The 60,948-nt window shown below is 39.4% G+C and overlaps 1 protein-coding gene across 4 annotated transcripts; it reads right to left on the bottom strand.

Annotated features, from left to right (window-relative positions):
- Window positions 1-206: 206 nt before the first annotated feature.
- On the bottom strand, window positions 207-51,971 carry LOC120518483 (Fc receptor-like protein 5). Of its 4 annotated transcripts, XM_039741295.1 has the most exons (14): window positions 51,863-51,971; window positions 51,605-51,640; window positions 32,594-32,857; window positions 30,779-31,051; window positions 28,289-28,564; window positions 22,689-22,973; window positions 18,935-19,210; window positions 12,974-13,261; window positions 9,342-9,647; window positions 9,095-9,217; window positions 7,655-7,762; window positions 6,687-6,764; window positions 1,984-2,015; window positions 207-783 (listed from the first exon to the last, which is right to left on the bottom strand). In XM_039741295.1, exons 1-14 carry the CDS (start codon window positions 51,882-51,884, stop codon window positions 577-579), a joined length of 2,574 nt encoding a protein of 857 aa, XP_039597229.1. In that variant the 5' UTR covers window positions 51,885-51,971; the 3' UTR covers window positions 207-576. The 4 variants fall into 4 exon arrangements, with proteins under 4 accessions (XP_039597229.1, XP_039597231.1, XP_039597230.1 ...); XM_039741297.1 differs by lacking the exon at window positions 9,342-9,647; XM_039741296.1 differs by lacking the exon at window positions 32,594-32,857 and having other exon boundaries at window positions 51,863-51,970.
- Window positions 51,972-60,948: the final 8,977 nt, after the last annotated feature.

Below are 60,948 nucleotides of genomic sequence, written 5' to 3'. Positions count from 1 at the left end.
TGACTTAAGATCTTCCTCTCACGACACTGAATTAGTGTAAGTGGGTTTGATTATGTTTATTATCTTACATTTAGACATATAAAATACCAGCAAAGACTTTCCCTAAAAGCAGGAAATGGACTTTGATTACAGAAGTGCTCAGATTGAAAACAAGCAGCCAAAGTGTTCTCCCGGAAGCACTAGGCTATTAAATAACTGGACGCATGTAAATGTTATTTCTTTATTTACAGGTCACTATTATGAAAGCTACATTTTGAAGATAACCCCTCAGCTAGCCCTTCATCAAATACATGATGAAAAAAGCCAATATAATTATTACGGCATCACATCATTTTCTTAGTGGAGTAGTAATAGATTGTCGGCAGTCCCGCTCTGTGAATATCCTACAGAAAGGCAGACCACTGGTGTGCACATCAATATGTTCTCTCCTGACCTGCAATAGGCCATCATGTCAGCTCTTCTGTACATATGTGACCATTACTGTACATTATCTCTTACAGCTACATCACTTCAAGTGAGTTCATCATCCAGGAAGCACCTCCGATGCTCTTGTGCCTGATTCGTTCTCAGTTCATTTTAAAAATTTTCATACAGATTCTCGCTGTTGCAGTATACGTTCTCTCTGACATGTTCCAGCATTTTTCTCTCTTCTTGTCTTTCAACCTCATCATCTGTCCCTCCTTCCTCTTCTTCAGACGCATGGACGTTTTTCTTAATGGAGCCTTTCAGGTTGACCATAGCATATGTCACGTAATACTCCACAGAGTCTGCGTTGGCTGATCCCTATTAAGAAAACCACAGGTTAATCAGGAACAGGCAATTGGTATTCACTATGAATTGTGGGTGTTCAGCATGAAAGGTTCTTTATAATATGACTCAGCACAAGGGTTTTAAGATTGGTGGCTGCTTCTCCCCAGTCCTGTCAGGGTTATCATTGTAAAAAAACAAATTTCAGATTATAAGATTATCTTTAAATTGCTTGACATAGTTTTAAAATAAATATGCTGATCCTTAGCTGACTGAAAAGTTTTACACTTCAACTTCATTAAGTGTTCTAATCTTGATGTTTAAAGTAAAGTTTTTTCCTGGTTACAAACTTTTACAGTATAATTTTATAAAAAGGGATCGGGGGGTGATATGTGGTCTGAAATGGGTCAATCTTCCCATCTTTTGTGGAACAGGACAACTAAATTCTTCAATGTTAATTTACAGTACATTTCTCTTCCATTAAAAAATAAATACAGGGATACCATAAACCTTGAAGAACTGCGTAGCCATGAAGCAGACTCAGCCTTGGAAATATTTACAAGTTATTTTCGTTTTTTTGACCTAAAGTCACATGTAACCTGTGAGGGTCTCACTCTTTTGATCTGAAATCATGCATAACTATTTAATGTTTGTAAATTAAAACTTATAGAAATTAGGGGTTTTCTAATTTTGATTTCATGTCAAACCACACTTCTCTTACTTTAAAAATAATCTATTAAAAACATTTGGCATACAGTAAAAAAGATACCAACAAAAAAAACTCTCTGTAATTCTTAGTTAAAATCCCTAAATTTAAGAATTATGACCTTCAGTTGATCTCAGTAAGAGCTCAATACTGAAAAAGTTATGGTTCTTCAAAAACTATTTCAATTCCTGGAGGTGGTATGCAAAAAGATAAGGTTGAGGACTCCTGGCCTAGACATTATCAGGTGACATTTGATCACCAATGCATCATTAGTCTGCTATAATTATGAATTTGGTTTGATCAATTGAATTATTACTATCCAGTAACCAAGAAACAATATCATATTCCATTTCTCAGCATGGAGTTTATTTTAGTGGAGAGCCTTGAGCAGATGGTATGATAGTTTGGGGGGTCCTTGGCCTAAAAGAAGTTGGGGATCCCTACATTAGCATATCCATTTAAGCCAGTTGTACTGCAGATGGGTATACTAGGAGAAGCACATGTGTACAGTTGTAGGTTTAAAGACTCACCGTTCTGCCCTTGGATTCGTTCCTGTTTGCTCCTGTGGATACAAATGAGGCATGTTAGAGACGTGTTAACAGAACAGAGAAAAAGGCATGTTAGCATAAGAAGTGAAAAAGGTTATAAGGATAATAGGTTACAAAAAAGAAAAAGAAAGAGGAGAGAGAAAAGTATAATGAAGGAAAAACAATGGTCGCCTAGAAACCTAGAATGACCCTTTTACCCTGACGAGGTATGACTAACTGGATCACAACCTCTGAAACCTCGCCCCTTACTGGGCAAAAGTGGGCAATAGTGTAGCTGAACAAAAAAACAGTCCAAATCAAAAATTAACTTCAAAGCCAGGCATTGAAATCAAAAACAAATGTTTGTATCAGATTCCTCAGTGTCGAAAACTCCTCTAATGATTTGCAGCTTAATCTAGATATTATAAGAAGAGTTGTGATTTTGAATTTTGTGACAGTATCTCTCTGCCTGCCTTTTTTTGCTTTTCTTTCTGATTTTTTGATCTGTTGTGAACTAAAGAGTTCCTGAGCACCAGAATCCATCCACCCATCCATTATCCAACCCGCTATATCCTAACTACAGGGTCACAGGGGTCTGCTGGAGCCAATCCCAGCCAACACAGGGCGCAAGGCAGGAAACAAACCCCAGACAGGGCGCCAGCCCACCTCAGAAGCACCAAAATCTCAAAGATTATTCTAAAATGCCCACTAGGCCATCACACCTAGGCTAAAAATGAAAAGGGCAGAGGTAGAATGTTTATAAATTAAAATATTTTTTTTTTGCAAAAATACTCTGTGGTACAAAGTAAGCTCCAAGCCACACAAAGGCAGAAAAGCCAATCCAAGACAAACAATGTCCCAAAACATAACTGAGAAGAGTAGTAAAATATTCCAGAAATCACAAAAAAAAAATACAAGATAAGCCACCACACCACAAGCGCATTTAATAATAATAATAATAATAATAATAATAATAATAATAATAATAATTTATTTTATGTATAGGTGCCTTTCACTGCACACAAGGATACCTTACAGAGCGCATTAACAACAACCATCACAACTTAAAGTTAATAAAATATTACAGTACAACAGAACCAGGATAAATACAATAAGAAAAATTAAATTTAAATTTATCAGATAAAATTATCAGACAGAATAAGACAGCTTAAAAAGATGTGTTTTAAGATGAGATTTAAAGGTAGGAAAAGAGTCGATATTATGAATTTCTTGTGGGAGAGAGTTCCAGAGGCAAGGGGCCACTCGACTGAAAGCTCTAAACCCCATGGTAGTCAAGCGAGCAGGAGGTATGATAAGATTGATAGAGGAAGAAGATCTAAGGATACGAGAGGGAATGGAAATGTGAAGAAGATCAGAAAGATAAAGAGGTGCCAAGTTATGAAGGTTCTTGTAAGTAATAAGCAGAATCTTAAAATGAATGCGATATTTAATAGGGAGCCAGTGAAGTTGTTGAAGGACAGGAGTAATGTGTTCTATGGAAGGGGTTCTGGTAATAATACTTAATAATAATAATAATAATAATAATAATAATAATTAATGAACCTCAAAGGACTGTGAGGTTTTCCTTAGCCTTCAGAGAGCTAAGGGCAGTCCCACTCACTGAAGATACTTAAACACATAGAAATAAAATTATCCACACTGTTAACGTAAAGAATGAACAAAATAGACATAAAAACAACCGTTGAACCCCAGCTAGGAGGGCAGCCCTGGCCGAAACACATCAAGATCTTCTTAATGGTGTGGACTTGAACCCGGACACAGGCAGACGGACATCTTAAGTTCACCACACACCCTTTATTTACAACTATTTACAAGTCAATTTATGTGCACCACAAACCCCAGTGCCTCTTGCACTGTTCCCCCAGTGTCCAGGCCTCACAATGCCTCTCTCTCCTGGCCGCCTCCAGTCCTCTCTCCAGCTCCGTCTCTCTTCCACCCGACTTCCGCCATCGACTGAAGGGAGGCGGCCCCTTAAATAGGAACCCGGATGGGCTCCAGCTGCTTCCCGGCACTCCTCCGCAGACACGCCCCAGTGTGGCGGAAGTGCCGGCTGCGCACCCGGAAGCCGTCCGGTGTCCCCTGTCGCCTTCCCCCCAGCACTTACTGGTGTGGCGGAAGTGCTGGGCTCCAGGGATATCCAGGCACCAGGGCGCAGCCACGGGTCCCTACAGGGCTGGGCTTCCAAGTTTACCCGAGGCCCCCAACATAACCAGGGCGGACGCCCCCTCGCGGTCTGGAGGAGGCACAAGCCCTCCTCCGGTCCTCCTGGGCGTCCCGGATGCCACAATGGATTAAAGACAGCTAGTGTGTCCAGTAAAATAAGAAAAGTAAAACAAACAGAATCGACCAGTGGTTCTCAACCTGTGGGGCGGGCACCCCTAGGGGGGCACGAAGTAACAAAAAGTGGAAAAAAAGGAAACAAGAATCACAAATATGAAAAAAAACATCTGTTGAAACCAAAACAAAATTAACTTAAACTACATTCTGATACTAGAAAAATAAATATAGAGTTAGATAAATGTCGATGAAAGTTAAGTAGGTATAATAAAACATGCATCTACTGTACATTTCAAAAAAATGTTAGGGGGGGCGTGATTAAAACTGTCATGAAAACTCGGGTCTCAAATACTTAAAGGTTGAGAAACACTGGATTAGACAACTGAGTGTATTTAGATGCTTTTTAATTAACAACCCAGTTATTCAATGAAATCCAAAAATGCTATGTACCTGCTTATTCCAGTCAGAGAAGCCAGGTCTCTGAGAAACCAGGATGATACATGTGGATTTCATTGCAAGTAACCTTATTATTTGGCTATGTAAACCTTTCGTAGTTTGCTCATGTCTGTTAGCCTGTGCACATGTTAACTTCACATATGCATCCAGTAGCCGTAGGCAGAAAAGCATCAACAAAGATCAATTTCCTAAGAGAAATGCTCAGTCAATTGAACTATTCCTATGGTTGAAATAATCTGCCTCAATATTTCAGAGATCTCTAAATGTATGTTGATGAGCTGAATGTACTGTGCTAAGCTCAGTAGTACATTCTTGGGAAAACGTTGGGGTAATGCGTTAAAAGTAATGCGCATTATGTGGTGTGATTACTTTTTAAAGTAATGAGTAACCTAACACAATATTTATTTTTATTGAAATGAAAATATCTGTGTAATTATCATTATTTCAGAAGCACTGGGAGAAAGTCAAGAAGTAAATGTACTGGTACTCTGCTCCTCTGCAGGGCTCAATCACACAGCCCAGCAAAAAGGAGCTAAATGTAATCCAGTAACAGAAAAATATTAGTAACAAGTCAATTTAGTATTAATCCAGCTTTTTTCTATTGAAATGTTGAAACAGTTTGATTGGGTGGCCAGTGATCATATTGTGTATCTTCAGTGATTCAATTTAGTGATGTATAAAGAGGATGATTGTTATTAACTTTACAGCACATTAAGGATTAAACATATTCACAGCTGTGGTGAACTGCCTGCTGCTCAACCTTGGCTGGGACACCCAAAAAAGAGAAGGGTTGGGGAAGGCAGCTACTGTGGGACACTGCCTCCCCCAAGACGCCAGATGGCGAGTTCCCTGGAGTAAAGTGGTGCCCCAGATTCCCGCAGGGCATCATGGAATCTGTAGTTCGGCATCACAGCCTTGCTGGATACCGTGGGTGCCGCCAGAAGATGCTACAGAAAGATCTGGGGATTTTTATTTTCCATATAGCCTAGAATAGCTCCCAAGTCATGGGGTCGGAAGCCCTAAAATACTTCTGGGCTGAAGAAAACTTCAAATCCTTCATCTGACCTGGAAGTGCTGGCAAGTCATGGGGACAGAAAAATTGAAGCACTTCCGGGTCAAGGACTATACTGAAGACCTAGCAAGCGAGCTGGAGTTGGGAGGTAGAGGACAGAGCTTGCTGGGAGGTGTGGAGGAGAATTGTGATTTAATTGTGATTACAATTGCAGTTATTTGCCTGTTAATTGGTGGCAGTGGTGCTTGAGGAGCACTGTAGAAGGAGAAAATAATTAAACAACTTCTTGGTGCTTTTAACTCCTGTTGTCAGTGTCTGTGTGTTGGGTTAAGTGCTGTTATAACGCCATCTAGTGTTTCACAGTATAAAGCACACGAAAATTATCACGTTTGACTGTGTTTCTGGTCAGTTTCATGAAAGTTTATATGTGAGCTTAGGATTTAATAAGAAATGCTTGCTAGTGAAAGAAATAGTTTTTCACACAAAAAGATAAAGTAATGGAAACGTAATGCACTGTTTGTAAAACATTACATTTTATGATAAGTAGCTACATAACGTATTTAGTTAGCTCCATTATGGTTTTTGTATTTAGGGGGTCCATTAATGTTTAATAATTTTTCTTTTTTAGCACATGTTTATGTGGCAAAGAAGGACTGCATAAATGGACTCATGCATGTAAGCTTTTAAGAAGCCAGGTTTCTTCCTTAACCGGGTTATTCAACTTAATTTGGTTATGTGAGCACATGTAACCATACTGACTGTGGTCACTGTGGGAAAAGAGATCATGGAGAGGGTAATCTAATCAGAGGGATTGTTATGAAGAGAATGGTGTAAGTAACAAAGTTGGCAGGCAATGTAGTCACTATGGCAAACAATGTACAGTAGACACTAAAAGAGAGGATGAATGAGACGGACAGAGAAGAAGTGCAGTGTCTGTTACCTGTTGTCTTCTTGATGTCCACCATAGAGTAGACCAATCTTTCATCTCTAGGTCGATTGTCTATAGGGAATCTATCATCTGCATTGAGGAAAAAAGCCAACTTATTACTTTCTGACTCAAAACCCCTACAAAAATTGTATCTACAGTATTTAGGATATATTTTGAAAAACCCTTCTAAACATGTCTTCAATTTAATATTGTCAGGCTTATTTATTTTCCCTTCAATTTGCCATTGGCCCTACTATCGGTGTATTTTTCCCATGCAACATCAATCAGGGACAGTCATATGATGAGAGGTTCAAGAGAAATATAAAGGGGTTCTTCATTCTGCCCACAACCATTCATTTTGCTGATATTCTGTAATTGGCTTCTACTATCAGTCTCTGTTGCCATGCTACATTAATCGTGTGGCCATCCCATGACAGGAGGTTCAACTGAAATTTGATGGTAACTCATCTCTTTGTGATCAATTACACATCTGTCCGAGGGTGAACTTCATTCACAGCATGTTTTACAAACTACATGCCTTTGGTAATTGTGCCTGGACTGGCACTGAGTTCTATTAGACTGGGCTGCTGTTGATGACAATACAATATGAACAACAAAACAGTATGTGTAAGAGGCCATTTATCGTCACCTTCAAAAGCAGGTTACCTCTACTTCTTGCTAAGGGCAGATGAATATATTTAGGGGACCTGTGGCCATCATCTCCAGTAGGGGTGTCAAACCTAGTTTCTGGAGGGCCACTAATATACCTCTCTGTTATTGGTGTTTGAAATCATTGCTTAACTTATGCATATCCGAGTGATGCTTTATTTCATATCATCTGATCCCCAGCATCTCATAACAGAGTGTATTTTATATTATGTGTATTTAATACATTTATTCCAGTATGATAAAACATATTTAACACCTGTAGCTACCCAGGTCTGTACTAATATTCCTTAAGCCACTCTTGAGGTACTGACCTGAACTGGCAGCTGGCACCAGATTGTTTTGCTCCCTCCACTCATCCATAGGGGGAGCTGTTGGCACAGCTGGTAGCCTAGAGTTCTGTCTGTTTACTTTGGGCTTCTCTGTGAGACACAAATTCAGAAATATTTGTATTTTGTTTTGAGGGAACAAGCTAGAGTGATGCAGACATCCATTACTGTAAGCTCTAAAGTGCACATAGGCCAAGCACACACTTACAAATGACTGATTTATAAAACGTTTGGAACATGTGCAGTAGTTAGTACTGCTGACTAACCACTCCAACAGATTGGGTTTGGATGCTTTACGTGGTCACTTTATATGTGGAGTTGCCATGTTCTTCCTGTGTTGGTGTAGATTTTCCTCCAGGTTCTCTTACATCTCTAATTTTACACCATAAATTATCTCCATAAAAGTGAATGAACAGTAGGTGTATGTGTGACTGTGTGTAGTGATTGACTGTGACACCCAGCACTTAATCTTTACCGGACTCCGGATTTTAAGCCCATTAGCACTCTTTAACCTCCAAACTCACTCCAAGACATTCAAATGCATTCCATGACCCCATAATCTATATAAAACATGTATTTTTCATTTATTGTAATGTTTAAATAAACAAAGTGTATTTAAACTTTAGAAAAAGCAGTGTAACAACCCAAGGGTATAAGAGATGAAGGAATGGAGTCAATCACTTTATGCTAACTGTTGGTGACTGGCTGAGAAAGGACTGTTGGCTTCTCCATTGGCACTTTCTGCCTTGCGTCCCTGGTCTTAGATGGCAGCATGTGCTTCCATCTGTTCTGTCCCTCTGTCAGCCTATTAACTCCATCCATGTCCTTTCCTTGCCTGAAACATTCTGTTATAAAGGGGCATTGCTTCTCTTCTCATTTATATTAATTGATATAGCAGCACACAGTGCATATCCATACACTGACTTTTTCCAATGCATTGTTATAGGTGGCTGAAGACTACACTAGTGTCAGTCCACCCTGGATGGGATGCCATTCTCTGTCACGTCATGCTCACATTGGGACAATTTAGAACCACCGAGTTAACTCAATATATTTTGGACGTGTAAAGAAAATAGGAGTACCTAAAATAAATCACAGAAATGGGAACAACATGCATATCCCACGCAGACAATACCTGGGCATCATAGCAGATGAAAACACAGAGTGTGAGAATTGGACAAGGTAACATGGTGTTTTCGAGTCCAAAGTCCTAGTCATTAAGATATTACACCACCTTCCTGGTATTTCTGACTTTTGTTCCTGCACTTTGTTCCCCTGTAGGCTCAATTTTTAACTTCATCAAACACTCTGAACAGTGCACTCCATAATGAGGGTACAATGTTAAGAAATACACAAGTGTACAGACATTAGTACTGCTCTTAGGCAAGCAAATAAGGTGACAGATTGCCATATGGACACTCTTACCTACATATTTCCTCCATTGGCTGCAGTAAGAACGATATCTGATTGCAAGAAAGGCGATGCAGATAACCAGAAGAAAGGTGATCAGAATGGCTGTGATGATAAGGGCTACAGGAGATGAGTGAGCTGAAAGATGTTTAGCAAAGGAAAATGTTAACATGACATCCAATGCCCAGACTGAACAGATGGTCTACAAGTTGGAAAGCATTGAAGGTGGTGGGACAAAGCCCACAGAGTAGACTTATTTTACCTATTTTCAGCTGTACAATACTGCTGCTGGACGTATAGGTCTTGCTGTCGCCTACTCCATTAACAGCAACGCAGTAGTAGTCCCCTTCGTGGCGCTCGCTCACAGAGTAGATGGTCAGATAACTCCCTTTCTCACTCAGTGCATAGGTCTTGGCTGGATCGATGCTTGGAAGCTCATGGTCATTATGAAACCAGATAAAACGGGGCTCGGTGCCTGCACTCAGTGTACATGTCAAAAAGATGCTGGAGCCCTTTGAAACTCCGGTGCCACTCAAATTGGACATGAGACTAGCGCCAGACACTGGCACTGAGGGAATGAAGAAGAGCAACATTAAATTACTATTGCAAGGTCTGGAAAGTAAAAATATTAGATGGCATAGTGACATGCCACCTGGAGATAAAAGTGCACTGGGTGACCACTAACACCTGAGGGCTCTAGGAATACATTCAGTGAGATCTGATTGCTCTGCCTGTCAGGGGAAGGCTTACCAAGTCAGATGTGGCAGCATGGCTGGAATGTAATAGCACTAGTTACTATTATAAAGTGGGAAGAAAATGTGCTAGTTAATTATGTGTTTTGGGTAAGAATTTGTTTTTTGGGTGATATTCTGGTATAAAGATAGAAAAAATAACTGGAGTATATAATCTTTAGAGGTCAACATTATCAGCTGGGCACCAAAGGGCTGCAAACATGCCCAAATAATAAATGAAAAAATAATTGAAAAAATTGCTGAAGAAATTAAAGAAAATAATTGAAAAAAATATCCTCATGTTTGGGATTTATTATGTCTTTTTAGCAATAATCTAAAGCATAGTTCAACCTATTGAAACTCAAGGATTTCATTTCTACCCCTATAGCTCAAACCTCAGATTTTCTGGCCAAAGCCCCGCTATGATCGTCACCAGCATAGACATCATAATATTTTGAAATTCTGAAAAATCCACAGAGCTCCAGCTCTTTGGTGCAGTCACATGCATACTGCCACTGACATGTTTAGCTGAAGCATAATCTGAGAGAAACAATCATATTATTGTAGATTCAGGAGGTGGGGTGTCTTGATAGCAGCTACTGCCTCTTCTGCTATTTTAAAGCAAACAAACTAACAAATAAATAAATAACACTTTATGGCTGCTTTTGCTGGCCTTTATGTGTTGCTAGTTCTAATTTCTTCCATTTTGTGCACAGGAGCTCCCTCCTCTAATGGAGGACTTTGTTTTTCATAATCATACTGCAGTGCCCTCTAGTGCTTCACTCTGTTTAGTGCTTGTTGAAGGAAGGCAGCTGAAACAGTTCACAGTCACTGGCTTTGGATCATTTTGAACTGTTGGATCTCTTTTGGTAGTCTTGAGCTTGTGAAATTTTAAGACATTATTAAATTCACTGTCCATTTGATTTAGGTACCTTATTTCAATCTCCAGCGAGTTCAGTTGCATTTCACATAGCAAACCCTTAAGAAAATCAGAACATAATAAACTCCCCGTGGGTGTGTTAATGCACAGAAACAATTTATACCTGGGATTAATAATCACAGATGGTCGGCAACAGCTGCATTTGTGCACCAATGCATTCGCAATAATGACTGGTTTGTTTCTCAAATGCAGCATTATAAACTGTGGCGGACCAAATTATTTAATTAATTGCTTGCATTGGCAAAGGCAAAACTGAAAATTAATTAATTGATTGATTAACAACAATCAATAAGATATTTTTCTGACATTAGACACAAATTTCCTATACTGAGAGAAAGCAGGCACAGTGTCTGGACCCAGGATTCAAATCCAGGATTTTAGAGCTGTAAGGCAGAAATGCTAAACATTGTGCTGTCCTTAGCATAATACAATGTGTTTTGAAAAAAGGTATTTGAACAGTATTAAAAAGAATATATTTATGTTTGTGTCAGACGGCTGTGGATCCTGCCCAGCCGAGACACCTGGAAGGACTGGGTTGAGGGACAATACCTCTCCTGGGCCATGAGAGAGCAGCCATCCTGGTCTTCTTGGGGGTTATGGGATCAGAGCTTAGACGCTCATCCCTACTGGGGCCAGTGGCCACCACCAGGGGGCGCCCGGAGGATTATGGAGCCCTGGACTGCAGTACTTCTGCCACAACCGTAAGTACTGCTGGATGAAATTCCAGGCAGACCTGGAGTGCTTCTGGGTGCTCATGCGGCACTTACGCCACACCAGGAAGTTCCGTCTGAAGATCATCAGGAAGCACCTGGAGCACATCCGGGGCAGAACAAAAAGGGCTGCCTCACTCCATCAGATGAGCCGGAGTCGGGTGAAAGAGGACGGAGCTTATGAGGAGAGGAGTAGAGGTGGCTGAAGACTTAGGAGAGAGAAAACAAGGGACTGAGTTGGTCTAATTGAGCATTGTGTGGTGCTATATAGGAGAAAAACCATGAAACGTGGGTGATTTTGGACATCTAGTGTCTGTCTGTCTGTGTACGGGGGCTGAACTTCCACAAAGCAAAATGCTTATTTTCTGATGTTTATTTTTTATTGTGTCTTCTATTTTTCTATTCATTTTGTAAAGCACTTTGAGCTACATTTTTTTTGTATGAATATGTGCTATATAAATAAATGTTGATTGATTGATTGATTGATTGATAACTGCAAGAGTTCATGAAAATCTTGCACTGCTTTGCATGTTTTGGAAAGGGCATGTTAAATGTAGGAAAATCCACAGTAAATGGAAACCTCTGTTGAAGGTATTCAGAGTTATCTCAAAGTAGTCGTACAGGGTGAGTTTCATTTCACTGTATGATGTTGTGTATCCTTTCCAGTAGTCTACTATATAAATGTAATCTTTATTTAGTTTAACTCAAATCACATGTCTACTGTCTTTGGTCCTGCAAACAGTTAATAACTTTCATTTTGAAATATTTCATTAACATTTACTATATAGTATCAAAACCAATGTGCCTCCAGTGTCCATATTGTGCTCGAAAAGTAAGAGGAGGCTCCATCTGTTCACATCACTCCTGCGGTGTAAGATTAGGGGGTCTGATCATTGATTGCACAGGGCATTCGTTTATCACCACCTTTGCATACAGTTTGATCATCCCAATCACAACTGAATTTAGACCTTATCTTTTTAAAGTGGTCAACTGTTATCAGACCATGAGAGACATAGAGAAGCTCTGAGCTTGGATCAGATTGACTTGTACTTGCTCAAGCTGTTTAATATTCATTATTATGCCGAGTTTGCCTAATTACCAACAGCAATGACATAACATGACTACCACAGCACACAGAAATATTTCCCTTAATGCACATTGGTGTGTTACTGGTAGTTCAACTGGTCCTTTGTCAATCAAATTCATACCAAAAGTGCCCGTCTAGTTTGCTAGGTGCTGTGTTGAGACCACTGTTTCTAAAGGGTCTCGGTTTAGTTGTTTTGGCCTACACCAGTGTGACTGGCATGTTACCAAAATGAACAACCAAAAGGAAAATAGACCCAAAGTTTGAAACAACTGCTCCCAACAAACTAGGTATGCTCAAGATTAACATCAAAAATGTAGAGTGAGTTTATTATTCAGTGTGAAAGACTTTTGAATTTATAGGAATGTAAACGTGGCAAAGTGAGCGACTAGAAAATTGAAGGAGAAGAAGCAGGTGTGGCACACTCACCAATGACCATGATGTTGATTTCATTGCTGAGTGCTGGCTCATCTTCTTCACTGTTATTAGCCCTGCACCAGTATGACCCGGTCTGGACCTCTCCAGTGATGTTCAGCTTGTAAGAGATAGGTCCAGAGTCTTCTGTCAGCTGGATGTCATTATTTTGTTGATTTCTAAAGTAGAGTTGGTAGTGGATTGGGTCAGTGCCTCTGGATGACTGACAGCTGATATGAAGACTGTCCCCTGGAGATGTTGTCCTGTTTCCACTGATGACCATCACTGGTGTGGATACTGGAACTGGAGGCAGAAACAAAAACAGTCAGCAACACTGAAGATAAAAAACATTCCATAGCCATGGCTCCAAGACTCTCTTCTCAAGTAATCTAAACTATTTGGATTGAAATGAAATGTTAGCAATCTGGAGAACTGTTATTACTCAACGTTAAAACGATGTACCTTTTCAGATATGTCTGTAACCATTAATTAATTACTTGATGATTTTCGTGCTGTCCCTGAGGTGTATGTTGTGACTTTTTTTATAGTAGTTAGTTGCTTAAACATGGAGTTCATTCTTAATTTTTTTGAATCAGCTTTTTCAGTGAAGGGCTGTGTCGATGGAAGAAATACGAAATATACAGGATACACTCACACTGCCTCATTGACTGACTGATTGATTGACTCTCTTTCTGAGTCTTTATAATGGTCATGGGGAGCCATCATTTGATATAAGAACCATAAACTGGTCCCTTCAGAACACATTTGTTCATTTATTCTTTTGGCAGTAAATGGCCAGGGATAGCTGGAATATATTTGGACTGAGTACCAGTTCAGGACTATTCCTAGACTGAGTGCCAGTCTATCTCAGGACTCACACACGCACATACAGTCCTAATGGGACAATTCTGAGACATTGCGAGCGTACCAATAGAATACCTATAAATAGAAAATGTGTGCATGAGTATTCATTACTATCCAATGATGTTTCTTGCCTTGCTCAATGCTACCAGTATGGACTCTGTTCTTTGCAGCCCTGAACTGGATTAGGTAGACTAGATTAAGATTTGTTAATGATTGGATGAGCTGAAGACCTGGGAGGCAGCAGCACCCTACACTACAATTCCTCTGCTCTGTAGAACATGTTCAGTACTTGCAAAAGAGAAAATATTGAATATGTCAAAAATAATTCAAACTGAAAAACAATTTCTTGTTAGCATATGTCTTCACCATACAAGAATCAATAAATGGGAAAGATCCCTTAGTGGCCATACTAGTTATAATTTGCAATGAGTGGAAAGTGCCAGGATGATATTAGTTAATGACTGTTATCCTAGAGGACATTCCTTTACTTTTCTCTGAACCATTGCCAAGTGTCCCATTAAAGATGCACTGTTTCCTTTTTTTATTAGGTCCCAGACAGACTATAACAGATTTTCCTCCTTTATTTAGTGCTCTCCATTTAGTGCATGTCAAGTTAGGTTTAGGCCACACAGATCGCTTTAAAGTGAAACCCAAAAGTTGTGCTCTAAACTCATCAGACCACTGGATCTTTAACCACATGTGTGCTGTGATCCATAAATATTTCTGTTTGACTCATCACATAGCTTTTCTTCATTAGAGATTCCTCATATAAGCCATTTTTGAAGAATCATTTGTAAACTCCACTCTGACCACTGAGTGTTCAGAGGTCTTTAGCAACATGTGCTTCCCATGGCTTCTATCTTTGAATAAATAGCCGATGAAGGTTCTGTCTTAGTGATGAATAAACTGACAGCACCTCCAAGGGGTTTTCAAAAAGCACTGGTGTGTTCAGCCTGTCATAGTCAATAACTTGAGCCATTGAGCAGCTCTCAGTCTGTCATGTTTTGACTTTGCTTTACTTGCAATTACACAAAAAGAACAAAAGGTGTTGGTAACCAAGAGATTAGTGGGACTGGACACTGGTTTATCCAGTATGTGACATGGTAATACAATTCTGACAACTGAATTCACATGGTGTCTTAGAGTAGACTGGCACTCCTACCAGATTTGTGCCTGCTTTGTAATCAAAGGTGATGTACCCTGTTACCCTGAACAGAATTAAGTGGGTCTGAAAATGGATTAATGGATAAGCTTATTTGGGTTTGGTAAGGTGTGCCCTGTGTGATGGGTGGCACAACTTACCTCGCCAGGAGGTGAAGGCAGTGAGTGGGCACAAAGAAGGGCAGGATATTCCTTGCCTTGCCAGAAGACTGATAAAGCATGCCAATTTGCAGGTGGGCACATTGACTTCCTGACAGGGATGGGTCAACGACCCTAACCCTTTTGGGAACACCAGAATGATGTATGAGCATGGGAAAACAACCTAGTAGGGCTACATACTCCCCAACATGCCAGGTGATAGCTTTTTCTTGGTGAACATACATGTGCAACAGCCACAAGGCATGCAGGGAACTGTAGTCCCATAGCGCAGCCTTGTTCTGTTCCGTGGGTGCCGCCACGGGGTGCTGCAGGGATATGTGATCCCTACTTTGCGGAACTTTTGTTTGACCTGACTTTGAACAGGCTATGCCCTAGGCATCAGAAGTACTCCCAGGTCTAAGATAAAAGGAGGCATTCAGCCTCATCCAGGAGAGCTGATGTTGGGTAGATGAGGACAAAGCTTGCCAGGGAGGAACAGAAGAAGGGATTAGAAGTGTGAGAGTGTTTATAAGCATGGCAATATGGACGTTCCTGTAGCAGCTCACTTCATCAGCCATGGACGCTGTGAGAAGGACTTTAAAGTCACAGTGCTTATGGGCAACTTCAGAACACAGCAAGAGAGAAAAGAATGGGAAGTTAAACTGATGCTAAAATTCGACACAATACAGCATGGTTTAAATAGAGACAAGAGTTTATGGCCAGGCATGAGGATTGTTTACATCTCTCTGACTTACCCAGACAATTTGACTACAGATCCACATTGAAAGGAAAGCTCATCAGATACTTCAAAAGACTTTGTTGGACAGCTATCGAATCAAAAGATATATACTATACATTGTTCTCTCTTGCTAAATGAATCTCAGCCTGGAGAGTTATATTAATTTTTTACATTTAAGATGTCCCACTTAAAGGTTTTCCAATGCTGTATCTGTCCTGGTGTCTATGTAAACAGAGAATTCAAAATTTCTGTATTACATCTTGCCTGAAGAAAGTGCCTGAACTGCCTCGAAAGCTTGCATGTTGTAATCATTTTAGGTAGCTAATTAAAGGGACCATTTTGCTTAACTTCTCATTGCATGCATAATTGTTAACATGGTACTAGTTAAGAAGCCTTTGTAAAGGTAATTATTAATAATAAACCTTGTATTTGCACCCGAAGCTTGTGTCTGTGAGGTGGAGTCTGGAGTTTGGGATGCTGCAACACCCCTTAATGGTCACAAATATTAAAACGTGCGATTGAGGCAATTTTGTTTTGTAGTGAGTTTAAATCAAACTCCTAGATGTTTTCCATTTGGAGCTTAGATTTTTGTCCCCGTACATGTGTTGTTTTGTTCCAGGTACTTTTGTTTTCTTTCCACATCTCAGAAACATGTTTGTTAAGTTAGATTGTAATTCTGTGTGTGTGAATGGGACCTGAGATGTGCAGCCCTCCACACTACTCAGTTTCAGGTCCTGCCTTGCATGTAATGTTTCTATGATAGGCTTCAATCTCCGCCAAAACCCTGAATTGGATTAAGCGGGTTTGAAAATGCTGTATGTTGCTCCCATAGTTAATGTGCATGAATGTGTCTGCAAATAAAAAAAAATCAAGGAATCATTAAGTGTACAACTGTTTTTCACATTTTTCATTCATCGAAGTAACCACCTTTTGCTGATATAACAGCCAAACTGTGGTAACCCTTTTGAGTCAAAATGCCAGTCACTCTGTGCAAGTCACCAACTCTGTCTCCAGCAAAAGAACCCCAGACCATCACACTTCCTCCTCCAAGTTTGACATTTAGTGTCACACACTGAGGGACAATCTTTTCACCAACTTGACAGTGTATAAAAACCCGGAGTGAAGATATCAAATTTTGTTTCATCTACCCATAAGTCTGCAGTAATCCACAGCTGGTATTTCAATGCCCATTTTGTCCTTTAAGGAATGGTGTTCTAATTGTCACTTGCCCTGTTAAACCTGCATGTATGTAAATGACAGGGAGGTCAGTGGAATGGTAAGGATGCAGAGAATAGAGCTGAAAAAAGCGGATGAGTTTACTTTGGATCAACAATATGGAGTAACAGGGATTGTAGAAGAGAGTTAAAAAAGAGAGTGCAGGTAGGGTGGAATGGGTGGAGAAGAGTGTCTGGAGTGATTTGTGACAGACGGGTATCAGCAAGAGTGAAAGGGAAGGTCTACAGGAGTGAGACTAGCTATGTTATATGAGCTGGAGACGGTGGCACTGACCAGAAAGCAGGAGACAGAGCTGGAGGTGGCAGAATTAAAGATGTTAAGATTTGCATTGGGTGTGACGAGGATGGATAGCATTAGGAACGAGTACATTAGATGGTCAGCTCAGGTTGGACGGTTGGGAGACAAAGTCAGAGAGGCAAGATTGTGTTGGTTTGGACATGTGCTTAGGAGAGATGCTGGGTATATTGGGAGAAGGATGTTGAGAATGGAGCTTCCAGGAAAAAGGAAAAGAGGAAGGCCTAAGAGGAGGTTTATGGATGTGTTGAGAGAGGACATGCAGGTGATGGGGGTGACAGAGCAAGATGCAGAGGACAGGAAGTTATGGAAAAAGATGATCTGCTGTGGCAACCGCTAACGGGAACCGCCGTGAGGCGCCAATCACGGAAATTGGTGACACTTAGAAACTTGACTTGTGATTGGGGGGTGACTCTGGGTCTGTCATGTCTCCTCCTATGAGAGTTTCTTCCAGTTTTCAATTGCCTTTGAATTGTGTAGGACACCACTGGACTCACTGACCCTTTAATTTTTTTTTTGCAATTTCTCTAAATGAAAGGCCCACACTTCTAAGAGTAATAATGCTCCGTCTCATTTCATTTGTAATTGCTGTTTTCTTGCCATTATCACTGGAATTTACAACTTTCTACAGAAGTTGGGACACCTGTGCAAATTCTTTGCTTCAACTTGCAAGACTTAATATACTTTTATTGATGCAGAACATCTGTAAGTTGAAACCTGTTAGTTGTTCCCTGAAGAAGGGCAATTTTTCATATTCTGAAATTACCTTTTTTTCAGTGTTTGCTAACCTAAAGTTGAAATTTAAATCTCCAACAGTTTACTGCTTACCTTTTCACCATTTTAGGTCACTTATTCCTTTTCAACTGATTAAAATTTAAGAAAAAATTTTAAAACTGAGGTGTTCTAAAACTTTTGACTGGTATTGTATTACATTTGCTATTGGTCATTTCTTGCTGTCAAAGTGACATAGTGCAAGCAGACTTAAAATTATGTTAAAAAATGGACCAGTGTATGAAGGCGTGAATGAGGTGTGTGCCCTACAGTTTGGAAGAAACAACAGCCAAGCAGTGTGCCTGGCTGACTTACATTTAGGGTATCTCAATTGCCTGTACAACTAAGCTCCCTAGTTTCTATACTTAAATTGTTAACACCAACAACCTCAGCTAAGAGATGGGAATTTGGTGATCAGGCTGATAGTCACCTATCTGTCTGTGGTGCAATGACATAAAAATACAGAATGCAAGTACCTTTAACAAAAACCCATAAAATGTCACTATATTTTATCTTGTATCCTTAATTTTAAACTAATTCATTCCACTTAGGGAAATTCTACTTCAGTTACTTACCAAACCTCACTGTGTGCCTCATGGTTGGTGACCCTTACATGTATGTTTCTGTTTTTCCTGATATTTTTGAATTCCTAAAGTTTAACCAAACCTTCATGAATCTTATTTTGGCCCCACACCTTAATACTTATTTAACAAGTTCAGCCCTGAGTGGATCACATGGCTCTTGAAAAATCACAAAATTGGTTACTTTCTTACTCCACACGAGGACAGAGACTGGCAGGCTTCGTTTTGTCACTGTGTTTAACTGCCCTTCACATTCATACTCTCCAGTGTGGCTTTCATTGGCAGTTGTCGTATACTGTGCTGAGGAGCTGCTTTCTGTCACTGGCTCGCCATCCTTTAGAAACGTGTATAGCAGGGGTTCAGTGAAATGATGCTTCAACACATTGGCACTGCACGCTAGAGTAAGAGGCTGACCTTCTCTCACAAAGGCTGTGGGGACTGCTTGTAGGATCACAATGGAAATTAATTCTGAAATAAAGCAAAATATGTTTCTTTCACCATTGTCTTTACATTTTAATAGTTTTGAAATGAAAAAGACTTTTCTTTTGCCACTGGCCACACACAAGCTTGCATAGTGAAATAGAACTTGATAGTAGAGAAAAACCTTAAGACATGTTAGAAACGAAAGGAGAATGTTTAGCTCATCAAGGTTATCTGGCAAAAATACTAATAATCAATTTTCTAAATGCAGTTTTGACATTACAGGACCTTAGGGACCTGGAACATATCCTGACATCCAAACTCAGATGGGTAGCCATACATTAGATAGCACATTAATGCACACTCTGACAATCAAATCAGTGTTACCCGTCATGGCAGGTAATTTACAGTCATCTGTCGACCTGACAACATGTCTTTGGACCAGTATCACAGGAGGAAATGCACACAAGCATTGAGCAAATATTCAACCTCCACATAAATAGCACACCAGCACAGAATGAAATGAAAGATCCAAGAGACATGATCTGTTTCTGTCACGCCTTGTATTCTTCTCTCATTAAGTCAATTATAAGTTTTAAACCATCTTAGCTAGATGGCTTTGGACTGTAAGAGGAAGCACACATGAACACTGTGATAGCTTTCCAACTCCACAAAGAAGGCACCTCTGTTGGGACTCAAATCAGGATCCAAGAACCATAAACTAGCACCGCTACTTGCCGTTCACACTGAGTGAATTTAGTGTATAGTATTAAATCGATGATATTTGTCTAGACTAGTGCTTCCCAAACTCAGTCCTGGGGACCCACTGTGGCTGCAAGTTTTTGTTCCAACCAGATTTATAATCAGTGACAACACCTGATTGCACTGATCTCATTTAAATTAGCTGGTATTTTTTTTCTCTTATTCTACATTCAAAAAAGCACAGCAGCATGATTTTTACATGTATAAGACATTTAGAAATATTTCTGCTTTTGCTATAGATTTAAATGTTTAACTCACTTTTGTTTAGTTCATTATATTTTGCCCTTTCTCTGTGCAGTTTTCCCCCTTCATTGTATCTTATTAATGACAATTAAAAATGAGCCAAGCAGACACGCTGGCAAACAACACACTGAATAATCAAAGGCTGCAAGTACTTTAGCATCAAACCCAATAATTAGTGAATAATGGATTAATTAAACAATTAGAAGACATAGAAAAAGTAGAATTAAAGTTAAGATGAAAATATTGTTACAAAGAAAAAAATACATTATTCCAAAATAGCTGCTTGTTTTTTTTTTTAACAAATTTAGTTTCATAATTTTTATATTGTTCCCAAAACACAGAACTTTGGTAATAACAGCCCAGGAGTTCAATTAAAAATGGAAGCTGGTTGGAAGAAAAACCTGCAGCCACAGGGGGTCCCCAGGACAGAGTTTGGGTAGCCTATGACAAAAAATGCATGTTTGGATGGGGACAAGAAAAGGCAATTAAAATTAAATATAAAATTAATTGTATTAATTAGGAATTAAATTGGGATCTAAAAGTAATGCAGCCAACCCACTCAAAGCTAACTTAAAGTCCCCAGTGAACCTAATGGTCTGTTTTCAGATTGAAGCTGTAATCTCCAGATTAACACCTACACTAATAATCCACTGAGAAGACTCTCCAAAATGCCATCAAAATTTGATCTAAGTCATAAGATAACAATACTATCTGCTATACTAAAATGTCATTCCATCATAATGGACCAATTTGAAATGTCAAATCAACCAAACTATGAATTTTTAGAGACAACATTCAGACTCCACACAGAATGCACATCTCCAAGGAATCAAAAGATAACCTAAGCACCACAAAGTGGCATAGATATCTGCTTCATCACAATTCTACCCTCTGAAATTGGTGAGCTTTAGAGTTACTAATCAGTCTGATGTAGGAGTCCGAAAACAAATAAATCCCAATATGTTTCAAAGCGTGCATTCCCAAACTCTTCCAAAAATTTCCACTAGAGGTGAAAACCGTCAAACCCAAGTAACAAGGGCAAATACAGAACTTTATAAAAATCAAAAGGTTTTATTTCCACAAATATGTTCTATCAAACAGTAGAGCTCTGAAGAGCACAAAACGCATTAAGGATTTGCCTAGGCAATAAGGATATTGCAGGCAAAACAGTCCTAAAAACATATGGCAGCAGGTCAAAAATCCAGAAATATCAAAAAGCACAGTAGAAACACAGAAACTCACCAAAACACCCAAATGCATTCAGAAAGAACTACAGTATTAGGAACTGTGGGAGTCCCTCCAGATTTATAAGCCACAATGACTGGCAGGTAGTCCCGCTTCTTGGGAGGCCACCCACAAAACACAGGGAACATGATCAAGGCATTTGATTCATAGACGTAATAACAAATAAACAATACAAATAAAACACAAGCAATAGTCATGTAAACAAAAAAGTTAGTAAACAGAAGAAGCTTAATTGTAAAGGTGTTAAACTCAGCCTGGAGTGCTGCAGTGGCTGTAGGTTTAGGTTCCTGCCTCTTTTTAATTAATAACCAGTTACTGCTGCTAATGTAACATACTTCTTTTGCTTTTATTATAATTAACTTACTTTTTTTCTTTAAATGTCAGCCAAATAATATAGAGAGGAAAAGTGAGCCATTAGAGGACCATCTTACTCAGGGGTCTCAAACAGACCTGCAGTCACCATTTAAACTCCATTCAATCTCCAATTTATCTTTTTTATCAGTTTTATCATTTTGCTACACCAACCATTTGTAAAACAATTTTTTTTCCTGGGATCACCAACCAATATCTTTTTGAGAACATAATAGGTCAGTATATATATATATCCTTCACCTTTATTCAAATATTTTATTGAGACACATTTTATATGAAAGACAGAGATGTTAAATGGGATCCATGTTAGCTAGTTCATCTGTTGGCTCACTTTGCATCTCTTTATTATTTGCCTGCTTGTTGAAGAAAAAAAATGAAACAGTTAAAATGCATGTTAATTAAAATCATGGCAATACAGTACAGTATGTGCCATTAGCCTTAGTAATTGGTTAGTAATGGAGAAAGTGGATAGAATGAAAACTGCTTCCACTGTAGCCCTCCAGTAACTGAGTTTGTCACCCATGTTGTGCCACCAATAATTTTAATAAAATAGGCCAGTTACTCTTTTATTCACCACTGCTGCTATGCATATTATTAGAAGTTAGCAGTCCTGTCTCATTAAACGAGATGCAAGCTTCATGTCATACAGGCTCATGTAGACCCTTTTAGGCACAGCATGCTGCTCCTGCCACTTGATTCTTACTCTTGAATCCTTTCTGCTCATTCATTATTTTTCCACCTTTATGCTATATGAAGGCGGGGTTGATTTAGCGAGAAATGAGGGTCTTGAACACTATTCATTTCTCTTATTGTAATAAAGAAGATTCAAGCCCATGAGTGTTGCTTTCTGTCTTCCTCAAGTTTAATTTTTTTTTTAATAAAAATCAAAGTCAACCTCACTCACCTGAAACATGGAGGGCAACAGGTTTACTAGATCTTGTGCATTCAGTTCCCTCATTGGTCACGTTGCATGAATAGTTGCTCATGTTCTCAAAACGATGGAGTCTGAATTCCAATGTACTTTCATTTAGGATTGTTTTCAGAATTTCCCGATCTTTGTAATATGTGTAACGAAGTGATGAGACATTATACCATTGATTTACTTGGGTGTAACAGTGGAGAGTAACCAGGTCTCCTTCCCAGAATTGGTACTGACTAAATTCCAAAATGGGTTCAGTTATGGCCTCAACTAATAATAAAAAACAGAAGAATTAATAAAGCAGAGTGATCATTATATCAGAAACTAGTTACCCAGCTTTGCCTAGAAAATTTCGTAAGACAATCTGCATCAGTTATAGTGCAATCAATTAACTGAGTATATCAAAAGTACTACGTAACTATCTAAGTAACTACTTTTCTGTATACAATATTTACAGTTTCAAAAACCACTACTAATAAAAAGCATTACTAACAAGTTATTGAGTTGCATTTTGCATTGCAAAAGTCAGTAAGCCACATATAATTTCTGAAAATCTGATTTTACCAACAGCTGTTGATATGTTGCAAATAATAGTTGGTGAAAAAAAGTCTGAGAAGCTCAAAACAATACCTCTCTCTAATAATATGATCCAAAGAAGAATAAGTGACATGGCAGAATTATTATTATTATTATTATTATTATTCCCATGCTCAAGGTGCTTCACAAAGTCTTAAAAAGAACAGCAGGGTATATGTAACATTGGATACAAATATTTTCTGCATAGAACACTAAACAGATAAATACAGGATTTACGCAGCTTTAAATAGATTACAGTAAATATATTTGAACACAAGTTATTGAAAAAAATTAAGAAGTGCAAGCATTTTTCATTGCAAGTGGATGAATCCGCAGATATTTTAAACTGTGCTAAATTCATAGTACTGTATTTGTAAGGTATGATACCGAGACTGCGGTGGGCTGGCGCCCTGCCCGGGGTTTGTTTCCTGCCTTGCGCCCTGTTTTGGCTGGGATTGGCTCCAGCAGACCCCGTGACCCTGTAGTTAGGATATAGCGGGTTGGATAATGGATGGATGGATGGATGGATGGATGATACCGAGAATGGTGTTACAGGCGGCACAGTGGCGCATTGGTAGTGCTGCTGCCTCACTGTAAGGAGCCCTGGGTTCGCTTCCTGGGTCCTCCTTATATGGAGCTTGCATGTTCTCCCCGTGTCTGTGTGAGTTTCCTCCCACAGTCCAAAGTCATGCAGGTTAGGTGCATTGACAATTCTACATTGTGCTTGGTGTGTGTGTGTCCTGTGGCGAGTTGGCGCCTTGCCTGGGATTTGTTCCCTGCCTAGCGCCCTGTGCTGGCTGGGATTGGCTCCTGTGACCCTGTAGTTAGGATATAGGGGGATGGATGGTGTTACAGAAGAGATTTTATTTTGTAAACCATTAGAGACCAATGCTACCGAAAAAAAAAAAAAATTGACACTTTTGTGCAAAGTATTGGTAAGAATAACATTGACTGGATGAAATGTGTTGCTGAATGCATCAAAGTACCAATGCTATGACAGGACATCAAAATGGTCTTATTATCAGATTACAAGAGCTGATGCCAAATGCTAAATGGCTACATTGTTTTTTTACATTGAAAAGCTCTTGCATCCAAATCTTTTCCTTCTCAAGTGTATTGTGTTTTCAAATACATCATTAAAGTGATAAATTCCATCAAAGGAAAAACGTTGCAGGCTCATATTTTTTGAAACATTTGTGAAGATATGGATTCATTATATGAAAAACATCTTTATCACACAAAGTAAAATAATGGTAACATCTTCAAAGGAGTTTTACAGGTAAGAGCAGAACGTTTGATGTACTTGCAAGACAAGAAATTGGAATATGCAATCCTGTTTTCCAATTTTCTTTGGCTTCTTAGGCTGGTTTTCCTTAATGATATTTTCAGATATTTAAACACTATGAATAGTAGTTTGCAAGGCTGCAATGTTAACATAACAGCTAGGGTTGACTTCAATTGACAAAAAGACATTTTATTTATTCCAGTGCATTCAAGAACTCATGGAAAATTTAGCTATGTGTAATATGGAAAATTCTGAGGTCACACTGTGTTGCTGTCTCAAGTGACCGGGTTAGCATGAGCCTGTAGCCATCTTCTAGCAACTTCCAACATATGTATTCTGAAGTGACTTGCTTAATACCACGTCTCTGATTTCATAATTTCTATCACCCTCAAAATCACAGTCTTTAGCTCAGAGGTACCCAACTCCAGTCCTGGAGGGCCGCAGTGTCTGCAGGTTTTCATTGTAACCCCTGTCTTAATTAGTGACCTGTTTGTGCTACTAATTAACTTAATTTTGAGTTTACTTTATATCTACTGTAATATTTATTTTGTTTAAAGTTGTGTTTCCACATACAACATAAACACTTGTTAATAAGGCATTTTTTGTTTAATATTAGAAATCCTGTTGCAACAACCCCATCCCAACTCTCGCAACTCACACTTTGTGAACCAATGAACTATCTTCTATATCTATATATAAAAAAAGCAAAAAAAAAAATCTGGAGTGATCTCCCCTTGACTTTCTCATATACTCAGATATGGGATGGATATTTGAGAAGTAAACTGCAAGGCAATGATTATATTTTTATATTATGAACATTGAAGAACCATCAACAACAAATTAAAATTAAATTAATAATGTATTGAATAATTATTATAAAAGTAAAGTTTAATTAATCGGACTCTGCAGCTGCATGAATAAAAGGTAAAGAACCTCTTCTGGTTAATGAAAATAGCCCAAAAGTTGGCAGAAATATACGTTTTGTATCTAATCCTTGTTATACAAAATTTGGTTGGACTAAGTGAAAGCGTACACAAGTTATCGTGTTTACACACACACACACACACACACACACACAGACATAATTCCAAAAATGGTATTTTCAGACTCAGGGAGGTCTAAAACGTCAAGATTCATTAGAATCTCGAAATTGAATTTTTGGAGGATTCCAATACTTTCCCTATACTTTGTATGGGAGAAAGTAAAAAAAAAAAATGACAAAATGTTCAGCATAATGTCATCTGTTGTCCACAAGAGGGTTTTCATGTCCAAAAAACAAAGACGCACAAAGAGAGGGGCTTTATAATTATTTGGTAAGCATAAAATGAGATTGATATAGCAGACTGCACAGGGCACAAGATAAATCTGATTTCCTTGCTTACTGTAACATATTTCTGATATTTATTCGGGAAACCAAAGTACCTGAATGAATATGAGGAGAACATGCAAACTCCACATAATGCCCAGCTCAGGATTTCGATTCAGAGTCCTGGGGTCTCATTTATAAAATATCTCCCTACTATAATACCCTACTTGATGGAGGGCGTTGTCATTTCTCAGTTTCTCTGAAATGTTGCATACACATGAGTCAGAATTGTCATAAATATATGCATGTTGCCTTGTCAAGTTTTAGTTTATAAATCCCAATGTTTATGTCGAAAATTGCATACACAAATTTCAAGCCTCTTTTTGTGCATAGGCAAGCTTTATAAATGAGGCCCCAGGCCCAGATCCAGGGGCTCAACAGTATATTGTGGCAAGCAGCTGGGGGCAGTGCCCAGCCAAGACCACGAGGGGGTGACCACCCTGGTGCCTTTGGGGACCACGAGAACAGAGCTTAGAAGACTGAAACCCTATATGGGCCCGTGGTCACCGACAGGGGGTGCCCAGATGCCAGGAGAGCCCTGGTCCTCAGCACTTCCACCACACCCGGAAGAGCTGGGGGGACAAAGACCAGGGACACCCGGAGTGCTTCCGGGTGCATTGCTGGCACTTCCGCCACATCAGGGAGTGCCAGCAGAAGATCATTGGGAGGCACCTGGAGCACGTCCAGGTGGATTTAAAAGGGGCTGCCTCCCTCCATTCAATAGCTAGAGTTGGGAGGAAGAAGGACAGAGCTCGGGAGGAGAGGAGTGGGGGTGGACCTGAAGAGAGAAAGGCATTGTGTGAGGCCTGTACTTTGGGGGAGTATTGGGTTGTGTGCTGTGTCACTTGTGTAACTAATACTTGTAAATAAATGTATGTAAATAAACCGATGTCTACCTGTCTGTGTCCGGGCCATATCCCCCAATATATACTGATTATGTCATTTTGTAAAATGTGGTTAATTTCTTGAATCTGTTTAAGGTGTCAGTTAAGCTGTCTGTTAAAAATGTTTTAAGTTTGCACCACATGAGTTTAATTGACAGGACAGGGACCTTTTGACTTGCAGGACTAAAGGGTGCAGAAGGAGGATACAGCCAAGTTTCATTTCACATTCAAGTTGTATTATAAATTTTGTTCTTTTTAATACTAATTTTGTGTGTTTTATTGTTTTAAAGCTAATTGTTTTTAATGTTTACATTTTTCTAAACATATTTTTTGCCCGATTTTCATAGAATGCATTGTTATGTGAAGCCTGTACAACAATACATATTGTGAAATAGGTGTATAATCCCTTGTCAGGGATGCCAGGGGCCATGACCTGGCTGGGACGTCATGAGGGACCGGATGTGGGTCTGTGCCCACCCTGGATCACGTGGGGGTCGCCTTCCTGGTTGTTTTGGGGGCCAGGATGTTACCCCAGCACTTCCGCCACACCAGGAAGTGCTGGGGGGAAGACTTAGGACAGCGCCCGGAGAGCTGCCGGGAGGACAGCCGACACTTCCGCCACGCTGGGGCGTGGCCAGAAGAGGAATGCCAGGAACACCTGGGGCTCATCCGGGGACTCTATAAAAGGGGCCGTCTCCCATCATTCGGGGCTGGAGTCGGGTGGAAGCAGGACGAGGCAGAAGAGGTGTGGAGGCGGCCCGAGAAGAAGGCATTTGTGGCCAGGACTGTGATTATTGGGGTTTGTGCACTTTATTGAACTGGGTCTGAGTGACCAAATCATTGTAAATAGTTGTAAATAAACGTGTGGTGGTTTGATAAACAACATGTCCGCCTGTCTGTGTCCAGGTTGGCTCCACACCCTTTGATAATATAGTTCTAAGGATGTTATAGGGGGTTGGGTAGATGTTCAGGAAAAATGTTCCTTGCATCAGGCGGCTTTATGAAAGGTCTCTTTTTCTGTTTCTAACTGTTGCTGGGTTAACACTTGTATTTTTTAACGCACCAGCCCTGTTGTCGGGTATACTGTTACATGTTGGATTTTTAAGACTTTATCACACCTTGACCCCCATGCATTTCAAATGCCCCCTTTCCATTTTGGTCTGGAGCTGGAACTGAATAAGGATTCTTTTATGTCAGTTTGGAGAAAGCTAAGAAGCCTCCAACACAGCGAGAGAGGGAAAGTGTCACCTCTCTTGTTTGGAAGCAGAGACTGCCATCCTAAGTTTTGTTCAACCTTCAGTGTTTTTTTCCTTGGCTTTTATAACACAGTTGCAGAGGACTTAAAAAAGACAAGAAACAAATATGTGTCATTGTGTGTAGTCAGCCCCCTGCAGATAAATGTTTTAAGTTGTGGAATCATTTCTGTGGCTTAGCATCAACATATCACTAATTCTAAGATTCTGATATTACTTACCTTCCGCTTTGAGTTTGATAGGATCACTTAGTTTTGAGTAGGAGGGTGGTCTTTCCAGAAGTCCTTGACAAGAATACTGGTATTCAGAATATCTATTCATATGTCCAATTTCATAAACATCCATATTTCCATACAATTTATATCTACCTCCATTTTTGTAAAATACATATTTCCAGTCATTGTATTTTCCAGGTACCTCACATCGAAGTTTTACTTTCTTCCCTTCAAACTTGTTAGAACAATCCACTTCTATTGTCAAAACAGCTTTAGGGCGCTCTGGAGCAATGAAAATGAAAAACTTAGACAAATAAAATGTGCACTGATGGGAAATCTTAATACAGAATAGAAAAAGGCACATCTACACTTCAAACAACATGATTGAAATAAAGCATAGCAAAGATAGGCTAAGGGTGCTTCAGGACTGGACTTTAAATCAGAGAGTAAAATGCTGTGGTCTGTTTTGTCTGCGGCTCACATTTCATTATGTGCAGCCTTTTTCTTTTCTCCATTAACAAAGCAATGAAATTGTTTCATATAAAAATTTGTAAATTTCTAATTTCCATTATTCCGTAAAATCTCTAAAAATATAAAGTCTATTATTCTTTGGCAATCAGTGAATAACACTATTTATTGGTTTGCTGCTCCTCAGTCTCGCTAAATAATTTTGGCACCTGTTAGCACTGCTGCCCTCATTAGCGCACATATCAAAAGATGGTTGGTCACCATTGCCCAACTATCAGCGTTGTACACAATGCCCACTTTCTGCCTTTCACCCTCACTGCAGTGAGTTGTTCTTTCACAATACCTTTCTGCATGTGGTGTCTCCTGCTTCCGACATTTATCATGCTTTTCATAAAATGTGAGATTTATCCATTGTCTATTACACTTAGTCTTAATATATGTTCAAAGCTATCCCAGAAGCATCAGACATAATCATGACTAGAACACCAATCCTCCTCTTAGTAGACCCTGCCCCACAAACACACACACACATGCACTTAATCACACTAGGACAATTACAATTATCAATTCACCTAGAATTTAAGTTTTTAAGATGTAGGAATAAGATTAGAGTACCTAAAAAACCAATGCACACTCGGTAAGCAACCAGGTAAACACTTCAATAAAATATATCACAGGCTGGTTTGAAAGGTTCCGGAGTGCAGGCCATTAGTTTATTAATCCCTGACAAAAGATTTTAAACTGGGAACTGGAAAACTGCATACATGTTTGCTACTTGTATTCCATGTCCCTTTTGCTTTTGGTATATCTTTACTCTTTTGCCCTGTGTATTAAAATATGGCAAAAGGAAAAAGCAGGGACAAAGAAAAAAATGATTATGGTGCAACATTTAGGTTAATTTTTAAACTAAGTGTGCATAGCAATAACAGTAACGCTACACATTTTTGAATCAATTTCCAATGTTCAAAATATTTTATTTTTTGTTTGTCTCTGGTGATGAGATATTCACCAGGTCTGCCGCAGTCTATGCCAGATTTTTATACAGATTGGTCCAGGATGCCATTTGTACAGAGAGCCTCATGTTAAAGGCTGCTTAATGATAGCATTCTATATAAAATGCACTAATTCTAATAAATTTTCAGTGTTGTGCCTTTCTAGAAACTTTAATATAAATTGCTAAATAAGGGGTGATTTTCTACAAAAAACAGCATAACATTTCTCAGACCTGCTTATTTTAGTCCAAGGTCATGAGTCCCTGGAGCCTATCTTGACAGTGTTAGGCATGAAACAGGAACCAATTCTATGGAAATGCCAGTCTAACAGAGGGCACACCCACATACACCCTCACTCATACTGGGCCAATTTACAGTCACCAGTTCACATGTTTTAGGGTATGTGGAGGGGAAACTGGGATAGACAGAGAAAAGCCCCTGCAGATATGTGAATAACATGCAAATACTTGATCTACAGAGCAGCAGTACTGATATGGTGGAAAGTTTTTTTGTTTCTTTAATATTACTAAAATCTTAAAGCAAGCCAAACTTTATGGAATAAAAAAGCATTAATCTATGCATCTTTTTTTTTCAAATCTGCTTAATCCAGTTCAGAGTTTTAGAGGCTAGTGCTTATTTTAGCAGCTTTAAATGTAAAGTAAGAACCAATCCTGAATGAGGTGCCAGTGCATCACAGGGTATGTTCAATTATACTAGGTTCATTTAGAGATGTCAATCAAGCTGACATGCATGTCTCACATAGACAGAGACAGGACAGGACCAGCAGCACAATGACAGTGACTAAGCCAGAATTGAAACCTAGCCATCCGAAGCCATGAGGTAGCAGCACTAACCTCTGTTCCACAGAGAGAATTTAGCACCTAGAAAACAAAATCCTGAAATCTACACAATTTAAGAGACATTTTTTATTTTGTGCTAAAAGCAAATATACTAATAATCATTCCAGACATTACAATACACGTTATTGGTCTTGAAACTAAATTATAGCAACAACTAAAGATATGAAGCAAATTACCTGACACCTGCAATGTAATTGTGTTGCTTTCTATGTAAGAGTAAGACCATCCTCTACATGTGTAGACACCACTGTCAGACATGCTGACTGAAGTAATTTGGTATGTAGACCTAGAATTTACTTTTGAGTAGTCAATGGGCCTTTCCATCCCTCCTTTGTACCAGGTGAACCATTCACTGTTGCAAGATTTGCAACGACATCTCATTGTAACAGTATCCATTTCAAATACCTCAGTTGGTTCTGGCTCCACGGTCAAAATGAGATTGTTGTTTTCTGTTTGAAAGAAAAAAAATCAGAATTTGTAATATTTGTTGTGAGCCATCAATCCTATCACCACTACAAAGACATTGAATAACTATCTAGAGGGTGATGGCTTGTTTGCCAATATACAGGATGAATTATTTTGTATGGATTGTGGCACAAGGATTAAAGCCAATGTCACGTTACATCTCATCTAGTCATGGGGGTTGTCAGATTTCCTGATTACAGTTGTTTGGACCATTTGCATTTAAATGACTAAAAATCACTACCCATGTCACATTTACAAACTGAGTGCTGTTATTTCAGCACAGTTTTGGTTCCCAAAGCAACCATCCACATGAAGGTTCTATAAAGAACCCTTAGATCCATTACAGAGTCCATAAATAATCATTAATAGATTATACTAGATTTGCAAAATTCAAATGGGCTTATGATTTTTGGGTTTCAGGTTTTCTTGATCTGTTAGGATACTGACTATGCAGGCTAGTAAAGAACCATAAAGTACCATTAAAGAACCATTATTTTTAAGAGTGTACTTCTGGAGGAGCTGTCAAGCACACAGAGAACCCACAAGACTAAAGACAAATTCAAACCTGTTTTATCAGTTTTAGTTGTTGGGCGCATCACATTAGGGGATCAGCTTAATGAAAGCGTGTTGCCAAGTGTCTCCAATTCTCTAAGGTTATGTAAATGAAGGCTGTGACTGAAAACTGTTGGAAAATCATCTAATGTGACACGGCCTTTAGTGTCCTGGGTTTGAATTATGTACCTGTTCACTGTCTTTGTGGAGTTTACAATTTCTGTCTGTGTCTGAGTAAGATTTCCTCCCATATCCTAAAGACATGTAGATTAAACTGATTGGTGATTCCAAACTGTCTCTGTGTTAGTGTGGGTGTGAGCATGGGTGTAATCTGTAATAGGCTGGCAACTTAGAAAAGGATTGTTTTTTGTCCAACAACCAATGCAGCTGTGCTATTCTATGGCTCTTTAAAAACCTAAATTTGATTATGCAGATTTAAGATTGTTTGTTGTGTTATTTTGTAGTTTCATTTCTTCAGAGAGGTTATTGCCTGGACCTTATGGCTTTGAGGGACCTGGGTTAATTTTCCTATCCTGGCCTCGTTCCCTCCCAGATCCCAAAGACTTGCATTTTAGGTGAGTTGCATCACTAAATTGGCTCTTTTGAGTAAGAACGTGTAAGTGTGTGCAAGTGACTTGTCCCTGTGATGGGCTGGGATCTTTCCCACTTTCCTTCCTTCCTATCCAGACTGCCTCTGGTTCCTTGTAATTCTGCATTACAAAAACTAGTTCAGGAAATTGATTATTTCTCAAATATTATAAACTACTGTTTGTCTTTTACAAGTAAATTTCTTATTGTTACGTCTTTGGTAGTTTCATGACAGTCATGTAAGGATAGATAGCTTTTAGCATATTCATTTTTGTCAAGTTCATGTGCAATTTTTAACTAATAATGTTAATGTTAAATAGGGTAGCTGTAATCTTTCTACATCACAGAGATATGTAACTACAAAAATTAAGTTTTTGATAACTTACCAATGACTGTCAGGTTGATGGTGTTGCTCACGTATTTATCATTAACTTTGCAATAGTATTTTCCACTGTATTTGATGGTCGTTTGAATACTGCAATATTCTTTAATCCTACTCTCATTTTCAATGTTAATGTTAATTTCTCTATAGAAATTACAATTGTATGCACGTCTATAAGTTTTCAATCTACATTTTAGAGTGACTTTTTCATAAAAAAAAAAATCAGTCCAGGCAGGCTCCACAGTCAACAATGCTTCTGTTGTGTCTCCTGTGGAGAAAACCAAACGTGAAATCAGAACAGGTTATACATCGTCACACATGTGCAATGAGAGGCAGCTAAAGGGCCTGAATAATAATAACTCCATGCCAGACCAGGGTGAGACGAGGTGCACTGACTTTCTCTTTTAATCCTCTGCAGATCATCCAAGGGAAATCCCACATGGTTCCAGCCCACTGATGACATTACTTCCGGTCCAGATGACATCACTTCCTGTCTGGGCCTTTAAAGCCACCATCTTTGTACAATTAAAATCAGTTCTGCTTTGGATTCAGATGTGTGAACAACTCACAAATGAATTACCCATTTGCAGCCAGGGCACAATATATGGGTGGCTACCCCAAACCTTTTTCGATGTCTTTTGACTATTATTGTGACAGTAGGTATGGTGTCAAGGAGACGAATGAAGAAAGCCAGAGTCGAATGGAGATGGACGAAACTTTCTGGGAGGTGTGGAGGAGAGAATTGTAATTATTATTGATAATTGCTGTGTTATTTGCCTGTTTATTGTGGCTGTGGTGCTTAGGGCACTGCTTTTGAGAAGAAATGAAATTAAAAATACTTCTCAGTGTTTTTACCTTGTGTCCTGCGTGTTTGTCTGTTGGGTTTAAAGGGGCAACTGTGCCACCTAGCGTCCACAACATGAATGAAGAAAGCGAAGGCATCTGGGATAATGCAGTCAGAAGTGAGACTAGTGAGAATACTGAGATTGGTGGCAGGCAGCAGTCCTTCACTGAGCCTATCAAGCCTATGTGGATTTCACAGCTTGTGGAAAATTCACTTGTTAGAGTAACTTCAAAACAGAGCCCACATGTATCTATCCAATGGTTACATGCATACATTCTCAGATACACTTAATCCAATTTTGGGTCTCAGGTAGGGTCAAGAGACAGTAATGAGAAACAGATGAGAAACAATCTAAGACAGGCTTGTGCACACACCCACACTCATACTTACATTGGGACCAGCTAACGCAAAACGTTACCCTTTTATAATGAAACTAGCAAAATACCCGTGCTTCGCAGCGGAGAAGTAGTGTGTTAAAGAAGTAATGAAAAAGAAAAGTAAACATTTTAAAAATAACGTAACATGATTGTCAATGTAATTGTTTATATACACTCACCTAAAGGATTATTAGGAACACCTGTTCAATTTCTCATTAATGCAATTATCTAATCAACCAATCACATGGCAGTTGCTTCAATGCATTTAGGGGTGTGGTCCTGGTCAAGACAATCTCCTGAACTCCAAACTGAATGTCAGAATGGGAAAGAAAGGTGATTTAAGCAATTTTGAGCGTGGCATGGTTGTTGATGCCAGACGGGCCGGTCTGAGTATTTCACAATCTGCTCAGTTACTGGGATTTTCACGCACAACCATTTCTAGGGTTTACAAAGAATGGTGTGAAAAGGGAAAAACATCAGTATCGGCAGTCCTGTGGGCGAAAATGCTTTGTTGATGCTAGAGGTCAGAGGAGAATGGGCCGACTGATTCAAGCTGATAGAAGAGCAACTTTGACTGAAATAACCACTCGTTACAACCGAGGTATGCAGCAAAGCATTTGTGAAGCCACAACACGCACAACCTTGAGGCGGATGGGCTACAACCAGCAGAAGACCCCACCGGGTACCACTCATCTCCACTACAAATAGGAAAAAGAGGCTACAATTTGCACAAGCTCACTAAAATTGGACAGTTGAAGACTGGAAAAATGTTGCCTGGTCTGATGAGTCTCGATTTCTGTTGAGATATTCAAATAGTAGAGTCAGAATTTGGCGTAAACACAATGAGAACATGGATCCATCATGCCTTGTTACCACTGTGCAGGCTGGTGGTGGTGGTGTAATGGTGTGGGGGATGTTTTCTTGGCACACTTTAGACCCCTTAGTGCCAATTGGGCATCGTTTAAATGCCACAGGCTACCTGAGCATTGTTTCTGACCATGTCCATCCCTTCATGACCACCATGTACCCATCCTCTGATGGCTACTTCCAGCAGGATAATGCACCATGTCACAAAGCTCGAATCATTTCAAATTGGTTTCTTGAACATGACAATGAGTTCACTGTACTAAAATGGTCCCCACAGTCACCAGATCTCAACCCAATAGAGCATCTTTGGGATGTGGTGGAGCGGGAGCTTCGTGCCCTGGATGTGCATCCCACAAATCTCCATCAACTGCAAGATGCTATCCTATCAATATGGGCCAACATTTCTAAAGAATGCTTTCAGCACCTTGTTGAATCAATGCCACGTAGAATTAAGGCAGTTCTGAAGGTGAAAGGGCGTCAAACACCGTATTAGTATGGTGTTCCTAATAATCCTTTAGGTGAATGTATATATATATATATATATATATATATATATATATATATATATATATACACAAAAACATCCACTATGGGGTGCCAAACAGGCAAATACATTGATTTTCTGAATATATAAAGTCGGCGTCAGAATATATAAAGTCAAAACTTGAATATATAAAGTCATAGCAAAATACCTGTGCTTCGCTGCGGAGAAGTAGTGTGATAAAGAAGTAATGAAAAAGAAAAGGAAACATTTTAATAATAACGTAACATGATTGACAATGTAATTGTGTTGTCATTGTCATGAGTGTTGCGGGCAGATATACACACACACACACATATAAACATAGATATACACACATATATATATATATATACATATATATATACATATACACATTGTATATACATATATATAAACATATATATATACACATTGTGAAGGACAGCCGGGTCCCATGCCCGGCAGGGACGCCCCTGCTGCTTATGTTCCGGAGCCGCCATGGGCAGTCCAATACCTTCCCGGGGCGCTTGGTGGCAGCCTCCCTGGCCGACGGTGATTCCCCAACCGCCCGCAGGGCTCCATGGGAGATGGAGTCCTCCACAGCTGGGTTGGGGCCCGGGGTGGCCACTAGGGGGGGCTGTCTGCTTCCCACAGCCCGGCTGGACGAGTCTTCAGCCCCACCCGGAAGTGCAATTAGGACCAGGTGGTTAATCACCTGGAACACTTCCGGGTGGGCTATAAAAGGGCCCAGCCACCACCACTCGAAGAGCCAGAGTTGGGAGGAAGGAGACGAAGCTTGTCTGGGAGGAGTGGTGGAGAGAGGTGAAGAATTGTGTTTTGTGCTTGGTGATTTTGGGACTGTGTTTGGGCTGTGTGGCATGGGGAAGACGTGTCCCACAGCTGAAGAAAAATAAAAGTCATTGTACTTTTTATACGTGCCTCCGTGTCTTTCTGTGTCGGGTCAGGTGCCTATATAGCGCCTTTGTTACAACATATACAAATATATACATATATACACATATACATATATACATATATACACATGCACATATATATATACATATATATACATATACATATATATACATACATATACATATATATACACATATATATATTGTCAGGGATGCCAGGGGCAACGACCCGGCCGGGACTCCGTGAGGGACCGGAAGAGGGTCAAAGCCCATCCTGGATCACGTGGGGGCTGCCTTCCTGGTTGTTCTGGGGGCCACGGGTTGAGGGCATGGAAGCCCTACCCTGTAGGTGCCCGTGGTCACCGCCATGAGGCGCCCCAATGCCTTGGGGACCTGTTGCCCCAACACTTCCACCACACCAGGAAGTGCTGGGGGTAAAGACTTTGGGAGACACCCGGAGAGTTGCCGGGAGGACTGAATGTTTTGGAAATGCTGGATAGCAATGAACTCATAAAAGTCTAACAGGGATGGACTAATATTTGTAACAAATCTTGATTATTTCGTGAACGATCCATCTACAAGGAGAAGTCATGTGTCGATGGCCAAAATGAAAGTTTTGGTAATGATTTGGCCACAGGCAAAATGTAGCTGCAGTTTTGCAGTAGCAAAGGATTTGGTTATTTCACAAGCCACCTTTTCTCAAATTTTGCCCTTACAATATGTGTAGAAATACTTAGATATACATTTTCCCACCACTCCATGTCAGTTAATTTTGAAGGAAGTTGTATTCATGTAAATCTGCATACACATAAAGATCATTGCCTCAAGTGTGAATGAGCACACATATGTGAATCACAAGGTGATATCACAGTACCAACACACAGGTGGTCATGTATGTAAACTGCACTATAGTAGCCAGCATATTACCCTCAAGATAAGCAAGGCTAGATGGGTGACTGACAGGGAAGAGCTTTGCATTCCACAAGCCCCTGGAACATTCATATTCCAGTTAACAAACCTGGGAAGGTTCAAGAAGGCAGACAGAGACTCTTGGGACATTAGGGTAATGACAACTTTGCAGAAGACAAGAGGGGGATCATGAATAGGGACACAGCACACACCTCTGGAAGACAAAAGGACCACTGGAGGAGTGACCGTGACTGTTAGCCATGGCTAGTTTCAGTAACTGTTATTTTAAAAGGTTCTTCCCATGGCCATAGGAGGGAATGTGATTCTTCTAAAAGTACAGTTGTGGAACACTCACTGTTAAATAAACTATTATCAAGCTTGACTCCCATTCAGTGTGCGCGTCTCGGTCTTTCCATTTCAGCGCTGTTACTGTATTATTCTTGATATTGCTGCGATCAGGTGGTAACAATTATGTGCAGCTTAGCACAGTTTTCTACCTTATGTTTTCATTCTCTTACTCTCCTACTACTTTGTACATTATTATTATTAAGTAAGACCTCTTATACCTTTGCAAGACAATGAAAATTAATTCCCACTCTTGTTTTTTAGTCGATGGGATTACTGTAATGCACTCCTAACAGGACTAACTAAGAAAGATGTCAATCGGTTACAGGTAGTGCAGAATGCAGCTGCCAGAATCTTAACTAGGAAAAGAAAATCTGAGCACTAGTTTTAGCGTTGTTACATTGGTTACCTGCAGGTGGGTTGGCACCCTGCCCGGGGTTAGTTCCTGCCTTGCGCCCTGTGCTGGCTGGGATTGGCTCCAGCAGACCCCCGTGACCCTGTGTTAGGATATAGCAGGTTGGAGAATGACTGACTGACATTGGTTACCCGTGTCATTCAGAATTGACTTTAAAATATTACTAATGGATTACAAAGCCTTAAATGATCTTTCCCCTTCCTGTATTTTGGTTGCGAGACATGGACGCTATCCAGTGACCTGAGACAAAGACTGGACTCCTTTGCTACTGTGTCTCTCCGGAAAATCCTTGGGTACAGTTGGTTTGACTTTGTGTCGAATGAGCAGTTGCTCATGGAGTCCCAAATGAGGCACATTACCTGCATTGTGAGGGAGCGTCAGTTACGGCACTATGGCCATGTGGCGCGTTTGCCCGAGGGTGATCCATCTCGCAAGATCCTCATTGTTGTGGACCCGAGTGGCTGGACCAGGCCAAGGGGTTGCCCACGTAACACCTGGCTGCGGCAGATAGAGGGTCATTTCCGGAGGGTGGGACAGGACCGCGTATCTGCCTGGGGGGTTGCAATCCCGAGTTGTTTCGTTGTGTAGTGGGTGTGGCAGCACACTGTACCAGTGCATGCTCCCCAGCTTGACTTGACTTTTTTTTAATATTATTGCCTTTTCTGAATTGGTTTTCTTTTCTTGTAACTTTCTCTTGGTCCTCTTGTAAAGCACTTTCAGCTACATTGTTGCATGCAAATGTGCTATAGAAATAAAGGTTGTTGTTGTTGTTGCTATTATGTTTGTTATGAAGACTTAGTCCTAGTATCAGAAAACTAAAAAACATTATCATGAGTGGAAATTTACAGCAAAGACGTTTTACTCTTAGCTGGGACATGGACTGGGATGCTTCATGAATGCTTCTTATGTTCTATTCTGACATAGGAAAAATTCTTATCCTAGTAAGACTTTTAGTGCAATTCCTGGAAGTAATTCTGAGATGCATGATAAATGAATAAAGTGCCATGTAAACCCTTATTCCAGTTAGAGAAACCAGGTTATTGATCATTGAGAAGCGTGGTTAAGAGACATAGATTTCTCTGTGTGTAAACCACTTATTTGGCCATGTAAGCCCTTAACCAGGTTACAGTTAAGGATTTTGTAGTTTGTACATGTCTGCTTCATTCTGTTCGCCTGCTTAGCTTTGCACATGTTTTCAGCATTCACAGGTAGAAGCTCCCACAAAATAAATTTCCTGAGGCAAATGCTTGAGTGATCATAGTACTCCTTCTCCTGGTTGAAATACTCTCTGTCAATATTTCAGAAATCACTAAATTTACGTTGGTAAGCTGAACATAAAGTGCTTATCTCAGCCATACAATCTCAAACGCAGTGCTGGAGTAATACATTAAAAGTAATGTGCGTTAAGTAGTCCAATTACATTTTATAGTAACAAGTAACCTAAGACAATACTTATTTTATTGAAGTAAAAATACCTATGTGTAAGGCAAGAAGGACCCGCACAGGTACACAGCACCTTTTCAGGTCACAATTGTACAGCAAGCATAAAAGACTGTGCAGCATGCAATCCAGTAATAGAAACATATCAAGAAAGTGTCTGTTTAGTTTTAATATATGAGATATGTTGACAGAGTGTGATCGGGTGACACAGAGTCCAGTGTTCATGCCACATATAATCCATGTTTTGTGTTAAGGATATAAAAAAGGGATGTATGTGAATCACTTCACAGCATGTGAAAGACTAAAGGTTTTTATGAAACACAAGACTGTTATTACAGGATTTATACTTGTTTTTGGATCCGCAGTGGCAGATGATGACATTTAGCTTTGTTTTTCATAGTTTAATGAAGTTGCATCATTTTGCCAAAGGAGAAGTCCAGAAGTGTAAACTCAGATTTTTAGGAAACCGGGTCTCTGCCTTAACTGGGTAACTCACCTGATCCTGGTTTTGTGTGTTCATGTAAACACACTGAATGATATGTGATAAGACAAAACCAAGCAAAGGAGAATAGCTGTCAGCTAGTCACATACCTTTCTTATACTAAACAAAATTAAACAACTATGGTAGAATTATACTCACATAAATAATAAAAAATGATACATTTTTCATAGATGTAAAGAATGTAAGCCCCATAGACTGACTGCCTGATTAGAAAAAAATAAGACAACTAGAACAATTATGATGAGAATAAGTGATTAAACCCATCAAAGCTTGCCAGTGCTATTCACCTAGATTCTTCAAAATAACATCAAGTCAAGATCTGATGGGCCCTAAACACAAAGCTACATTACACAACTTTTCTAGCGATTTTCAGTTGTAGAGTTCCTTTACATAATCTTAGTGAGCCAGGAACAGTCGTCCAGTCTGACATACCTAATGACTCATTTCAACTGGTCCGTAGCTTCCACCGACAAAATCAAAACATGTCTTAAGTCTTAGGGGCAGTCACTGTGTGCATGAGATCTAATAACCAATGAGTGCCCAGCCTTAGGAAAAAGTAATATAATGCCGTGATGAGGAATATGAGATGTGGGTGTGTTGGACCTCATAAACAGAAGAGAGGCTCATCTGTCCAATATTTCATGTTTTACATCTCACGACAGACTGGATAAAAGACAAAAAATATTGCAGCTAATCTTACCATACCTTGGTACAGTTCCATCAGGCATTGGCTGTCAGAAAAAGAGGCAACCCTCCTATACCCTGGAAATGTTGTTACACAGGCATCTAATCTGACATGCCCTATGACTACTTGTTGTATAAACTGATGTGCTCTGGGGACTAGATCAACAACTGAAGTCATCAATGTTGGCATCCCCTCAATATAGAGATCATGTAATGTGACATGTGGTAGGTAGCTTATTTCATGTGTCCATAGTTCAATATCTTTGAACATGGGAAAGGTGCTATATAAATAAAATGTATTATTATTATTTGTGTGAAGTAATTTTTTTCTAACACTTGTGTGGCATCTGCCCCTAAAAGGTTTTTAGATGTATCTTGTAAAAGAATTTATTTTAATGCAACAGCAGGGATCCACCATTCTAATTCCCTTAATAATTTTAAACACTTCAGTCATTCCACCTCTTAAACTCCATAGTGAGATGTGTAGTAGCTTAGGTATAACCTTTCTTGACTTTTACTCTACACTTTGTACTCTACTTAGCATACTATTACTGTACTTAATTGCTCCTTTCCACTGTCTGGATGTAGACAGTGATAAGTCCAGCATGACTGCTAAGTCTTTCAAGATGTACTTTCAAGTTTTGGACCTCTCATTGTATATTTCTACTTATTATTTACTTAAATTAAACTTCATCTGCCACAAGTTCAGCTAATATACAAATCTACCAAAGGTTACATGCTGTTTGGGTCCTTATGTATCAATTCAGAATATTCAACAATATCTGCCCTCCAGGGCATTATTCTGGAGGGACACTAGAGAGACGTTGTACTGGTAAAATTAAGTTGAAAAGTCATACAGGAAGTATTTGAATATATTTGTTGCTATCTTTAAGCCTGTTTCAACTTATGTAAGTCCAAACACAGCTATGACAAAGCCCCTTGCCAAACCAGTTTGATATATTCACCCATACCTCCTGCCATAAATGGTAATGGTATTCCTAAAGAACTGGGTGATGAAGGAAATTACTATGGCTTACTTAAAGAAAACTGCATATTTCTTCAAGTCACTATTAATTCTTAAAAGACAATTTGCACACAGGTCAGTTAAGGTCAAGTCATATCGGGGAGCAAGCACTGGTACAGTGCACCCACCAAAAGACGAAACAGCTCGGGATCCTGGTTGGCAGATGTTACGTGGGTGTCCCCTTGGCCTGGTCCAGGCACTGAGGTCCTCAACAATGACATGGTTGTAGTGTCATAACTGACACTCCCTCACAATGCAGATAATGTGCGTCATTCAGAACTCCATGAGCAACCGCTCATTTGACACAAAGCCAAACCAACGGCATCCAAGGATTTTCCGGAGAGATACAGTACCAAAGGAGACCAGTCTTTATCTCAGGTCACAGGTCAGTGTCCATGTCTCGCAACCATATAGCAAGACAGGAAGCATCAGGACTCTGATGAATTGGACCTTCGTCCTTTTGTATAGATATTGGGAGCGCCACACACCCTTTTCCAGCGACCTCATAACTCCCCATGCTCTCCCAATCCATCTACTGACTTCATAGGAAGAGTCACCAGAGACATGAATGTCATTGTTGAGGTAAGTAAACCTATCGACAAGGTCGACACTCTCTCCACAGATAGACACACTGCTGATGGCTGTACCAAAAAGGTCATTAAAGACCTGGATCTTGGTTTTTATGCAGGGCACTTGCAAGCCAAGACACTTAGACTCCTAGCTTGGTCTCTCGAGAGCCCCGCTCAGAGCCTTATCAGAAAAGTCAGGATCAGTGAATCTTTCTTCACCAACAGATGCTTCACAGCTGCTGGACCCCACAACCCTGCCCAAAACCAAGTCCATGCATGCATTGTAGAGAGTAGGAGCAGAGCACACCAATGACAAACCAGTACACAGTACCAGTGTACAAACCAGCCATAATATCCAGCAACCTCGAGGGGATCCCGTAAAATCTCAGGATTTCCCAAAGGGCAGCTTGACCAACTGAGTCGAACTTCTTTATGAATATTTACAAAGATTGCAAAGAAACTCTGCCGATAATTGTGTTTGCGCTCCATGAGAACCCTCAGTGCCAGGATGTGGTGGATGGTAGACTTTTAGGAGTAAAACCAGACTGCCCTGGTCGTTGGTAGGTGAGCAAGTGATCACGGATCTTGTTGAGGAGGACCCTAGTAAGGACCTTACCTGGCAGTGTTATCCCCCTGTAGTTGCCTCAATGCAGGCAATCACCCTTCCCTTCCAGATAGGGATGACAAGTCCCATTTTCCAGTTAGCTGGGAATACACCTGTGCCATCTCAGTGAGATTAGGTGGCTCACAGTTAATTAGAGGATCAGTCTCAAGAACCATGGACCCAGAGATATCTAACATCATAGCCGGAGGATCAGCTTTAAACACCTGCCCAAAGTAACCAGGCCAGCGGGTCACAGTTGCAGTGTCATCCATAATGACTTTTCCATCAGCCGCCCGGAATGGAATTTACACACAGTTATCAAACTATTAAATATTATTTCCATTAAACAACTCAAAAGGCTATTCAAGACTCTGTCTCTAGAGCAAACCTCTTATAAAAGAGTCTTCCACTGTTTCATTCTGGAGACTAGTTCTGAGGTGAACCTATTTACTACCTAAGAGTTTTCAGAGTCACTGTCCAGCTCCACAGGTTCCCTGAAAATGAATAGTCACCTCAACTGTGGGGTGAATGCCACAGAGATGACACCATAAACTTACTGTTTGTTGTCATCCTTTACAGCTAAGAGGAACTAATCCTGGAGAAATTCCTTTGAGGCTGCCTCAAACTTGCCAGTAACACCATTCCTCTAGATCACCAGGGGTTTTTGCTTTGTGTAATCAGCAAGATGATGGTCTCACTGAAACCAAAGATATAATATGCATGTCTGGAGACAACAATGGGGGAATTTTGCTTAAAATTGGGTGGGAACAATTAGACAGCTCACTGTCACATTTCTAAACCAATCCAGTGCATCATGAAGGCAGTACTCAGAGTAGAGCAGGTGATTTTGAACTTCAAAGATCAGAGGAGCTCTCATTAATCTGCTCAGAAAGATACAAAGTTTCTGATGAACTGTCTACAGTCAGCAAGTCTCCTAAAAACAGACACCTATTCTACATACAAATGAGTGTTCCATGTTCAAAGAGCATATTGCATGTATTCAAATTAAGCATAACCTGGTGTAAGGGATAATCCTTCTGTAACATCAGATTATACATTGGTATTCGACAGCATTAATGGACGTGGTAAATGTGAACTATACGTGTGTATACACATAGTATACTGTGTGTTCTCTCTCTGTTGTTCATAATTATAACAAAAATGCAGGAGCTGTTGTAAGAAGGAAAGAACTGGAAGCTATATTCATGAAGATATGAACTGCAAAATATGCATTTGAAGTGAATGGTGTGTCACACAAGAAGAATTGCCATGAATAGAGCTGATAACAAAGAGGCATGGGAGATGCAAATTTCAGTACTCAGAACATCAGAATCAACAAATCTGCCTAATGACACCAGTTGATGAACACATGAGGCTGCACAGCATCCACCTTCCTACTGCATGTCTAAACAAATAACTACAGAAACTTAACATTACCGTTTAATTGGAAATGCAAACATGGAATGACAAAGTAGTCACGACGTTTTAACACGTGATAATATCCATAGACCACAATGCTTATTGCAATTCTATTTGCTGTTGTTACATGATAACATGACATGATAATGTGATGAAATAATTAAAGTGACAGAAAGATATCGTAGCAGAAAGAGGTATTTAAAAGTGTGAAGCCCAGTATCTGTGGTGGTCTATGTGTGAGTATGTCTGTCTGTCTACACTTTCATAATGCTCATTGCAACATGCAAATTAATTATTAAGTTTCAGTTACCTTATGATACAGAGCTCATGAATGGATAACAGCAATTTTAAGTTTTATTTACTCTTAGCGTCAAGTCTTTTGTTGAGCATCTTTTTCTGTCTCCCTGAAACCTTTAGCGGCGGTGTAAATGCACGGACTGGAGAAATTGGGGGCAGGAGTTTTAGGAAGAAGCCCTGTGGGTGGGGCCTTTGAAGCAGCCTTTCGCCTCTGTTCACCACGTACTTTTTAATGGGTTGTCCTCAAATGTGTATTCTCGTCTCAGAATCATGTCAGACTAGCAAGATGACATCTGAAAAAAACAGTTAGTGAAGTCGGAATACCAGTGTGATGGAAGTACAGTGTCTTTTCTTTCATTGTTTCTCTTTGCCATATAAGAAATAAAAGGGAAATAGCCACTTTCTATTCCCAAAACATTTTACATCTTTTGTCTTCTTGTTACATGTTCCAATTAAGGTATTTTGAGTTAAATTAAATTGGTCATCTATCTTAACTAGGAAAAGAAAATCCAAGCACATTTCTCCAGTTTTGATGCTACTACATTGGTTACCTGTGTCATTTATGGTTTACAAAGCCTTAAATCAGTGGTTCTCAACCTGTGGGGCAGACCCTCCTAGGGGGGCGCGAAGATGTGAAAAAAAGAAAACAAGAATCAAAAATATGTATCAAAAATACATCTATTGAAACCAAAACAAATTAACTTAAACTACATTCTGATACTAGAAAAATAAATATAGAGTTAGATGAATGTCGATAAAAGTTAAGTAGGTATAATAAAATATGCATCTATGATATATCATTAATTAAAAAAGAACAAATTGATATTAGTGGGCTCCTTTCAAAAAATATTGGGGGGGCAATTAAAACTGCTATGAAAACTCAGGTCGCAAATACTTAAAGGTTGAGAAACGCTGCCTTAAATAATCTCGCTCCATCTTATATTTCGGAATTTCTTACACCTTACACTCCAAATCGTAACCTTAGATCTTCAAAGGAGTATCTGCTTAGCATTCCAAGAGCTAAACTTAAAAGAAGTGGTGAGGCGGCCTTCTGCTGTTATGCACCTAAAATGTGGAATAGCCTGCCAAAAGGAATTCGCCAGGCTGATATGGTGGAGCACTTTACAAAACTGCTGAAAACACAACACTTTAACATGGCTTTCTCAGAACTTCATCTTAGTTTAATCCTGATGCTCTGCATATTCAATTAATTATCATTACTATTCATGGTGGCTTCAAAATCTGAACTAACCCCTACTCTCTCTTCTGTTCTTTTCTCAATCTGCACCACCACCACCTGATCAAAGCACCGGGATGTCCCGACATTAATGGATTAAAGGCCAGAAGTCCACATGACTCTCATCATCAAGTTCTTCCATGGGAACCATGAATACCATGAGGACTGATTGAGCTAATTTATGTTAGGTAGAATGCCTAGATGGGGCTGGGTGGTCTCGTGGCCTGGGTACCCCTGCAGATTTTATTTTTTCTCCAGCCGTCTGGAGTTTTTTTGTTTTGGTTTTACTGTCCTCCCTGGCCATCGGACCTTACTTTTATTCTATGTTAATTTGTGTTACCTTATTTTAATTCTTATTTATTTTGTCTTTTTTTCTCTTTCTTCATCATATAAAGTACTTTGAGCTACATTTTTTGTATGAAAATGTGCTATATAAATAAATATTGTTGCTGTTAATTCAGATTAATTTTTTTAGCATGATATTAGAAAATCTGCCATTGCTAGATCAATTCTAGAAGCATTAGCAGTAGACAGCAAAAAGACAAATAATGAATGTAAATGATGCCAGTTTGTATCTGGTGAACAGGAACTTTATTATGATGTTTTCCTTCTTTTCTAGCTGTGTGTCCATATTACAGCCATAGCAAAGAGATTAGGCAGCAGTGATATTGTTTTTTTTTTTTGGAGAATTGGCCTCAGGCTGCATACCACGTCAGACAGTTGATTCTTGATTTTCTGCGCCCTTGTTTCTCGTATCTTTTCTAATGTCTGGATTTTTATATCAGCCTATATCCATTAGTTTTAACCTTCAGCAGTTTATGGAATGCAGTCTTAAAATCTGTCATGGTTTGGGGGTCCTTTAACCTTGATTAGGCTTTGTGCCAGGGTTGAGATACTCTATGTGATAAAAGTCAGATTCTTTATTTGGCTGATCTCCTAATCTGTACTCATTCTCCCTTTTCATTGGAGATATTTGTGATGCCATTGCTTGCTGTCCATATGTCCACACTCTTTTTAGGCTCTCTCAGAATTTAGATGTGCCAGGGTTCTTACAGTGTATCACTTTTTTGGGGTGGAATATCTTTATCACTTAATTGTATAAGTCTGGGTTGCCTTTGAACCAGAATTTTAGGGCACACGTTTTCTCTTGGTGCAGCAGTCTAAATTCATCTCTGTGTTCTGTTTCCATTTGGGTGCCTATGCCACTTCTGGGAGTACCTTCTGTTGTACAGGTCAACAGGGTGGACTGGTTAATCAAAAGTTCTCCTTTATGTCCTCACTGGGGATATTTCATGATAGTCTTGTATGCTTTGCATCCTGATTAAGTGATCAGGTATTTATGGACTAAATAATTTTATAAAGCTTTATTATTCATCCCTTAAGGGTAAAATGGTGTGTTTTGGAGCCTTTTCTTACATAGACACACACTTTAAGACTTCAGTGTCCCACTCAGGGTGGGTGATGGTAGGAAGTTAACAGTTTAACAATGGGATGTGGAGGCTTGACCCTCCTGTCTTTTAATGTGCTTGTCTATTGCATAAACATGTGTGTCTAATTGGACTGACCAATAGGTTCTGGATTAACAGGCATCCTGTAGGAGATGCAGGTTGGGACCGTAGGAGATACACAAAATGTTGGAGAGTGTAGAGAAGAAGAAGGGATGCACTGTTCCCATGAATCTGCCTCCTTTTTGTCCTTCTTTACTGGATTATTCTTACAATTACTGTGCTACTTTAGCCATATTGCTCTGAAACATTTCTTTATAAAAGATATATGTGCACTTATAACTTCCACTTTTTTATATTTGCATATCTGCCTGTTATGCTAAAAAATAAAATGCACATGATCACTTGGGATTTCCTGGCAGCTAGGGTTATTTTATAATTTCCTGTTAATTGAGGCTTTGCATTGAGGGCCAAAGATATCAGAGTTATAGCGCCTGGGCTCTGTGGACACTTGAGAGTTTGGTGTATATGAAGTACAAAGGTCCTCATTTTTATATAAGAACTTCAGATAAACTGACACAGGTGAGCAGTATGGCTACATGAGGTAGTCGATCTCCGATGCATCTCCAATGGGTCAGATGCTCATTGATTTTTACCAATAGCACTAGATATCTTGGTACCTTTAAAGGAGGCAAGGAGAAAAGTTTATTCAGGACAGGACTTTGACATGTGTGTAGCATACAGAAAGAGCTGTGATACTACAATTAGATAAAGCAGACCTAACATAATGGATGGACAGAACCCTTACAATAATGCTGTAGTGTGTCTGCAAAACAGGACTACAACATCAGCACTGACCATTCAGTATAACCTGATTTATAAAACCACTAATTGGATTAGGGGGTTTATTAAATGGATGGACAGAATACTCAAGGTCCCTAGCACAATGTTAGAATTTGTCTTTTTTTAAGCATGTTCACATAAATGTAAATGTCCCTGCTGCCATGATCATCTTCTCAATTTGTCTGTTTGCCTGGCCACATGAGAAGAGCTGGCTTCTGGTGGATTGATTTAACTGAAATTTGGTATGATTTTTCGTCAAGGGAATTTAGCAGGAAAGTTTACATTTTTGTTGTGATATCTTGGACTGTACAAATTTTTGAATTTTTAAAAACTCCCATTGAACGCATATTGGAGAATTTTCAAATCATCTATTTCAGGGGTTCTCAAGTTCAGAAATGGGGTACCACTGTGGCTGCAGGTTTTCAGTCCAAACAGTTTAGCAAAAAGACGGTTCACTATTACTCCTAAATGATTGGATTGTTTAATTAGTCTTTTTCTTCTCTTTCTTGCATTCAGAAATATGTGCTAGTGTATGTAAATGTAAACAAAATTCTGAAATTTGAATTTTTTAGTGTTAACTTACTTTTACCATATTCTTTTCTATTCCCCTTTACCTGTGAAGTTTACTCCCTTAATTGTGTCCAGGTACTGAAGATTTCAGATAAGCAGTAAACACATGGTGGCAAAAGACACTGAATATTAAAAGTAAGCAGCCACTTCAGTATAAAATTCACTTGTGAGCTAATTAATAAGAAAAGGCTTAAATGATCAGAACATAAAAATGCAACATCTTAAAAAGCAAGAAAAAAAACAATAATTAACGTCAAACACTCAAATTGTTGCTACCTTCCCCTAAACATTTATCAAAGCAATTTTGTAACTCCTGGATTGACGCAAAAAATGCGGAAAATAGGAAATAGCAGCTTTTTAATAAAGGGAGGAGTCCAGTTAAAAGCAGTTGACACCTGCAGTTATGGTGGTCCGCAGGACCTTGGATGACATTACACCCAGAAAAGGGTACGGATGCCAAACTTGCAGATATCTAATTGCTTTATATTTAGAGAGATAAAGATTAGCTCTAAAATGAATGTATATTAACATTGAAGTCGTGGCTCTGCTTTAACATTCAGTGTCATTTGCACCTGTGACGGTACTGCTTATCACTAACTGTAAGTATTTGGATACAAATTAAGAAGCAAACCTTCTAAATGCAAATGTCATACTAGACCACTTTTCTAAATGCAGAATAAGAAACAAAAAAGGCCTGCTGAACCATTAGAGTAACGAGGCATAAGAGTGACCCACTGATTTGTGACACAGGTTGGAATGAAAGCCTGCAGCCACAGTTGGTACTCCAGGACTGAACTTGGGATCCTCTGGTCTATCTTAAACCGGAGAAACATTCTGTGCAATTTCAATTACAGATTACTTTGCTTTTTACTATTTACTTTCAGGTTGTTTCAAATTACATATTATGTTTATTTTCCTGTTTAACTTTCAAAGTCAAAAGAAATCCCAAAACAAGTTCTTAAAGTGCCAACAGAGAAGTATGCATGTGTGAGATATCAATGTCACCTCACTTGGTCAAACTCCAGCATACTGTAGATTTTAAGTATCCTTTAGATACTTATTTTCATAAAATTTATGTTGAAGAAATATGAACTATAATAATCTACAGATGCCCACAAATGAAAACTAACAATGATGCATCAATCAATGCAGTTTTTTCAATACTTGAATTGAAATCTGCTGTCTCTGAAGGTTGATTCAGCCACCACAAGTGGATTTGGGTTTGGTGCTTAATTTCATGATATTGTAAAATGCTATTAAAATACAAGTATTTTATTTAGTCTACTAATACACATAACTACAGTTCTTTTCATACCATTATTTTTAATAGGACTCATTATTGCTTAATAAACAAAAAAAGTGCCACCTCAGTCTTTGATGAAATAAATAGAAAAAATGAACAATGCTCCAACTTTCAAAATAGTAATAAATAAATAATAATAATAAATAAAGTCCCCAAATGCATGTGAATGCTACACATTGAGTAAAACTGAAGACTTTCAGCTAACAAATCATTCAGCAGAAGTGTGTCAAGAAATGCGACGGGCTGGCATCAAATCAAATGAGAGAGTGTGGCCAAGTGGGACAGGCAGAAGGCCAGCAAAACTCTTCTGTGCCATACTGGACATTTTCAGATTACATACTATATGAATGAATAGGGAGAGGATGGGCTGTTGGATAGCCAAGGTTAATTTATTTTCATGAACATTTTGAGTCACTGATGATTATTTTCTCCAAAATCTCAGTCATGCAGGTATTTTAGACTAATGCACATCTGCTGCTGCTTGACCTCTGTGTTTCAGCTCACCTGTTTTAGTGCTAATTAGTAAGTTCAATTCTATTTTTCTCTGAATTTGTTCAAAGCCAAAATCCCACAGCTTGTGACCATCACTATATAGTAAATGAGAAAGTGAAACCAAGGAGGTGATATTCCTCTCCAGCAATGTTCTGTTACCAGTTTTGACTTGCTGATCTGCATTGTAATTTGCACTATAATAATCTTGTGAGGTTAAAAAGCACTATATTAGAAAAAAGTTGATTAATTGTTTGAGCATACTGCTGCCTCATAGCTCCAGCCTCCTCGGTTCAAATTGCATACCTCATACATGAGGTTTGTTTGTTTGTTTTTAAATCAAATCTGAAAGGTGTACGTGCCAGTTTCATTAGAAGTTTTTAATTTGTGCCCCATCCAGGTTTGCTTCCTGCCTTTCACCTAATGCCGCATTGATGGGAAAATTGGATTAAGTGGGTTTGAGAATATTTTATTATGAGAATGTAGGCATGACAGATTGATCAACTTTGTAAAGTTACATGTGCTGGATAAAGCACCCAAAATTAAATAAAGATGGACTTTCTAAACTGTCTTGTAGTAGTAAAGGCACTTTGTATGACAGTGGCTGTTCATGCTCTGTAGTCATTTATGTCGACAGTTTCTGCTAAATCCAGACTTGTGTCTGATCTTCCTGCTCCATAAAGCTCCACAAATTCCCCCAATCATATCTAATGCACTGAAAGACATTTACTCATTCTCTGCAATGTGCTTGCATAATATTCTTTCAGATGTTACAGATTGTTCTATAAATCTTAATCACCAGCACAAACGGTTTAAGTTTGTCCTTAGACTGTACTCTACCCCCTCAGAGAAGACATCTCATGTCGTTAGGACTAGACTCCCTATGTCATCTTTGCCCCCTTTAAAATCCCTGGCGCCTTCCTCCAGATTTCCTAGGAATGTCTTCAGGCTGTGGCCCTCTGCCACTATATGGGCGTTCCCTTTCCACGATTCTTTCTTTCCCTGTTCTTCAAAGTTCCTGCAACTTTCTACTCTAACCGTGCATATCCTTTCTCTCTCTCGGCAGAGGCTTTTAACAACTGCAATCATTGCATCAAAGCTACTTTTAACCTTTCACTGGAAAAATTCTGGCTTTGAATCTCCTCAAGTCTGCCAGTATTTATTTTTTTAATCGTATCCATCTTGAACTTTCCACATCTTGGATCAACAACAGCTCTAACATCCAAAGATAAATTCATTTTCTCAGTAATAAGTAAGTAATATGGATTTGAAATAATTTAATGTCTTAGCTTAATTAACATGGCATGGAAAATAATTAAAAAATGTTGGGCACAAGACAGGGACCTCCTCTGCAGGGTGAGCCAGTTCACTGCACTATATTCAATATTAAATACTTGTAATTTAAATGAGTCTTACCGTGTACAGCTGCCGGAGTCGCAAGCAGGCACAGGACTGTAACAAGCAGAAAAAACAATTCAAATGAAACAAATGCCACCTCCCAAACAACCTCAAACACACAACAGACAGAACGCTGCAGAACGTCTGTAAGCAGAGGAGGCTACAAGCCAAAGAGCTGCAATTTCTTTCATTACTTTTTTTTATCACAGTGGTCTCTCGGCTTGTCTTCTAAGTGAATTGAATTTTCAAAAGCAGACAATAAATCATTGTACTTACAAAATAGACACATTGTGATCATTTTGCACTACATCTGTGCCCATGTGCTCTCAGTTCTGCTCTCTTTCTTTTAGTAACTCTGTCACTTGCTTTCGGATTTGGATTGTATTGAGATGAGGAAATCCCCAGCATCTGCTGTCATTGGACAGATAGGAAGTGCAAAACATTTCACTAAATGCAAAATCTGTCCAAAAGTATTAGTTTATTACGAAACCACAATTTAATGCTTGAAGCCTGTATATTAATAGAGGGAAGGTACACCTTAACACAGACCCTTTAAAGTGTCTCAAAAAATGCACACAAATTTCTGACATCCTAAGACAAATATACCAGGGTAGGAGCACTAGGCTGAAAGACACTGAGCTACACTGGAGGTGGGCATCAATCAGAGAGGTTAAATCAGGGACGTGTATAAAATAAATGTGTGCATTGTCTTTGCTATAAATTTGTTTACTGTATGATTCAAGTAATTATGATCATTTTTATAGTCAAAATTGCTGAATTGTCTGTTGAATTTCTGTTCAAATACAGGGGAGAAACACAGGGTGTGGCAGTGACGAGCCTCACCTCACCTCGGACTGCGCTCTCCCTCACACATGGGGTTGATGCCTGCAATTGGCACGTGCCTGTCGCTGTCTCTCTGTATGTCACCAATATCAGGTTTGCAGACACGTTTATTATACACCCTGACTTTCCACAGTCTGGCTAATATCTTTAATGGATGTGTGTGACATATTTAGTCTTGCTGACCAGACATAAAACCGCAGAGAAAAGGCACAAAGTGAGGCAGACAGTACTGTGCCGCCCTGAAGGGGGTGCATATGAGCCCAACAGGTGCTTGTTGCTGCTGTTCTTTGCTGCTGTTCTTCTACGCAGAGGCGCCAATAAGTTAGCGATATCAGAAAGAGGTCAGTTTATTTTTATTTCTTGTTCCGACTGACTACTAAAATGGAAGATTATGATTTTTAAAACTAAAGAAAAATGAGGAGGACATTTACAAGAAAGTGACAGAGATTTTCGTGGAGAAGGATAGGCACATGGACTTCATTTACAATTAAAGGTAAGAGCATAAACGGTTTTCAATTTTATAAAACATGGTATCAGAGTAAAAAAAAAACAATCTGCTATTTAAAAACTAAATTTTGACCTTAAATAAAATATTCTTTTGCTTTTCTTGTTATCCTTTTGTTGAACATTTTGTATTAAAATTGATTAAAGCATCAGAATGAAAAGCTTTTAAAAACAACTAAATATACCAATTAAGGTCAAAATTGAAATCCGTTTTTTTTTTGTACACCACTCTATACTTTTATTTGTATTGAATGAGTATGAACTGTGGAATTGCAACGGCAAATTTAGAACACATGGAAGGTGCGGAGCAATGCGCTCTCTCAGCTCTTTCTCTCTCGCCGCCATAAATGTGATGTTCTTTCTTAGCCAAATATGCGCCTTACCTATGTGTGTGTAAAGAATGCCGATGAGGTATGAAACATAACCAATAGTCAGTGTGCATGCTGCAGTTGAATAGTGAATAAGCTATTCTTTTGAGTTCATATATTTGTGAATCTTACTCTGAAGGAGTCAGCGCCTCACCAGCCATGAACCTCACCGCACATCACTGGGTAAAATGCGTCCATCCATTGATTTTTAGAACCCTTTAAATCCAATTTTATGGTAACAGGCATCTGATTTTCTCCTGGCAGCAACAGGTACAAAGGAAAAGCAAACCTAGTTCATTGTAAGTCACACGAACTCACACTCAGACAATTTAAAGCTGTGGATGGGACCCAAAAGACACCTCCTTGTGATGCTGGAGGGAAAACACCCAAAGACACAGGGGGAATGTTTAACTTCCACACTGATATTCACCTGGCCTACAATTCTCTCCCAGTGCTATGGAATTGTAAGGCAGCAGGTCCAGTGCTAGGGGAAAATCTGTAGGAAAGCATCTAAAATTCATGAGGCTTATTTTAGTTGAAATGGAGCTATCACAACCATCTGTGATGTCCTGTGCCTGCAGCCTTGACACAACCCTCAGTTTCCAAACATCAATAGTCATAACTGAAATAGAAAAGGGCAAGCAAGAAGACAAGCAAGGCTATTTTGCTTAAAAGAAAAGCGGGGTTTATTATCAATGATAGTTCAGTGTGCAATAAACAAGGCATTCAATAAATAATCTATACTAATAAAAGGCAAAGCCCTCACTGACTGACTGACTGACTGACTCATCACTAATTCTCCAACTTCTCGGGGTATTTTGCTAGTTCAACAAATAAATTCTTCCTTTAAAAACAAAATAATGCCTTTAAAACCATATGGTGCATGGGTGCAAACAAATAGGTACATCCAATAAAAAAGTGTAAAACCATCCAGGTTGAGAGATAAACCAGTTGTGATTTCCCCTTCTCTATCCTCACCAGGACATTTGGAAGCTCAATAACGCAGCCACTGCATCCTGGTCAACCACACAGACCCTAACTGCCATCTCTGCTGGTAACACTCAGTTACTGGAGCTGCCACTTCAGCCGGTAACCCACAGCTCCAAGGGGTGCCTTGCCTTTCACTTGAATGCCGGCATGCCTTGATCCTCTTTTGGTCTTGTGGTCTCAGTCCATCACGTCTGCTCCAGTGTTCAACAAAGTTGATTGCAGCCATGAAATGGAACCTCCACATAGCCATCAGTCCTGCTCTCTGTAACTAATCAGTTTGGCCGATGCTGCCCATACCTTCCTCTTTCTCTCTCTTTTGTATAACTTCACAACAAGCAATCGCATCTCTTCTTTAATTTCTTTTCCTTACAACAACTTCTCTCACTAGCATTAACCTGCAGCCCTTTAATCTTAGCTTGTCCCCAACTGGTTACTGCACCATCATCCATCCAACCATCCACGGGGGTCTGCTGGAGCCAATCCCAGCCAACACAGGGCTCAAGGCAGGAAACAAACCGTAGGGGCGCACGCGCACACACACACCTACACACCAAGCACACACTAGGGACAATTTAGAATCGCCAATGCACCTAACCTGCATGTCTTTGGACTGTGGGAGGAAACTGGGGTACCCGGAGGAAACCGACACAGACACAGGGAGAACATGCAAACTACATGCAGGAACTCTGAGAAATTACTGCAAAAGGTTGCACCAAAACCACAAAAGCTTCTGTTTTAATTCCCCCTCATAGCATTTAAATGCAGAACGTAATACTGAATTGCATACAGTAGATGAGCACTTAAACTGCATGGATGTGTCACTTTCAGTGTGAATTAAGGTTAATAATTTGTGCAGTTACATGATCACTGACAAAATACAGAAACAATTATTTTTATGGTGCCAATTAATTTGGAGACTGTATTCAAAAGTTCTTTCTTCCAAAACTGAAAGGGCAGGACATGTTGTCAGGTGTGAGTACTAAACATATTATTTTAAAGACATAATAATAATAATAATAATAATAATAATAATAATAATAATAATAATAATAATACATTTTATTTATTTTTAGGCACCTTTCTAAACACTCAAGGACACTGAACAATAGACAAAACACAGATTATAAGCAAAAGTAAAATACAAAAGTTAAAATCAGACAGAGCAATTGTAATCAAAGAGAAAAAGCAGTCTTAAACAAATGAGTTTAAAGTTTAGATTTGAAAAGTGAAAATAATCCAATATTTCTAAGTTCAGGTGGTAGTGAATTCCAAAGCTGTGGTACAGAGGTAAGACGGACGAAGGGGACAGTCAAGTGGATGGAGGGAATGGCAACATGGAGGAGGTCAGACAGATATGGAGGGGCGAGGTTGTGGAGAGCCTTAAAAGTTAGTAGGAGAATTTTGAATTAAATTTGGAACTGAACTGGAAGCTAATGAAGCTGCTGCAAAACGGGAGTGATATGGCGAATATGAGGGGGTTCTAGTAATGATGCGGGTGGGCAGCTGAATTCTGGACCAGTTGAAGCTTATAAAGAGATTTGCGAGAAAGACCAAAGAAAAGGGAATTGCAATAATCGAGAAGAGAAGTGACAAGGCTATGAGTAAGGATAGCAGTGGTGTGGGGAGTGAGGGAGGTTCGAATACGATTAATGTTACGCAAGTGGAAATATGCAGACCGGGAGATGTTATTGATGTGGGACTGAAAGGATAAAGTACTGTCAAGGATGACACCCAGACTCTTAACCTGTGAGGAAGGGGAGACAGAGGAATTATCAATAACAAATGAAAAATGATCAGTTTTGGATGATATTGATTTTGTACCAATGAGGAGAACCTCAGTTTTGTCACTATTTAATTTAAGAAAATTTGAAGAAAACCAGGATTTGATTTCTGTTATGCAATCAGTAAGTGCGGAGGGTGGAAAGGAAGCAGTAGGTTTGCTAGTGAGACAGAGCTGGGTGTCATCAGCATAACAGTACAAGCTAATGTTATATTTACGAAAGATATTACAAAGGGGAAGGAGGTGAATAATGAAAAGGAGGGGCCCCAGGACAGAGCCCACCTGAAGTAACAGCGGTGGGTTGGGATGTGAAAGTTTTAAGTTTTAAGCTGAACAAACTGAGTGCGGCCTGAGAGGTAGGATTTGAACCAATATAGTGGAGTGTGGGTAATGCCAATCGAAGATAATCTAATGAGAAGAGTAGTGTGACAAATAGTGTCAAAGGCTGCACTCAGTTCAAGGAAGATGAGAATAGTAATTAAACCAGAATCAGCTGCCATTAGGAAGTCATTAGTAATTTTTATAAGTGCCGTTTCTGTACTGTGGAAGGGACGAAAACCAGACTGGAACTGTTCATACAGATTATTTTGAGATAAATGAGAATGAAGTTGAATAGCCACTATTTTTTCAAGAATTTTGGAAATTAAGGGTAGATTAGAAATAGGACGAAAATGACTGAAATTATCGGCACCAGTTTCAGTATTGGGGTTATTGCAGCAGTTTTAAAAGATGAAGGAACAGTACCAGTAGTGGGAGAAGAGTGGATTATAACAGAGATAAGGGGGACCAGAGAAGGGAGGCAGGCTTTGACTAGAACTGTAGGGAGGGGGTCCAGTTGACAGGTGGATGGCTTAGACTTACAGACAAGATCTGAGATTTCTGAGAAAGAGTGAGTTAGTGGGTGAAATTCAAATGAAGTACTGGAGGAATCCATACAGAGAGACTGGGACTGATGAATCTTCTGGATTTTTCATTAAAAAAGAACATAAGGGAATTGCAAAATTCAGTTGAGTAAAGGTGAGAAGGTGAAGAATCCGGGGGTTGTGTGATATTGTTAAGTAGTGAAAACAATGACTTGGTGTTTCCTTCATTGGAAGAAATAATGAGAGTATAATAGTTAGATTTAGTTTGGGCAATACAGTCCTTGTAATAAAGTGTATGGTTTTTGTATATTTCTTTGTGAACAAAGAGTCCAGTTTTTTATATAACCATTCAAGCTGCCGGCCTTTGGCTTTCAAAAGCCGAAGTTCAGGAGTGAACCAGGGAGCAGAAAAGGAGAAAGAAACAACTAGCTTTTAATGGAATGACAGAGTTAAGAATACCATTAAGTCCAGTGTTATAGTTCTTCAGGAGTGGATAAATTATCAATGTCCATTAATGAGGCCATATAGGGCAGGAGACTGTTCTTGTAGAGTTCCCCCTGCAGGTTGGGGTGGAAAAGAAAACAACTGGAAAAAAAATAAAGCAATGAAGACATGGAGAAAACATACATAATCTATAAAAAAGTGACCAGGGAATAAATCAAACAGCATGGTCAAATGTGCAGTGCCCTCCATGTTAGGGACAAAGACACAATTTTCTTTGACTTAACCTTCTACTCCTTCTTCTTCCTGTCCTCGGCATCTTGCTCTGTCACATCCATCACCTGCATGTCCTCTGTCATCACATCCATAAATCTCCTCTTAGGCCTTCCTCTCCTTTTCCCAATATACTCAGCATTGCTGCTCTGCACATATCCAAACAAATGCAATCTCGCCTCTCTGACTTTGTCTGCAAACCACCCAACCTGAGCTGACCCTCTAATGTACTTGTTCCTAATCCTATCCATCCTTGTCACACCCAGTGTAAATCTTAGCATTTAACTCTGCCACCTCTCCGCTCTATCACCTATTTTTTGGCCAGTGCCACCGTCTCCAACCCATATAACATAGCTGGTCTCACTACTGTCCTGTAGACCTTCCCTTTCACACTTACTGATACCTGTCTGTCACAAATTATTCCTGACACTCTTCTCCACCCTACCAGCACTCTCTTTTTCATCTGTTTTCACAATCCCTGTTACTCTGTACTGTTAATCCCAAGTATTTACACTCCTCTTAACACTCCTCTTCTTGGTGCTTTTACCTGGTGTCTTGCGTGTCTGTTTGTTGGGTTTAAGGGGCAACAGTGACCCCTAGCATCCACACACCGTAACGTGCTGCACATCTTTCACCAGCTCGGTCCCTCTGTCTAGCACACAGGTTCTTATCATGCTCCTTAGTGTCCATCCTCTCATACAGTTCATCATGTGCCTTTATTTTAGCTTTCGCCACCTCTCCCTTCACTTTATGCCTGATCTCCTTGTACTCTTGTCTACTTTCTGCATCTCTCTAACTATCCAACTTCTTCTTCACCAGCCTCTTCCTTTGCATTCTCTCCTATAATTGCATATTCCACCACCAGGTTTCCTTTTCCTCCTTCATCTGTCCATATGTCATGCCAAGCACCCTTCATACTGTCACCCTTACTACATATGCTTCAGTTACCCAGCTCTCTGGTAACTCTTCACTGCCACCAAGTGCCTGTCTTACCTCCTCCCTAAACAAGTTTCCAACTGTGTCCCTGTGTTCTTGATGAACTCATTTTAAAGCCACAGTCTCGTTCCACTGGACTAAACCTCTTGACCATGTGTATGTGCTATAGACAGAGTTGCAGCCACCTGATTGGCTGTTTGGAATTGCAGGAGTTTTGCATTAGTGAGGAGGTGGACATAATTAAAAACTGTCCATTCAGAGTATATATGAACAATTATAATATACCTCTACTTATAAAGAGCCTTGGAAGGATGTTTAATATATATTATATATATGTATTAATAATAATATATTATTTATAATAATTATTATTTATTATATATAATAAAGTGTATTTTTGGTGTTATATTTCTAAATTAAATTCATAAGATTTTGTCTATGACAGTTAACTGAAAAAGAATTATCTTCTTCTAATTTGCACCTAAAAGGCATTTTTTAATGACAGAGTCAGTGGCCTGAGACATGGAAATCCTTTTTTTAGGCGACCCATGACGCATATATAATTTATGTTTAATTTTCCACAAATAAAAGGTGTAACACTCAAATAGAGAAGTAGGCAAAGTTTCGTTTTGTGTAATAATGTGCACTGTGATAAGTGATGAGTATTAGCTTCACATCTATTATTTATTAATATGATGTTTTTATTATTATTTAAATTATTCTATGCAGCTACACTGTCCTAGGTTCGATTAATATTCATCATTGCTCTCTGCACTGAGTTAACATGTTTTCTAGATGTCTGCATTGGTTTTCATTTGGATTTCCATTTCTACTTCCACACCCAAATCACACATAGGAGACTCCAAATGGGCCCATGCAGTTAGGTGGGTGACCATCCTCAACCCAGCAAGTCTCCGATAGGTCCTCGATATGGACTTGATCAAATGGTGTCATTCCTATCTGGTTGGGTGGGTTGACTGGTGGCACTGTCACCCCTAGTGAAAAGACCACATGAGTCCAGCGAAGGGAGCATCATGCAACTAAAACACGTTATAATCTGTTCCAAAGTGAACCTGTATAAGTGTGTGTGTGTGTGTGTGTGTGTGTGTGTGTGTGTGTGTGTGAATAGGCTCTGTAAAGTTCAGGCATCCTTCTTTTTGTTCAATGCTGCCAGGATTGGCCCTGGCTGTTGGGGTCAATTAAATGTAAGTACTGTATGTGATTTAATATAATTGAACTAATTAATTAAATGTAATTAATTTGATTTTTGAACCGTTATGGAGATGGGCAGAACTGTGGCACAGTAGCTGGTAGTCAGCATCAGGATGGAGATGCTGTTCTATCAACACTTGTCTATATTGTTTATTTTTCTAACTTTTGCTGAATTTTGTTATTGCTATTTGTTTTGGGGTTTCTTAAGTTTTTTCAATTCTGTGTAAAGTGTTCTTTGGTTTGAGAACGGTTTAATATAAATAGAAATTATTGTTATTATAATTTCAAATGTATTTTACACAATGCACAGTCTAAAAATCACAGTTTCACTTCCCTTATAAGCTCTTGCTTCTCTTTGACTGGCACCACCTTATTGTCAGCCACTGTTCTACCATCAGTGGAAAAACAGCCCACCAGGGAGCATTTGTCTTCCTCTGCAGAGTGACATTATTTTTTATTTTCGATAGTATCAGTTAAACGTTCTTTTTTTTTTTGCAAATTGAAATTTGAATTACAGGTAAGCAACATAACAGAAACCCTGTCAAAGCTTTGATTTCTTTTTTACTTATGATTGCTATAATGCACTATCTATATCTATATCTATATTTAATTGCATGTCTGTCAGTATGTTCCCTCTACAATCCTACACCATTTGAACACTCTGGACCACATTTTGCAAAGTTGCTCTCTAGGATCATACAGACTACTTCAGAATCCAAAATGATGACCCTGGGGGGTCGCAGTGTTTTTTTTTTATTACCCTGCTTAAAGGTGCCTTATTTTGTCTATGACATCCCGGGTGGGTTCAATTTGTAGTTACAAGACTAAAATGAATGTCCATGCAGACACCTTTTTTGTCTGGAGGAGTCCCGCAGTGGTTTCAGCTCAACTCTGATTTACACCTTTGTTATCAGATGAAGTACAGAGCTGACCAGTTCATCCGTTCACTTCAGGATTCATTCAAGAATGCAGGTGGGGAGGTACAGGTGAATTTCTGCTGACTTCATAGATCTGGGGCCTCATGCATAACGCCGTGCGTAGAATTCACACTAAAACATGGCAAAAGTTGAAATGTATGTACGCACAAAAATATTCTGATGCACAAAACTGTGCGTAAGCCAACTTCCACGTTCTCCGCTAAATAAATCCCAG

Source organism: Polypterus senegalus, chromosome 18 (assembly GCF_016835505.1).
Source record: "Polypterus senegalus isolate Bchr_013 chromosome 18, ASM1683550v1, whole genome shotgun sequence".
NCBI lineage: Eukaryota > Metazoa > Chordata > Cladistia > Polypteriformes > Polypteridae > Polypterus > Polypterus senegalus.
This window is presented reverse-complemented; position numbering and strand designations above follow the sequence as displayed.

What these genes read in the sequence shown, in the direction of transcription:
- LOC120518483 (XM_039741295.1), bottom strand. Translation starts at nt 51,884, where the DNA reads ATGATCACAATGTGTCTATTTT. An exon ending in TATCAAACTCAAAGCGGAAG is followed by an intron (nt 22,974 to 28,288) that starts GTAAGTAATATC and finishes TTTTATTATTAG; the next exon opens with TTGAGGCCATAACTGAACCC. An exon ending in GGTGCCAGCTGCCAGTTCAG is followed by an intron (nt 6,765 to 7,654) that starts GTCAGTACCTCA and finishes TCCTCAATGCAG; the next exon opens with ATGATAGATTCCCTATAGAC.